Source organism: Benincasa hispida, chromosome 7, assembly GCF_009727055.1.
Source record: "Benincasa hispida cultivar B227 chromosome 7, ASM972705v1, whole genome shotgun sequence".
NCBI lineage: Eukaryota > Viridiplantae > Streptophyta > Magnoliopsida > Cucurbitales > Cucurbitaceae > Benincasa > Benincasa hispida.
This window is the reverse complement of record NC_052355.1, coordinates 24,662,973-24,735,061: the sequence shown is the minus strand read 5'-3', so window position 1 is coordinate 24,735,061 and position 72,089 is coordinate 24,662,973. Positions and strand designations below refer to the sequence as shown.

At 31.9% G+C, this 72,089-nt stretch overlaps 5 protein-coding genes across 10 annotated transcripts; 3 read left to right on the top strand and 2 right to left on the bottom strand.

Moving 5' to 3' along the window:
- Positions 1-19,300: 19,300 nt before the first annotated feature.
- On the top strand, positions 19,301-21,363 carry LOC120081028 (lysosomal beta glucosidase-like). The gene is made up of 4 exons (XM_039035708.1): positions 19,301-19,553; positions 19,896-20,148; positions 20,702-20,906; positions 21,255-21,363. The coding sequence occupies exons 2-4, from the start codon at positions 19,950-19,952 to the stop codon at positions 21,361-21,363; spliced, it is 513 nt and encodes a 170-aa protein (XP_038891636.1). The 5' UTR covers positions 19,301-19,553; positions 19,896-19,949.
- On the top strand, positions 21,258-26,727 carry LOC120081541 (beta-glucosidase BoGH3B-like). 2 transcript variants are annotated; one of them, XM_039036511.1, is made up of 9 exons: positions 21,258-21,345; positions 21,473-21,618; positions 21,858-22,101; positions 22,227-22,331; positions 22,462-22,644; positions 23,438-23,642; positions 24,097-24,589; positions 25,044-25,122; positions 26,571-26,727. In XM_039036511.1, the coding sequence occupies exons 2-9, from the start codon at positions 21,542-21,544 to the stop codon at positions 26,577-26,579; spliced, it is 1,395 nt and encodes a 464-aa protein (XP_038892439.1). In that variant the 5' UTR covers positions 21,258-21,345; positions 21,473-21,541; the 3' UTR covers positions 26,580-26,727. The 2 variants fall into 2 exon arrangements, with proteins under 2 accessions (XP_038892439.1, XP_038892440.1); XM_039036512.1 differs by lacking the exons at positions 21,258-21,345; positions 21,473-21,618; positions 26,571-26,727 and adding an exon at positions 21,633-21,771 and having other exon boundaries at positions 25,044-25,577.
- On the top strand, positions 26,722-45,720 carry LOC120081540 (beta-glucosidase BoGH3B-like). Of its 2 annotated transcripts, XM_039036508.1 has the most exons (12): positions 26,722-26,853; positions 27,642-27,703; positions 40,269-40,521; positions 41,236-41,440; positions 41,685-41,775; positions 41,887-42,032; positions 42,315-42,558; positions 42,682-42,786; positions 42,924-43,106; positions 43,463-43,670; positions 44,281-44,773; positions 45,464-45,720. In XM_039036508.1, exons 2-12 carry the CDS (start codon positions 27,665-27,667, stop codon positions 45,564-45,566), a joined length of 2,070 nt encoding a protein of 689 aa, XP_038892436.1. In that variant the 5' UTR covers positions 26,722-26,853; positions 27,642-27,664; the 3' UTR covers positions 45,567-45,720. The 2 variants fall into 2 exon arrangements, with proteins under 2 accessions (XP_038892436.1, XP_038892438.1); XM_039036510.1 differs by lacking the exons at positions 26,722-26,853; positions 27,642-27,703 and adding an exon at positions 39,489-39,801.
- LOC120081542 (sucrose-phosphatase 2-like) lies at positions 45,669-49,453 on the bottom strand. 3 transcript variants are annotated; one of them, XR_005482876.1, is made up of 9 exons: positions 49,291-49,453; positions 48,912-49,211; positions 48,645-48,746; positions 48,204-48,398; positions 47,796-48,089; positions 47,357-47,579; positions 47,161-47,207; positions 46,920-47,082; positions 45,669-45,803 (listed from the first exon to the last, which is right to left on the bottom strand). XR_005482876.1 is itself a non-coding variant. In XM_039036513.1 (8 exons), the coding sequence occupies exons 1-8, from the start codon at positions 49,348-49,350 to the stop codon at positions 46,984-46,986; spliced, it is 1,320 nt and encodes a 439-aa protein (XP_038892441.1). In that variant the 5' UTR covers positions 49,351-49,452; the 3' UTR covers positions 46,806-46,983. The 3 variants fall into 3 exon arrangements, 1 of the variants encoding a protein (XP_038892441.1); XR_005482877.1 differs by having other exon boundaries at positions 45,677-45,800; XM_039036513.1 differs by lacking the exon at positions 45,669-45,803 and having other exon boundaries at positions 46,806-47,082; positions 49,291-49,452.
- Positions 49,454-53,996: 4,543 nt separating this feature from the next.
- Positions 53,997-55,609, bottom strand: LOC120081703 (steroid 5-alpha-reductase DET2-like). 2 transcript variants are annotated; one of them, XM_039036794.1, is made up of 2 exons: positions 55,170-55,609; positions 53,997-54,652 (listed from the first exon to the last, which is right to left on the bottom strand). In XM_039036794.1, the coding sequence occupies exons 1-2, from the start codon at positions 55,488-55,490 to the stop codon at positions 54,182-54,184; spliced, it is 792 nt and encodes a 263-aa protein (XP_038892722.1). In that variant the 5' UTR covers positions 55,491-55,609; the 3' UTR covers positions 53,997-54,181. The 2 variants fall into 2 exon arrangements, with proteins under 2 accessions (XP_038892722.1, XP_038892723.1); XM_039036795.1 differs by having other exon boundaries at positions 54,017-54,652; positions 55,176-55,602.
- Between the last annotated feature and the right edge of the window lie 16,480 nt (positions 55,610-72,089).

The window sequence follows — 72,089 nt, the reverse complement described above, 5'->3', positions numbered from 1 at the left end:
AATTCCTAACATAATTGCCGTACATTCTGCTTAACGACCCTCATGATTCTAAGTAAAAGGCCTAAGATGACATGCATTTCTGCGTGTCATCACAACGCAACTCTATTTCTTCACAAAATAGGTAGCTTTTGCCTTGTAGCATTGCACAATGCTCAGTTGAACATTGCAATGCTCCATCTAGGGGAAATTTCGTCCTTTCATGTCCTTTTGAAGTCCGGTTGTTCAAATTAGCTCCTAATTTCTCCAAATTAACCTTGAACAGCTCGTAATGATTGATTTCACCTCAAAGATGCTCGATACCTATAAAATCATTAAATAAACACATTAAATATAGTAACGACCTAGAATTAAGAAGAAGAAAATAACAGATTTTTTATGCTATCAAACACCCCAACTTGATTCTTGATCGTCTTCAAGCAAGGTAGAATCACACATTCACACAGAAATTATGCATGCTTAATCACAAGAGTCTTTACTATAGTCTTAACATTCTCTAAGGATACGATTTGCAATAAAAAAATGAAATCCAATTACAATAAATCAATGAAACGCATTTTAAAAATGATTCTAAATTTAATCATGCATGAGTGAGTCAAAAACCCTACTAATTAAGCTCGCAAAACCCGAAATGGTTTTATAGGGCCCTCAATTTGTTTTTCCCTTACACTAGCTCGAAGGTTCAAGAGCCAAGCTTCCTAGACTCAACAATACAATGACACACTTAAGGAAAACCAAACTTTTATTCTATTTTTTTTTTCTTTTCATTTTTTAATTGTTTTTTTTTTTTTTTTTTACTTTAAACAAAAGAGGAAACCTTGTCCAGACACATCACCTTCGTTTTGGTTTGCCCACATGGGTACATGAAAGACACCCAACTATGAGCAATGTCTCCTAACAAGGTGCCAAAGGGATACTTTAGCTCAGAGGGAAACTATGGGTGTCATAGCCGCCTCAAGTTAATCATAACCTCAAGAAAGAGGGGTAATCCCCTTCAAAAATAATATACAAACTCGCTTTTACTTTAAAACATGCTTCACCTTTTACAAACTTTCTTTTTTATTTACTCTACATTTGGTTTTTACAATATAAAACAAGAGTTTGACAAAAACTTAGGCATGCATTACTAGGTTGAGCTTTTAGTTATTTAACACGTATCACATAGGCCTTTCGGGATGACAACAAAAATATAAGCCCAATAATATAATTCTAAGCATGCAAGTCCTAATTTCGTTGGATAAGAGACTTAAAGATGCATGAGGAGTAAGAAATTTTTTTAAAACGGGCTAAAAATCATGATCATGCTCTTTAAACATAGTTTCATGCAAATCTAGTCACAAAAAGGGTGTGTCATCAACTACTTATCATAGCAAACCAAGCAAGAGAGCAAGCAAGCAATTCAAACACACAAACATTGTCCGAGCATAACGCTCAAGGACCCAATCAGTCACAACATACCCCCACCCCCAACTTAAAATGATACATTGTCCCCAATGTATCTCTAATCTAAGCCCAATCAAATAAAAGAATAAAGGAAACAGAAAACCTCTCCTGATGACGTTTCTGCATACGAGATGGTGGTAAAAGGGCTGCCTCAAATTGATCTTTTTCTTCTTTAGGGCAAAGGGAAAAAGCCTTAACAGAAAAACAATAAGTTAAACTAGAAAGCAATAAAATTTTTCACCTAACTCCCTCTAGGAAGGAAAAACTTTTAACGTCGATTGCTCGACGTGACCTGTCCCCTGTCTGAAGGAACCATATGAAGGGACCATAAGCGGAAACGATGGATCGTCCCAATTCGAAAATTTTACAAAACATAATTTTACAGAAGAAGAATGAAATTATGCTGTTAATAACAAAAAAGAAATACAGCATGCTAATAACGAAATTGTAGAAAAAATAGGGTTCATAACCCTTACCTTTGAAGACCAAATCTTCACATAAAAACCCTTGAAATGTGAAAATTACGAACACTCCAAAAAGGGCACTACCAATTGGTGACCTCGGTATTCTCTAGGTGAGAATCCAAGAGGTGTGATGTTCTGGTAATTTTGGATCGATAGGGAGAGAAGAGAGGGAGGGGAAAGAGCAGGGAAATTTTTTTTGATCAACTTTCAGATCATAGAACAACTCTGTGAGTTTTTCTAGGAAGAAGAAGCAGATCTCCCAAGAAAGTTTCCTACTCACATAATGTGGAGAGAAAAGAGAGGAGAGGGGGTTACAACTCCCTTTAATTAATTAATTAAAAACTAATAATTTATTTATTTAATATATATTAATATGATAACTACTTATCATATAATATATATTAAACTATATGTTATATCAAATATAACATATAACCTATAGTTTTAATATTCTATCATATATAATATAACCTATAGTTTCTTTTCTCTCACTAATGGCTTTTAATATAAATCAAATTTATATTAAATTTAATCATATGAATCCAATTCATATAATTAATATTTGAATCACATTCAAATATTTATTTCCTTTAATAAATAGCTAATATTATAACGTATCAAATACATTATAGTCATTATATCACATATAATTAAAAATTAATTAATTATATCATATATAGTTAATTTCTTCAATTAATTTGAACAATTCAAATTAATCCAAAAACTTATTCTCATTTATTCCCGTTGAGCTACCGAGGGGACCTCATGGACTGTAGTTTAAAGCTCTAACAGTACATGAATAATTAATTAAACTCTTTAATTAAATTATTCACTATCCGTTAACTGCCGGATACTCCACTAAAGACCGATAGTTGCACTTTTCACATTACATATATATTTCTGCGTCCATTGGATATAACCAATTAACAGTACAATGACCTTTCACAAATTACTCGTAAGTACAGCTGGGTCAAAATTACTATTTTTCTCATGTAATTACATCTATCGTCTTAAGTACCACGATCCCTCTAATGAACTATAAATCATAGTCCAACTATGATCACACCTTTCTTAGGAAGAGAGGGTGTGGCGCCACATCGTTCAAGTTCTAGAATCAGCCCTTAAGGAAGCAATTTATTTACTTGCCCCAACATTGGAGAAGGAGTGCATTCCTTCTTATGTAGCTGCGTTCCCAACTCCCCAATCAGACGAAACCCCAAAATGGTAGGCATGTTGAGTTGGCAATCTGGTCACTCTCACCCATACAAATCAAAGGACTACCCTTATGGTCAGGAGTTCACAACTCACTCAAGATTCAGGTCATGTTACCTATGGTCATCCTAATGAAATGTAAGTCTCTATTATGAACGACGTTATATAATGAGACTAAATATTTCGTGGTCTGGTCGTATACAAACTCCTTTGTATAGAATATCTCCGCTCACATATCTCCACATGAATGATTAGAATCAGATCATTTGTAGTACTTTACAACAATTGTAACATCTACGAAGCAGATAATAATCGTAGTGTCACCAGGATAAGATATTCAGCCTCATCCATCTACTATAGACTATTTAAGTTATCACTTAAACATGATCCACCTGTATGTCTCTACATACATGTTTAAATTACATAAAATAACCTAGGATCTTAATTTATTGGATTAAGCGTATGCTCATAAAATAACATTTATTTTATTAATAACAATTTGTTTATATAATGTTTACAAACTATGAGAATACAATAGAGATTTAGGACACCTCATCCCAACACAATAAGTCATAGTCCAACTATGACCAAATCTGTCTCGGGCTAAAAAAGAGTGTGGCCACATTGTTCAAGCCCTGGAATCAGCCCTTAAGGAAGCAATTTATCTACTTACCCCGACATCAGGGAAGGAGTGAATTCCGTCTTATATAGCTGTGTTTCCAACTCCTCAAGAAGACGAATCCCCAAAATGGTAGGCATACTGAGTCAAGATCTAGCCATTCTCACCCATACAAATCAAAGGACTACCTTCATGGGCAGGAGTTCACAACTCACTCAAGATTCAGGTTATGTCATCTATGGTCATCCTGGTGAAATGTAAGTCTCTACTATTAATGGCATTATATAATGAGACTAGTCATTTCGTGGTCCGATCTAATACAAACTCTTTGGATAGGATACCCCCGCTCACATGTCTCCACATGAATGATCAGGATCAAAGAATTTGTAGCACTTACAACACTTGTAACATCTACAAAGCGGGCCATATCTGTAGTGTCACCAGGATAAGGTACCCAACCTTATCTATCTACTACAAACCGTTTAGGTTATCTTTTAAACATGATCCACCTATATGTCTCTACATACATGTTTAAATTATATAAAATAACCTAGGATTTTAGTTTATTGGATTGAGTATATGCTCATAAAATAACAATTTGTTTATAAAATATTTACAAACTACGAGAATACAAGAGAGATTTAGGACACCAATCCCAACAAAAACAACATAGCAATACGGGAATCAATTTCATAAAATATATCAAATTCATATATGAACTAAGAGAAAAGCTCCTCCTAAAAATATGCAATTTCAATATATACTAAAAGGAGATAAAATCACTTAAGTATAATTCAAACAATTGAGATATCAAAATGAAAAAAAAATATTATAAAATAAACTTCGATTGTTGAAAAACAAACCTGAAAAAAATATATTATAAAATAAACCACGATTGTTGAAAAACAAACCATGATACCAAATAAGAGCAAATCAATATAAACATGGTATCAACATAACCAATTTTGAGCAAACATGCCAATGAGAATCAATAAAGTAAATCAATTTTATAAATATCCCCTATGAAAACGAATTTGACAACTCTTCCGAAACAACGTGTTCAATGATCAATGTTTTTCAACCTAGGACACATAATACTCCAAATAATTTTTATTCAACAATGTAAGCCATAACTCATGCCATAAAGTATCTAATGAAAATCTAGTCAATTTCATATCAAAGATAAACAACATATTTCAAACTTGATATCCTTTTTATCAGAGTTTTTCAAGAAAATACAAAGATAGATCAAGCAACTAATTGACCAAAAAGCCAAATAATAAGCCATAAAGACAACTGCTAAATAAATAGATGTAAAAAGATTTCTCATGACACTTAGCCTAATAATCAAGGTATTTCACAAAGATCTCAAATTCTAACCATTCAAAATCAGTCAAGAGATATAATTTTCATAAAGATACCGAAAGAATAAATATCTCAATTATTCAAAAAAAAAAAAAGAATTACCAAAATAAGTCATTTCCTTTCTTGGATTCAAACAAGCCATAAAAATGGCTCCAATTTGAATTAATTGCTCATTTGAAATTTAAATAATTATTGCTTCTTGAATCGCATCTACAATGAAAGCTCAACAAAAAGATTTGGTACCCATTCCTTCATTGTTAATGAGCAAAGACTTTGGAACCCATTTTAAATTAGTTCCAACATTACTAGCATCGATTTTTGGTAAATAGCAAATATGAAATTTATGTGTAACTTTGCCACATGAATAACAAGTAGCATTAGGCAAAATTTTATTTTTAACAAATGGATTTTGCACCTTATTTCCATTCAAGAACTTCTTTCTAGGAGCATTTTTCAATTTTAAACAATTTGGTCTAATATGACATTTAGCTCCACAAAAATAACATGTAGGCACAAATTTTGGCTTTTCATGTACAATTCAAATATTTTCATGATTAGACACAAATCTACCACTATCGTTGAGCGACGATCTTTCCGCTCGGCACCGTCGGATCACTAAGGCCGACTTTCGTCCCTGCTTGATGGGTGGGTCTTGCAGTCAAGCTCCCTTGCATATAATTAGTTTTGGCATGGGAATGATGAGATACAAGCTTTGATATTTCAAACATAGGTTTAAGATTTTCATGCTTATTTACAAATTTCACATTATGAGCACATTTTGATCTAGCATAAAACTGTTTATGCACACACTTTGAATTTTCATGAACATGTTTAACTTTTTCATGCTTTAGCTCAAATTTAGCTTCAACAAAACTAGGCACGTTAGATAAGACATTTTCAGACATAGAAGAGGTGGTCTTAACAAAAGTATTACTCTTAGATGAACAATTTTCATTCACACAGTCTAATCCCCTTTTGTCATTAAAAGGTTGACCTTTATCTAATTTTTGTGCATCTATAGTTAATTTATTTATGCATTTTTTTACAATTTCAAGCTCTTTATTAGCAAGCAATTCTTTCTCTTTAAGCATATGCAAAAGATCATATTTCTCAAGATTATCATGTTTAAGAATCTTAACAAGAGAGTTTATCTTTTTCTAAAGATGTATTGCTATTTTCTAAAATAAGATTTTTATCTTTCAAACTAACAATTTCATCTTTCAATTCCAAAGAGATTCAATTTTCTCATTTTTATCTCTCATATCATTTAATTCAAGTTTCAATGCACATTACAAAGATTTAAATTCTCCATTCTCTTTTTCAAGAAAAGCAATTCTATCATTCAAGGCATTTTTCTCAACATAACAAGCATCATTAGTAGCTTTATTTCTCAAACAATCACTTTCATCTATCAAAGATTTATTTCACTAGACAATACCTTAAACTTCTTTGATAGTTTTAGATATTTAGAGGTAACTTTTTCTTAATCATGTTGCATACTTTCAAATACATCAATATAGCTCATCATAAGAAGGAAATGTATGATTTACCTCAATCTTGTCACTTGTATCTCCGGATTCACTATCCGAATGAGCCATTAAGCACAATGAGGATCCATCACAATTTTTCTTTTTCAACACCATGAGTGTTTCCTTGATTTTGAGAATTATAATTCTCCTTCACATCAAATAAATTATTAGTACTACAAAAAGAGAATTTTCTAAACTATATATATTGTTAAGAAAATTCCAAATATCATATGCATATTCAAAATTTAAGATTTTATCACATATTTGTCTATCTAATGTACAATGTATAATATTTATGACTTTAACATTAAATGTAAGCAATTCATTGTTGGAAATGCCCTAGAACTCGCAGTTAGTAAATTTTGTGTTAAACATTCTATTTATCAATAAAATATTATTGAGTATCTTATTCGATAAAGTTGGTGATATTGCATTCTATTATAAAAATCCAATAAACATATCCATGGCTATAGTATGAATGTTTTAACTCTATGTGGTGACATAAATAGGATCAAGTTAATAATATATAGCCTAAATGGTCTATAAGTATATGGATGAAATTGGGTACCTCATCTTGGTAACACTATTGGATGTAACCAATTTTGTATAGGTAATACAAATGATCCACAGATCATTCATATAGAGAAATGTGAGTGGGGGCATCTTATGCAATGAGTTTGCATAAAGACTGGACCTCGAAATAGTCACTTTTCTTTATAACGACTATTTACTGTTAAAATTGACTATTTCATACTAATGTAATCTAGGATAACTCGATATTAATCCTGAGCTAGCTATGAACTCCTGTTTATTCGAGATTGTCCTTTGATCTGCATGGGTGAGAGTAGTCCAGCAACACTGCTCAATAAGCCTTCCATTTTAGGGATAAGACCAAATAGATAGCTGAGGACATAGCCTTGGGAGATGAAATTCACTCCTACTCGTCTTAGGATTAGCAGATAGGTTGTTCTCTTAAGTGCTGACTTCTAGTCACGAACAATCGGGTCCCAGCCCTCTTATGATAGTGAGGGATATGATTCATAAGTGGTATTATGAATCAGTTGATCATTAGAGAATCAGTGGGAACTTAAGGAACAAGATGTATTTATAAGGGTAAAGTAGTAATTTTTGACCCAGCTGTAAATACGAACGACCTGTGAATGATCGATTTACTGATTATGGTTAACATGGACAGAAATACATCTACAGTGAGGAGAGTACAACTATCGAGCTATAGTGGTATGCCTTAATAGTTAACAAAAAGTAATTAATTCGGTTTAAAGAGTTTAACCAATTGATTACAAATCGTTGGAACTCATGATCTGTAGGTCCAATAGGTCCCTCTACTAGCTCATAAATTTGAATAATAAATTGAGTATTGATTTGATATATTTTGAATTTAGGGTTATGAATTTGAAATGTTCAAAATTCGGTTCCAGGGTTTTCAATTGATTGTATATGGTGCAATTAAAATGTTTAATTTAATTGAAATTAAAATGAGATTGGAGAATTAATTAATTTAAATTATGATTTAAATATTGATTATATGAAATTGAATGTTTTATTAATTTAATATTAAGATATTAAATTTATTTAAAAATTAAAATTAGTTTTATTTAAATTAATTATTTTTAATTAATTATATAAAACTAAATTTTAAATAAATTATTTTATTTAAAAGAAAAATCAATTTCATGGAAATTGATTAGAGTTAGTGGATTTTTCCCAAAAATTGGAAAAAATCACTAACATCTTTTGGGTGGTTTATCACCCAAATCCACCATTAGATCTTCAATCAATTCTAAGTAGGAGCTGTCCTACATGCAGTCACGTTCTAATGCATGAAATGAGTCTATAAAATGAAGCTTCATGCATGGAATTGAGAGAGAATTCTGAGATTTTTATCCAAGTTACTACAAAACTGAAAATCCTACTACACCCTCTTAAGTTCATCCTTAATTCAGCTTAATAAGAGTGTTTCCACCACACATTCCTTCTTGAGCATAGTGGAGAAGATCTTGTTGGTGGTCTATACAAAGAATCAAGCTCAAACTTGTGGAAATTCTGCTGAATTCGAGGAGAGAACTACAAAAGTATTGTCTTGTTCAAACCCTCTTATGAAAACCTCATGAGTAGCATGTTTAAAACTCAAATTAAGTGTAGTTTAAATGTTTATTGATTCTGAATTCTTCCGTTGCATGTTATATTACTCCTTCATTCATTACTCAACTCCAATTTAGCTAAATCATGCTAAAAAACATACAAAACATTGAAATTCATAGTAAGCATAAATGTTATCATTCTAGTTTTCCGTACATCATAATTTATATTTCTATCAAAGAATGGGGGTCTATCAATAGAATGATCTTCTAAAGTTGTCATAGCTCTAGCAAAGCTTTACAAATAATTTTTCAAAATATTAATGAGATACTTTATGTATCAAAATAATTTATGTAGAAGTGCTTCTCACTTTAATACCAATTGTAGGATCGGTATGGCAACCCTAGAGGGGTGAATAAGATTTATTAAAACTAATTAAAAAAATTCCTAAAGTTGGCCCAATTAAGAAATTTAATACACGTTTAGTTAATAAGTAATTGAAACAAAAATTTAATACAAATACATTTATTTAAAAAGTTCAATAAATTGTCATAAACAAATTCAAGAACAAGTTGTAGCAATTAATTTTAAGAATGAATAGTATTGCAATTAATTTCATGCATTAAACTACAATAACAAATTAATTGCAAAATTAAGCAAGCATATGGATAGAGAGATCAACACCGAAATCTTTTCTAGTGGTTCGATCAAACTTGGCCTACATTCACTTTTCCAAGCGTCTCTTGGGATTTTGAATAAATATCTCATCAACTCTTCCCACAGATTAGAGATCAACTGCTACATCGCTCTTTTTGCGAGTTCAAGAGCAAACTCGATTCTTTCCATGAATTAGGATCAAACCGTTATAACTGCACTTTTATGGATCAAGAGCAATCCTTTCAAAACGTTTGAAAAATTAAAGAACACACTTGAGAAACTTTCTAAAAGAGTGGATCTACAAATTTTGAGCTCACAACAAACAATCCTTAGCATACATAAATCTCTCTTAAGACTAAGATGAAAAAGAAGAAAATTGAAGCTTGGAAAGAGCAACAATAGAGGTTTAATGAATTATGGAGGATTGAAAATAATATGTAATTATTATTTTAATTTTGGAGAAGATAAAGAGTTTAAAAAGAGAGGGAAAAAAGTGAAAACCAAATTCAATTTGGGTCATTGGAGGTTGGTAAAAGAAAATTGAACGGTGAAGATTTAAACTCAATTAGTCGTGAGATACAAACAAAAAAAAAATATCATAATATATATCTTTTAAAAGCATTTATTTTAAAATTCAATAAAAAGCAAATATCCACTATGTATCCAAAACTAGCTATTACACACAATCTTATATAATATTAAATTTATTCATTTTAAAGTTTATTTTCTTTTTTAAATTAATCCAAAAATTAAAAGCCCGCCATGTGTCACTCTTCCAAGAGTCCAAATGTCTCCTGTCAATTGGGTCCATTTTGATGAATAAGCCGCCACGTCGCCTCTTGGTTTTTTTTCGTTAAACTTGTCTTGGCCATAGCTTTTTCTCGTTTTAGCTTCGATTTAAGTGATTTGAAATGCCTTGGATTTGTTATTCCAAGCTCTATGCAATAGAGACTTCAAAACACTAAAATTATTAGTGAATAAGAGTAGGTTTGTTATCATCAAGATATTAATTAATTAATTAATTAAAATTAATTCATTTGATATTAAAGACCAAAAAAAAAAGTCTCATTGTCAATGGTACTAAAATATTAACCAAATTGACAAAGAAGGTACAAAAGTATTAATTAACCAAATTGAATTATAATTGTTTTTCAATAGTGGGTTTTCATTGGTTAATTACGTATGTACTCATATGATTCGGAGAATTTGTGAATTTAGTTCCATGGTTTTGAGAATTAGAAGTCCATTTTTATGATTTTTATGTGTCAAATTCTAAATTTAGTACAATTGAAGGTATGAGAGATTCAAACCACAGATCTTGTAGTTTTTGACATACTCAAGTGTCAATTGAGTTATGTTCGACATATTCTTATTATTTTTATTTATTTAATTATTGTTTTATTGCGTAATTAAGGTGAGTTGAGTACAAAAGGATGAGTATATACAAACATATTGTTTTCTTGTTTTTGAAAGGACAAATCATTATTCTGTTTATTTGAAAGGACAAATCACTATTTATAGTCATAACATTTAGAAAAATCAAAAAATCAAGTTTGATTATCCAAAAATGTTGGACATTATAAAAAAATAAAAATAAAAATAAACATTAAACCGATTTTAAAAAAATAATAGCCAGCCTAGGAAACTTGCACGTTTCAAAAGGAGAGAGAGAGTCAATTTAACTAATCGTCATCAAAACAAATTGATAACTAATGAATTATTGTTTTCATTTTTAACCAACTTTATAAAGCTTATCCATTATCTTTTACCTAAATTAAAAGTAAAATTTTTATTTGTAAATATAGGAATCAGATCGAAAGTAAAAGAAAAATTTTCTAAATCCGTTTTTTATTTTTTGTTAAAAAAATACTATATTGACAAGGTCTCTTATGAATTATGTAACTGTTTTTATAATTTTTATCGTCCATTCTATATTGTTAATCTTTTTTATCTTAGGTTTTTTCTTTTGATAAGGAAGATTGTGATGTGTTAGTGGTTGATTACTCTAGATGGATGGCCTCTGTTGTTAATGAGAACTCTATTTGTAATGAAATATGTATATAAAGAAAAATTATATTATCTTTGATTTTTTATAAACGTTTCACAATTGCCAATAAAATAAAAATTCATTAGATTGTTGAATAAAAATTAGAATATAAAACGACATATAACGAAAATTGATTCGTGAACACACTATAAGTTCTAAATTTTTATGCAACCACTTTTAGATCCCAAATTTGGTTGGGTTTTAACTAAATTTTCTTATTGTTTTTCTTTAAAAAAAGAAAAAAAAAAAAAAAAAAAAGAAAAAAAGCCCTTAACCAGATTATCCCAATCAAAGTGATTGGATTTGAGCTAAATTTAGATTTTTCTATTTCTTATTGATGGATACTATTTCCATAAATGGATCCAACTAATTAGCAAATTCTATTTATTTAGGCCTTGGTAATTATTTTGTTTTTATTTTTTATTTTTGAAATCAAACCTATTTTTTTTTCAAATTTTTACAATGTTTTACATATTTTAGTTGAATTCCTAGTACATTTTTACTTTTATATAATCTTTTGGATAGTCAACTTCAATGTGATTCTTTAAAAAAAAAAAAAAGTTAAAAACTAAAAATTAAACTAGTGTATTCTTTCTAAAAGAAACTTTTTCGTTTAAAATTTCAAAGATATTATACACCATTTGGGTGATTTTGGTTGGAAGGCATATACAATCCGCAGCATAAAATATGAATAAAAGCAATGAAGTCAAGAAAATAACAAAGTTTGGCTTTGAGCCTCCGAGAGAGATAAATTAACTAAATTAACATGTTCGGCCTAGACCAAAACTAAGGTTGAGTCTAGCGAAATAGGAAATACTAATGGGGCATGTCCCGCTTATGCCTCAACCCAAAGCATCACCTTAGAACCAATATGGGCATAGAGAAAATGTTCGACCTTGTAAGTTGTATGATTATTCTAAAACAACGCTAAAGTCCTATTGAAACAACCTGGTTCAATCAACTTTATAAATATATCATTATAGTTTCATATAAGGTAATTTGAATCCTACTCTAAAATTTTCTAGCTTCTATATACTCTTTCACTATCTTACTTAAACATCAAAGTGCGTGTAACAAATACCACACCATTGTGCAAGTTTTATTTATTTTAAATCACATTCTTTCTCATTTGAAACAAATTTATTGTGGGTGTCACAAATATTAGGTACATTTTTTCTGTTCGAATTTTGGCATCAATATAGATAAAATTCATACCGTTAAACAACTTATTAGACATTTTTTTTAAAAAATCAGATATTTGTATAATATAAATCTCGACGTTTAGGATTAAATTCGTCAAAATTGAGATTCAACTTTTTTTTTTTTTTTTTTTTTAACAATCTCTTGGACCTATTAGGCCAACTAATCAATGAGAATCAAAACGATTTCTTTTTTTTTTCTTCTTCTTCCAATAATAATACACGAAAAAGATTGAACTTTTCGTGTTGGTCGAAAATTGAACGAGAAAATTGGAGAAATGGCACGGATGGTTGGTAGGTCAAAATATTATATTAATAATTACCTTTTCATAATTATTTATTTTTAGAACAATTAAACTTATAAACCTTCTTTAAATTTCTTTATATTTATTTTCAAGACTAATATTTTAAAATCAAACTAAACGTAGGTTTTAAAAACCTTTAAAAAAATAGAGAAGAATTCAGTAAATTAAGAAACTAAAAAATTGAGAGGAAATATTCTTTTAACTTTTAAAAATCTAAATGGTTAATAAACGAGACCTAAATTAATTATAATTTTAGTCTCTTTTATTTTATTTTAGTTTTTATACTTTTAACTATCCAATATTTTTTGTCTTTATAATTTTAATGTTAAATTTAATCGTGTAAAATTAAAAGTTCCGTTCCGTAACTATTTACTTTTTACTTTTTTATTTTCTAAAAATCAAGTATATTCCATCTCAGTTTCTTATATTAGTTATAAAGAGAATGTTAATAAATTAATTTTTATTTTTTCGGTAGGAAAATTTTCTTTTTAGTATAATTGCAGTAGGAGAATTCAAACTACAAACCTCTTGATTAATACATTCATGTGTTAGTTGAACTATGTTTGTTGGGCGTAAAAAACTAACCACATGAACTATTTTTAAAAACTCATTGAAAATCAAAATATAGAAACTAAATTTAATATTTTAAAAAATTAAGACCAAAAAAGAACAAAATTTGAAGCATAAGAACTAAATGATATTTTAAATAAAATAATAATTATTGTTTGCTTGTGATATCGTGGCACTTTTTGATAGGAACGATGACGTGGCTTTAATAACATATTTTATATTATCCACTTTCCAAAAATTGACCATATTATTATTAGTGGTAGTATTATTATTATTATTTTATTTTGAGACGACATCAAATCTCTTATTTTTTGTCATGCAAATATTGCTTATAAATATGATAAAAGAGAAGTCCGTTGCGTATTTGTGTCTCGAATCTGCTTCTCTCACTTTCTTTGGCTTCTTAATCGGATTTTACCATTAGCTGCCTTTTAAAAGAAATTCTGTTGGTTTCAGGTAATTAGGCTCATAAATACTCTTTTTATTTGAGTTTTTTTTTTAAAAATAATTATTTTAAATGACAAAATTATTAAAAATATTTTTAAATATAACAAAATGTATCTATAGGTGCATAGATAGTGATAGCGTTTATGGATAGTGATATTTTATTATATTAATAAATAAATTAACTCATTTTCTTATATTTTAAAACTTTCATTTTTTAAATGTAAAAGTTTTAAAGACTTTTTTTCTTTTTAAAGAAAAATGTATAAGCTTATCTTTTAAAAGAATTGACTGAGAATTCAATTTCTTCAAGAATATAAAGATAAATTGTAAAAACTATCTTTAAAATATGGTAGTAGTTGCAATTATACCCTTAAACTTTCAATTTCAAAAAATTGAGCTCTCAAACTTATGCAATTGTTAAAATTAGATCCTCAAACTTACATAATTGTATAAACTGTAATAATCGTATAAGTTTGAGGGTTTAATTTTTTATCATCTATGGGTCCAATTTCTACAACTATTGTAAGTTTGAGGGCCAATTTTTTACAATTCAAATTTAAAGATGCAATTGTAACTACCACCATACTTCAAGAGTGATTTTTACCATTTTTTTAAAATATAAAGACAGTTGTTTTTTTTAAAAAAATAAATAAGAAGATCATTGTTGTGAGAAACACAATCATGTAGTCTCTATATGTTTTTCCAATTTAATATAGGTTTTGTTGGTTAGAAAAAAATTATTATTCTTATTAGAGATGTTCACAGGTGGGACGGGTTGGGATGACTTCCCTATCTCCCTTCTCGTTATCTATTTCATTTTCATCTTTGCAAAATTATCTATGGGAATTCCTTATGGGGAATAGGTTCCTAGCGACGAATGCAGAAAATTTGTTTGGATTTTTTGGACTTTGATATCATATTTAATAGTATGAGGTTTTATCTAAAGGTTAATGGGCAATCTGAGAAGTAGCTCATCTATTTTATAAAAAACTTAAGGTTATTTGATTTTTTTAAATGTGAGATTCTCAACGATTTTGAAAAAAAAAAAACAAATTTGTATTTATACTAGATTTATAACATAACTATTATGAATTGTTATAATTATTATTTTCTGCTTTATTTTTTTTTTATATATAAAGAAAAATATTGTTCAATTTTAAAATTTAAACGTACGCAACAGAAACTTAAAGCTAAAATGAGTTTTTAAGATAAAATATACATACGTTATTTGTTTAGGGTCGTTTGGTTTGGAATTTAGACTCGGTTTTATTGGCATATGACCCCAATTCTATTTCTGAAAACTGTTTTCGAATTGTCTTATCCAAATAGTATAAATTTTGAAAACAATAATTTTATATTTTCTTCGTATTCAGAATTTGAATTTTAAAATATAAAATATAGAATTATATTAAATAAAGATAAACTATTTAAAAATATTGCATGTCATATTTCAAAGTTCAAGTATTATGTAATGTATTATAAATTAAATTAGGTTAAATTTCAAATTTGGTCCATATGATTTGGATAAAATTACAAGTTAGTTCGTATGATTTTAAAATTTAGAATTTAGTTCCTAGGGTTTGTTGTAACCTCATATATGGGACTAAAGTTTCAATTTTTAATATAAATTTTATAATATCACAAGAAAATAATTATATTATTTCTTTTAACATAAAGCATTTTCATAAATAAATTAATAATAATTTATTACCAACTAGTACTTAATGGGTATTAGTTTACAATAGTTTACAATAAATTTGACAAATGGTTTACAATTGTTTAAATTAGAACCCAAATTCTGAATTCTGCTATAAAACACATATATGAAAAATTGAAATACAACTCTTATTTTCATTTAATCTCTTATTTTCAAATTTCTATTTTCAAATTCTCTACCAAATAAACCATTAGATATCGTTTAGGACTTTCAAACATAGAAAAATGAATCAAAATATTTATAATTATAGCAAAATGTCATTGTTTATTAGTGGTAGACACTAATAGAAATCTATTTGTATTGATCAATATCTATTCTTGAAATTTTTCTATATTTATAAATATTTTCGATCATTTGGCATTTAAAACAATTTCTCTATTTATTATGCATTTTAAATGGAAGATACGACGCCATAATAACTATTCAACATTTTAAATTGTAAGCTCAACAATTATTGGTGGATTATAAAAATCGAAATATATGTAATTTATGTAAATTTTTGCGAGTAAATAATTTTGTATAGTTCGTATATGGTATAAAACTACATGAGTATTGTAAATATAAATTTATATGATAAAATTTTATAGTAATGGAATTAACAAATATAAAATCAAGAGAAATAAATTCACTTGGCAAACGTAATAAATTTATCACCTATGAATTTACACAAGTATGCCAAATTTGAGCACTTTAACTTCCTTCCTCTTGTGTTGGGTAGTAATTAAATTATTATTATTTTGAATCAATCTAAGGGCCGTTTAGTGGATTTTGAGAATAAAATGTTTTTTAAAAAATTCATTTTTATTTGAACATTTTTTAATAAAAATGGATTAAAATATTTAAAAAACTTATTTTTGAGTGGTTGTTAAATATTCTAATTTCTTTCGATGTCTTATCTTTTAAATTAGACACTTCAAAATATATTTCAAATACATCATAAAATACCTAATTAACATGAATGTAAGAATACTGATAACACTTTATAAAACTATCCTAATTAACTTTTTTTTTAATAACATAACAATTATAACATGTCATTGTCAAATTTATGTGACCAGCATTGTAAAAAATAAAAAAAAAAATAAAAAATAAAAAAATAAAAAAAAATCTTAAAATTTTGATATTTAATTTTAGAAATTTTCAAAAATAGAAAAATAAGAAAAATTATTTATACAAAATATCAAAATTTAATCATTTTAGACTTTTATTAGTTTTTATCACTGATAGACTATCACTGATAAACGCTGATAGAGTCTATCAATGTCTATCAATTTTTTTTTTTTGTTATTTCTGTAAATAATTTAACATTTTTTTTATTTATGAAAATTTTCCTTTAATTTTTATATCTATTTACATTAAATTCGTTTGAACTTTATTGATTGACAATCAAATATGAATTCTAATAGTTAATTCAAACGTTACTGAAAATGGACTGTCCAGCCCTAGAATTGTAGTACTAACAAAAATTTCAGCCATATTTGATTTTGCCCCATAATCGTATACAAATATCATGTAGAAAATAATAGATATTATTAGAAACTATATTTATATTCTATAATTATAAATATATAAAAATAATAGGTTATATACTAATCACTATAGTTTTTATTCATATTTTTTTTCCATTTTATTTTTACGTGCAGGATGCTTAAATTATTGACTAAAATTTTACATCAATACGCAATGCTTAAATTAAAAATACCATGGAAATGTAAAGAGGTACGTTCTTGTTTCATTTTCTCTCTTCCATTTAACTATTTTTTTTATTTTAAGTATTTTGTGACACTATCAATAGTATTTCTCAATTGATCTTATTACTAAGAGAAATAACGAACAAAAGTATATAATAAATAATCGTTTTCATAATAAAAAAATCTATCACAACAAAACCAATTTGTTAATTTGTCAATTTCTACACTTAATTTTATGTTATTCTATCTTTTACTCCCGAGACAGATGTACGTATATAATTGATATATGATTTTTAAGATATATTTGGATTGATTTGAGAAAAAAAGTGTTTTTCGAAAAATCCATTTTTATTTAAATATTTTTTTAATAAAAATTGATTAAAATACATTTGAAAAATTATTTCGAGTGGTTGTCAAAGATTTCAATTTATTTCAAAATGACTTATTTTTTAAATTAAACACTTGAAAATGTATTATAGCCATACTTTTGGTTTTTTAGGATATGTTTGGTCCAATGAATAAGAATTGAGGAGGAGGAGTAGAATTGTTTTTGTTTGGTTTTAAAAACTAATTTTATGATTTATTAAAGTTTAAACAATGTAGACATAATTGAACATGTAAACAATCATAATTGAAAAAAAAAAAACATATATCACAAATATATGAATTGACATGTAAATAATCATAGATAGAGTATACGAAGTTAAATAACACTATATGCCATTGTTCATTCTAATTAGTTAATACAATAGACATAACAATGAAATTTTATGTTTATTTGGACTCTATAATTTCAATGTATGTTGTGAATTTAAAAATAACTGTCTAATGATAGGGGACCTTGAAATTTTAAGAATTAATTCGATATAAAATTAAAAGCTTTATTAGACGTCTTTAAAAATGAAAAGTAAAAAAGTTTAATGGTTAAATAGACACAAATTTAAAAATTTAGACCTTTTTATGACTGGCTTAGTTGGAGATCCTCGTGAGCGAGTGCTATGACCCCAAGTCTCAAAGCACATGGCTACCCCGTGACACCAAGTTTGTTGGAGAGCTCCCTACCCAACAATCTTACTATTTAGGAAAATGCATAGTTAAATAGCATTATGAGTGTTCGATCTTAGTTGTAATATTTCTGAGATAGGTTACCTCAACCTCTTGGAGAGGGTAAACTCATGTGTAGGGATTTCATTTTTCTCTATGTATGAGACTATTATGACCGATATATCATTATAACTCACATTCTATAGTAAATCACTAACTATAATAACCAACACAACATCCTAATTCCTAAAAGCTTCGATAATCACAAACAAATGTTAAAAACATAGAAAAAAGGGTGAATAATATAAAACACATATCTTCTTCTAAAAACTATCAAATGCTCTTCTTTCATATTATTCAAACGTTTTAGTACATGTTTACGAAAAAATCTGAAATGGTTAAGTAATTTTTATTTTTCTTTTTAAAATCATTTCAAAACACGTATATAATAATTCCAAACCAATCTCAACGATATAAAAACAACATGAAAAATTATAAAATTAACAATAATCTTAAATTTAATAAAAATGATTTTAACAATTTGGAAATAGCTTACAAAACATTAGTCAGTTTATTATTGCGACTCAATTTTTCAAGAAATATTGTATCTACTTCCAAGAACAGTGGCTTGGAAATATATTTTTTTTTATAGGAGAATGATTAAGTACAAGTACAACATTCTGCACATATGTTTATACTCTCACTTTATTTTACTCACATTCTTTCTTTAAAAAAAAATCATTTATTTTTTAAACAATGCCACGTGACAAAGTCTCATTAAATGTTGGGCCGGCTGCATAGGAAATAGATGCAGCTCAGTGCACTTTTTCTCTTTCCATAATTTAGAAGAAAGAAATATGGCGCGCAGAATCAACTGTCAAAACTGTGAGGAATTAGTCCCGAAAGATAGGTCCAGTAATGGCGGAAACGATCTCAACACTCTCTTACTCTCTCTCTCTCTCTCTCGCACTTTTTCTAAGGATTCACCATTTCTCAAGCTTTCGCCACTGCAAAATGCCATTTCCAAAGCTTCTACTCTCTTCCTCCTTCCTCTACCAAACTCAAACATTATCCCCATTTCCATGTTTCCATTGCTTTAACCTAACTTACTCTTCCCTATTTTTCTGTCTTCCACTCACACTTTCAGGTAAACTCCTCTCATCCGCCCTATTGCGTGTACTTTCCTACTATGTGTTTGATTTCTATTGTTTCAGGTGGAACAAAAAGTAGTGTTTCGATCTTCGTTGATTGTAGTTTCGGTTCCTTTTTATGCGATGCTTATTGCTTGTTCTTCAATTGAAACTGACATTGAATTAACAATAATTTAAAGAAAACAGCGGTAACGGTTCTGGAATTGGAGAACAGGAGACGAAAAAGAATGAATAGATACTTTCAAGTTATCGGATAGAAAATTGAAAACTAGCTTAACGAACCCATCTCAGCATCTTGTCTCCAATTTTAACCCCGACTTTATTTTTGGTATTTTCAGAGGGGAGTAACCTCTCAGAGATGGAAGAAAGCCAAGCTTTTTGTTCAGGTGGTTATGACTATGTGCCTGGTATGGTGGTTGTGGACAGCAATGGCGGACGCGGGTAACTTGAAATACAAGGACCCTATGCAACCAGTTGCTGTTCGAGTTAAGGATCTTCTTGGTCGAATGACTCTGGAAGAGAAAATTGGTCAGATGGCTCAGATTGACAGGAGCGTTGCGAATGCTACAGTTATGAAAAATTATTTCATCGGTAAAGCAATAGTCTCTCGTTCTCTCTGTTTATTTATTTATTTATTATTATTTTTCACATTTCCAGTATTATATGTATGCTCTTGATGATTTTCCCCTTTGTCGCTGAATTGATGCTCTATATGTCTTGAAAGTTAGAACATTACAGTTTCTCTAAGTGATCATTAAGTTTCAATGACAAGAATACTGAAGATTAATTGAGATAATTTTTATCATAATAAACACCTTTTTTTTGTAAACTTTTTTTTCAATCTTTTGTTCAAGGGAACTTTCATAGAGTTCATTATTATCTTTAGACTTGTATATGAAGCATTATAGATGTATAATGTTGTGAGTTCAGGAGTTTCAAAATTTATATTATTAAATATGTGTGCGTCAAGTTGTTAAAGTGATGTCAAATTCATGATCAAGGGCACATAATCTAGAGGTTATTAGGTTCCATTATGACTTGTCCCGAGTAGAGAATTCATGCAAAACCCAAATAATATTTATTTGAAATTTGATTATCCGAGTCAAATGACAAAAGGGAAGTATGAACTGCGAAATTTGTGCAGGAAGTGTGCTAACTGGTGGTGGAACTGAGCTACTTCCAGATGCTCGTGCTCAAGACTGGGTTAACATGATAAATGAAATTCAGAAAGGTTCTCTTTCTACCCGATTGGGTATACCGATGATGTATGGTGTTGATGCTGTTCATGGCCATAACAATGCTAACAATGCTACAATATTTCCTCATAATGTTGGACTTGGAGCTACCAGGCAAGTCATCTTCTTTACCTTGTAGCCCTGTTAAAATTGTACTATACCATTATTAGGTGCAAATACAAAGTCTTTACATCACATGCATCTTTGATGTGAACTGAAGTTTAACCATAACTCACCCGTCAATTGAGCTTTGTTGAAGTTTGTCCTCCTAAAAAAACTCTGTTTTCCTTTGGGCAATAAAAAATTATCAAGAATGTTCTCCAAAGTCCTATTAAGCCTTTCAGTGGTTGGATCAGATTCATATTTGACATATTATTTCCTTTTGCTACTATTTTACTATGGTACCGCCACCTGGAAATGTAAAACTTCTTTACCTTTGTTCTTTGATTCCCTCCTACACAGAAACCCTGACCTAGTTCGAAGAATTGGTGCTGCAACGGCACTTGAAGTTAGAGCAACGGGGATTTCTTTTGCTTTTTCTCCATGCATTGCGGTAAAATCATGTTGCTAATCAATATCTAAAATTTCAATAATCATATATTTGATTGGAATATCTAACTACTTGTTTTAGTGGTAAGCTCGATATATAACAGTCTCTATACCTGGAATCTTTCCTTTAGGTTTGTAGGGACCCTAGGTGGGGGCGATGTTATGAAAGTTACAGTGAAGATCCAAAAATTGTGCAAGAAATGACCGAGATTATACCTGGTCTGCAAGGAGAGCCTCCTGCTAAATATCGGAAGGGGATTCCATATGTTGGTGGCAGGTATAGCCCTTGAAAATGTAGAGTTTTCATCATCTAATCAAGAGAAATCATACGACTTATAAATGGGTGGAAGTTGAAAATGGAAATATTGCAGATATAGGACTGGCGTTTGCACATACTATGCATCCTGCGAAACTGTCATTCTTCAACCAAGTTACTGATATAATATCTGATATCTTTGTAATCTCTCTCCTCCTTCCTCCAAAATTATTGAAGTACACTTGTAATTTTCCTTGCAGTCAAAAGGTTGTTGCCTGTGCAAAGCACTTTGTTGGAGATGGTGGTACAACTAATGGCATCGATGAGAGCAATACAGTTATTGACAAGCATGGACTGCTCAGCATTCACATGCCTGCCTACATTGATTCGATCTTCAAGGGCATTTCAACGGTAATGGTTTCCTATTCTAGTTGGAATGGAGTGAAGATGCATGCAAACCGTGAGCTGATAACTGGCTTCCTCAAGGGCACCCTTAAATTTAAGGTATGTCTGATTTTAGATTTGTTTTGAAAAACTAGCTTTTGTTTTTGAAAAGCATTTGCTGATATATTACTTCTGCAATTATGTTATTATGTCGTATTTACAAATTTTACTATGTGCATTTTTAGGGTTTTATCATCTCAGATTGGGAGGGTCTAGACAGAATTACTTCTCCACCACATTCCAATTACACGTACTCTGTTCAAGCGGCAATTTTAGCTGGCATTGACATGGTTGGTGGTCTATTTTTAAGGATACCTTAAATCAAACTTGGATTTTACGTATAACTGATATGTTGTTTTAAAATGTTGAATTGGGTGCAAAATTTAATAACTTAAGTTGCTTTTCTTCCTTATTCTGCAGGTCATGATTCCTTACAAGTATTTAGAGTTCATTGATGATCTTAAGTATATAGTGAAGAGCAATGTCATCCCAATGGATCGTATTGATGATGCTGTTGAGAGAATTTTATCAGTCAAGTTCACAATGGGTCTTTTTGAGAGCCCCCTGGGCGATTACAGCCTTGTCAATGAGCTTGGGAGTCAGGTCTGACTGCACGCTATAGCAAAACATATAGCTTCATTTTTAATTGGTTATTTCAGTTCAAGTGAATTTGATCATTTTAATAAAACCAGTTGGCTTTCAGTCATCTTGGAAGCACTATTTTAATATGACATACGTTCCTTTTCATTTCCATGTTCTTAAAACATTTCTCATCAATGGGTTGGTTTATGGGAAGCTAAAGGGAACAAAATGTTGCTTTTTCTAATGCCCCTCTAACCTTATCTCAATGTGCAAGGTAGCCTTTTTTCTCCATTTAAACTAATTAATACGGTTATCTTCTAAGAAGTTAAATTCTCATCCATATACTTGTAATGTAATAAATTCTTTTAAAAATGGAAACATTTGCTCCCTACAATCGTAGCTAAAAAGATCATGCACAATAAGTTTGTAACTTCAAATATCATTCAATTTAAAATTTATTTATTACTAGCGTGCAAAAATTAGTTTATGACAAAGTACACTTAACACATGTTCTATATTTTTTGGGAGAGTTATCAATTAGATAATTAGACCATATACAATGACTAATTCAGAAAATGCCAGTCTTGACTGCCTACAAGGAAGATAAGACTACACCAGCTACCTGTTTTTGCATACTTATTACTTTTTAGAATGCACTTTTAATTGTTTTATGACCAAAATCCAATTGTTGTACATGTCAAAGAAAATTAATATTTGCAGTTGAAGTAGGTTTTTGTTCAAGAACCTTCTCTTACACCTCTGTAAGTTGGAGTGAGAAATCTCATGGAAAGAATTTTGCATCTACAATTGATAGGCACATAGAGACTTGGCAAGAGATGCAGTCAGGCAGTCACTCGTACTGCTAAAGAATGGGAAAACTGATAGCCATCCGGTGCTACCCCTTCCGAAGAAGGCCCCAAAGATCCTCGTTGCTGGTACTCATGCTGATAATTTAGGATATCAATGTGGTGGATGGACAATTGGACCACAAGGTTTCAGTGGCAACAACGGTATAAGGGGTATGCTCTTTTCACTCAGTCTCCGGAATCATAAATCAAGAGTTTTTGGAAATTGAAAATTCTTCATGCATTAAAAATATTTCCCGGCTAGTTGGGAAGATCTATGGGGAAGTTTTGAAACTGAAGCATCACTCTGGTGGCGCCATGATAAGTTAGAGATGTATGTGAGTTGAGATACAGAAAGTGACCCTTTTCTGCACGCCTAAATGTGCTCAATAGGACTTTCTTTTAAAATGCACATGTAGTTTTATTGATGATTTAGATCTCAAGTATTGTACCATCATTAGTAGAAGATAAACAAAGAGTTCTCCTTTTGAACTTCTTAGATGTCAGAACTTTATTAAATAATCCAGTTATCCACTCCTTTCTGTTCACTCTTCAAGTTAATGAGAAACTTTCTCTTCAATATTAGAAAACTTAGATCAATTTAATACTTCATTTTGCCAATTCGCAGGAACTAGCATCCTTGCAGCCATCAAATCAACTGTTGATCCAAGCACAGAGGTTGTGTTCCGTGAGGATCCTGACAGTAACTTTGTTAAATCTAATGGCTTCTCATATGCCATTGTTGTTGTTGGTGAAACCCCGTATGCCGAGATTGAAGGGGATAGTAAAACGCTTACCATGTTGGATCCTGGTCCGAGCATCATAAAAAACGTTTGTGGTTCTGTAAAGTGTGTGGTGATTGTCATTTCTGGAAGGCCAATAGTGATCGAACCATACATTTCATCAATGGATGCTCTGGTCGCAGCTTGGTTACCTGGCACTGAAGGCCTAGGAGTCACTGATGTCCTTTATGGAGACCATGAGTTCAGTGGGAAACTTCCAAGAACATGGTTCAAATCTGTGGATCAACTGCCAATGAATGTTGGAGATCCACACTATGATCCCCTTTTTCCTTTTGGTTTCAGACTCACAACTGGTTCGGTTAAAGACCTTGCCGCAAAGTAAGTTACTACTAGTATTGCTCCATATTATCTGATGCGCGAATCTGACCAACATCCTATGATTTCTCTTACTCGTCATTCACTTGTTTTTTTGTGAACTTCTAGATGGAGCCAAGAACTCTGTTCTGTATTGTTTCGTACTATTGGACCGTTTTATTTAATGTCAAGTCACGTCTCTAATTTCCATTATCAAACAAAGAAATATCACCCAACAGGAGTCTGGGACAGTATATACGTTTCCAATATCTTTTTCTTACATGTTAAAATCTTGCTGCATCTAGTGAAATGTTAATCCTTTAATTATCGATTGTGTGATTTAAACTTGCTAATCTACTTTCAAGCTTATTTCATGTTCTTATACATCTGGATTTCAATTTTGACATCATTTATCCACACAAGGGAAAAAAAGTTCAATGTCATTAGGATGTTAATTGCGATTTCGTTTTATGCATAGGTCAACATCAGCAGGAGTTAGTGGAACATCATCCTTTGTTGCAACAATCATTGCTACAATCGCCATTTGTATATTGCAGGTACACTTCTAGTTCTTACCAACAGTCAGCCATGTGCATCAGTTTGTTCTATACTTCAGTCATGGTTTTAGGAAAATTGAAGAGGTCAAGAAATCAGCCTCAAATGCTTGGCCATTTATTTAGTAACCATGATTCTTTGGATTGTAATAGTTAAAGTTATAGGTGTCACAAATGTTCTCCTAAGGTGATGGCTGCAAGTGGCAAGTGTATAATATCTAAATAAGTAATACAAAGGAAATATTCAAAGTTCACCTCCACGGGAACTATGTATGAGAACGTTCAGTGAAATCTATAGTCAATTTGTAACTAGGAGTCACAAAGTGAAAAGTTAGGAATGATGTGGGTGTAAATATTAGGATGGATGTATTACATCTATTGTGCAAACATCTATTGTGTTTACAACATTGTGGGTGTAAATATTAGGATGGATGTAATACATCTATTGTGTCACAGATGTATCAAATAGTGTAAAGTGACCAAATTGTATTATGCTCTTAATGCTCTTCCTTTCCAAGTATGCTCCCGCAATGCTCAATGTTTTATCTTATGCTGTGAATCAGGTTCTTCTCCTATTCTGACCTATGATTTAAGTTCATTTAGAAAGATTAGGTAGATCCTATTCTTATATGTTTATAGTCAATTTAACTTGGTTCATTGACCTCAAAACCCTCTGGATTTATAGGAAATCACCATACATTTAGGGTCAATTAACATGTGTTTATGTCTAAACCCTCTCTTATATTGCTTTTGTGAATTCACTATGATCCAACCCTTTCAATACTGAGTCGTAGTTAGTATGCTTGCCCAAGTGGCAAATTTAGTTAAACATTAAACAAACGAATCAATAGAACCAAACAACATATCAATAATTCAGAGAATAATGCAAGTTTAAATCAGGAAAGCAATTTTATTAAAGTATCAACCCAATCGGATCTCGAGAGTTGTAGCTCATGATTGAAAAGTCAACTAGATTCATTGAGATAATTGAAATAATGGAAATGTTGGACATCTTTCCAGGAAAACGAAAAAACAGCAAAGATAAAACAATTAAGAAAAAGAGGAGGGGTCATTGAGGGGTTCTTCTTATTGACACTTAAGCTATCGAATTGTGTTGTTTGGAAGTCAAGTAGCCATTGTTCCGGACTTTTTGAAAGGTCATTTGTAGCACAAGTGTGAGGATCATTATAATTTTCGTTATATTTGAATCTGCATGTAGATGTCAAACCTAATCCCAAGTTTGGGACGAACTAATAATGAGATCTCCGATGTTTACATTACTTATGGTGGTGATTTACTGATTTGACTGCTTTACCTACAAAACTGGAGTAATATAACTTTATGTACTATTCGTGTTATATTGATTGTTTCACAGCATAATATTGTTGTGCTGTGCCGCTGCATACTATTATTTTCTCCCAACATTTTTTGATCAATGGTCAAAATCGCAGGAACATTAATATTAATCAATTGCTTCCGACTCTGGAAAATTTAAAGAAGAGGAGGATTCTGTATTGGTATGCATTAGTTTGCTTTTCTTTAGTTGAAAATGTAAATTAAAGTATGCACGTTCTCACACCAAAGCAAGGCATATCTCTCTCTCTCTTCTTTTTAATATATATAAATATATTATATAACAAAGAAGTCTGCTATGTCTCTGATCTGATCTTCTCTTTTCTTCTGGTTCGCGATTTGATCGACCGCAAAAGGGAAGATCGTCGGTTTTGGTTACAGGTTCGTTTTGTTTTGTTTTTCAGGCCATCAATATCATGGAATGTTTCTCCCATGCATTTCCACTTTCCTTCTTTTCTTCTTTTTACGTCGCATATTGCAATGGAATCGTTTTTTTTTTTCTGCTGAAAATATGTTTTAGTTCGATATTTTTGCAATTTAGTTGTATCGTTTAATAAGTTTCGATTTAATGGCTCATATATTTACATTTTGTAATTAAGTTCTTAGATGGTGAAGGTTAAATTTGGTTGATGTATATGAGATGATACTCAGTGAATTGGTAGATATAATATAGACATTGAGAAGTGGAAAAATAATCTATATCTAAGAATTTAAATAGTGACAAACGAAACTGAAATTTCTTTTAATTAACAGAGTATATATATAAAGAAACTCAAATGTTAGAGGGATTGTGACGTTTTATGGGGTTAGTGTTATTTTGAATTACAATGAAAATATCCACATTGTATTTTTTTTAACTATCGTTTTAATCTAACAAACATATAAAAGTGAGAATTCAAATTTCTGCATACTTTTTGGTCAAGTAATTTCCAGGGAGATCTAATGGACTCATGAAAATTTAGGCCTAAAAAAGTCAACTTGTAATTTACTAATCAATAAAATGTGTTATAATTTTATCCTTAAAAAATGTTATAATTTATCCACGTCTAATATCTATTTAGAAAATTTTATAATTATTTTTTCTTTTCTTTGCTTTTCCTATCTTCTTAGTTTAACAATATTTGAGAGCGATATTCCAATCTCTAACTTTGGTTTTCTTGTTTTTTTAGATTTATGTACAAGGTTACTTTTTATGATGCTTAACTTGAAACTGCTGTGGAAATGGAAAGAGGTATGTACAAGTTCTTCCCCCACCCCCAATAACAATAACAATAATAAAATGAAAATTGGAAAAAAGAAAAAAAAAAAAAACTAACCTCTAAATTAGAAGATTCTTTATATTATGTACATTTTTCAAGACCACCATTAAAAATTTCCCTTGGGCTCAAATGTTCTTTTTCTGTAGTAGAATTCTTTTGGCTCAAGTGGTTTTTTTTCCCACTAGAACAAATGTGGGTTACACTAGCACTAAAGAAGGGAAAAAAAAAAGTTAGTTGTTTTTTTTTTTCCTATCTCTCTCCCTCTCTTTCTCTTTTTTTGGAATGAGAAAAAGGAAACTCAAAATATTGATTTATTTATTTGAAATAACTTGACCTCATAGTTCATAAAACGGTGGTAAATTTAGGATTTGTTTGATAGAGAATTTAGATTCTGTTTTATGTTTTCAGATTCACTGATTATGCAAATATGTGTTTCGCGGACAATCTAGATTTTGTTTATGAAAAATATCTTCGAATTCTGTGATATAAATAGTGAAAAATCTTACCACAACATTATTATGTTTTCATTACATCCATTTTTTATTTTAAATTTTAAAATACAAAATTATATTAAATGAAGGTAAAAATATTTAGAAATACAATATATCATATTGTAAACTCAATTAGGTTTTTATAAAAAATAATATGTATTATGTAATGTATTATAAACTATATAATATTACAAATAATAATTACATAAATTTTTTAACTTAAATCATATTCATAAATAATTAATAATAGTTTATTGAATTTTATATAGCAAAGCATTATATGTACAAGTCTAACAAAAAAAATCTATAAAAGAAAGTAAAAAAAAAAAAAAAAAAAAATCTACAAATGAGTTATAAAACTAATTTATTACATTACAATTGTCGTCTACAAGTCTTCATGTTTTGAAATCAATCTTGATTTTTCACTTGTCTTCATGTTTTGAAATCAATCCTGATTTTTCACTTACTTTTGATTTGAATAGATAGCAACATAAATAAAATGCTGCATCTCATGAAATGCTATATTCTAACTAATTAAAATATTCACTTAACCAATATATTTTAAATCGTCTTGACTTTATACCAAAATTCTTAAGTGGAAAAGTATGATTTCGAGGCTGACAATAGGAGTGATCATTGAAATCGTTAAAATCAAACCGAATGCTAAACCGAACCGAAACTGAATTAATGTTGTCCGGTTCGGTTTGATATATTTTCAAACCGAATTATTGCAGTTCGGTTCGGTTTCAAATTTAAAAATCGATTTGAAACTGAACCAAACCGCTTTTTAAATAAATATATTAAAAAACAATATATATAATTTAAAAAATATGAAAAAGCATAAAAACAAAAATAAAAAACAAAAATAGAAACTGAATCAAATCGCTTATAATTTAGAAAATATGAAAAGGCATAAAAAATTAAAAAAATGAAAAACACAGTGAAATTGAACTGAATATGCGGTTCCGTTCAGTTTCAGAAAATACACTTTTTAAATTTGCGGTTCGGTTCGGTTTGAGCCGCAAACCGAACCAAACTGAACCATAAATACTCCTAGCTGACTATGACCTTTTAGTAAATATGCTTTATGAACTGGATCTCGAATACTATAAATATAATAATAATAATTTTGGTTCTTAGACCAAGATGTGCAGGTATTTTTTCTAGATTGCCATCTGTATAAAATCGATCAAAATCTAAAACATTTTTTTTTATTTGCAGATGATACCTCTACATTCTCTATTGTCGTTTTTCGTTTATAATATCACTCCATATTAATTCTAAATTAATTCTACAAAATACTAATAATAAGAATATCACATTCTATTATATAGATTTAAAGGCATAAAAACATAAAGTCTAAGATTTTAAAACTTATTTGTCAAGTTTGTATATCTAAACGAGTGGCAGTAAATAATCCTCTTGCTTAAACTTTGAAATTAATTTAAAGAACCTATACGAGTAAATGTGAATGTAAAAATAATATGAAAATAAACAAAAATATGTAAAGTGTAATATGAATATAAAAATTATGTGCAAAAAATGAACGATACCCTTTTAATCGAATGTTCTTGAGATTGAAAAATGAATTTCGAAAAAAAAAAAGGAAATAAAATTTATAAACGGTCCAATCTTGTTGCCGATAAAAAAATATTGTTTGATTTTTTATTAAAAAATGATACATTATTATATCCTAAATATCATATTGTTTGACCTACTTTTCTTTATTATTCTTTACACAACTTGGGCTTTAAAAATCCATCAGAGACGAAAAATCTGGGTAAAAACTCAAATAAAAATGTGAAATAAAATGTCTGCCATCAAACAACACCACACGACAACAAGCTAGCTCTATTTTTGTTACTCAACTTTAACTTTCATAAATATATATATAATTTTATAATTTATATTGAAAATACAAAAGACAGATAAATTGGGGGCATGACCCCTCAGTGGCTCTACCCATGATTACATTAAATATTGGTAACTATAGCTAGTTTAATGATTTATAAATACATAGTATCAAACACATTTTAAACAACTGACTAAATTAAAATCCAACTTATGAATCTGCTACAAAACATATATCTAAAAATATGAAATACAATTGTGTTTTCATTGAATCTTTTGCTTTCAAATGTTTTATCAAACAGGGCCTTAGCTATCATAGTTTTAAAACTTGTGTCTATTTGTTATCTACTTGCAAGTGTCTAATAAATTTTTAAACTTTTGCTTTTTGTGTTTAATTAATTTCTTATAAAGTTTTAGTTATATGATGGATGGAACATTAAACTTTCAATGATACTAATATGTATCAAAGAGTAAATAATGTTGGATGAGATATCCATTGATGGCGATGCCAAAGCATAATATAATTTAGATTAAAAACGTTAGTAGAAAGCATGAGACAGAAGGAGCTAAAATTGAAAAAGAACTTATAGGTCAAGTGGTAGAATTATTATTCTATCACGATATTAAGGAAAGTATTCATGTAATTTATAATCAGGTGTGACTTTGGATGCCACAATGAATAAAAATAGGTCTCTCATTCTTCTTTGTAGAATTTTCTTGGGAGCCAATGTAGGTTAATCAGAAAAATTCTTTGCAGAAGTGCAGCGATTGTAGTAGTTATTGAAGCAATAGTGGATACGGTTGAGAAAAATTGATGAAAATAAGAAAGGAGAGAAACCAACACACAGTTTATGTGAAAACCCTAGAACAGGGAGAAAAGCCACGATATAGAACTTTTCTTATTATTTTTAATTGATACACATACAAGAGAACAGGGTGAATAAATAGACAGTAGAGAGCCCTAGGGTGAGAGACAATTACAAAAATACCCCTAGGGTAAAAACCCTATTTTCAACACTCCCCCTCAAGTTGGTGCATAAATATCAATAAGACCCAACTTGCTAAGACAACAGTCAAAATTAGGTCTCAGTAGCCCCTTGGTGAGAACATCTGCCACTTGTTGATTTGAGGGGATATAGGGGATACAAATTCTCCCATTATCCAGTCTTTCTTTAATGAAGTATCTGTCGATCTCTACATGTTTGGTTCTGTCATTCTGAACTAGGTTGTCTGCGATGCTTATTGTAGCTTTATTATCACAAAACAACTTCATTGGAAGATCCCTGTCTTGGTAAATATCAGTCAGCACCTTATTTAACCAGATTTCTTCACATATCCCTAAACTCATTGCCCTGTACTCAGCTTCAGCACTACTCCTAGCCACCACTCCCTGTTTCTTACTTCGCCAGGTGACAAGGTTACTCCAGACAAAGGTGCAATATCCAGAGGTCGATTTTCTATTAACGACAAAGCCTGCCCAATCAGAATTTGTGTATGCTTCAATAGTCCTTTTTCCAGACTTCCTGAACATTAGACCCTTACCAGGGGTCCCCTTCAAGTACCGAAGAATACGCTCAACTGCATTAATATATTCCTCATAAGGAGCTTGCATAAATTGGCTTACCATGCTTACTGCATATGAAATATTTGGTCTTGTATGGGACAGGTAGATCAACTTCCCAACCAACCTCTGGTACCTTTCCTTGCTAACAGAAACTCCGTTGTTTGTAACACCAAGTTTTGCATATACTCCACGGGTGTGTCAGTAGGTTTACAGCCAGTCATGTCTGTTTCTTTGAGCAAGTGAAGTGTATATTTCCTTTGCGATACTGAAATACCTTATCTTGATCGGGCCACCTCCATTCCCAGGAAGTATCTCAGCTTACCAAGGTCCTTAATCTCAAATTCTCTGGCAATTCTCATTTTAAGCCTCATAATTTCATTCTCATCATCGCTGGATAGAACAATATCACCAACATACACTATGAAGACGACAATCTTCTCGGAATCGGACCGTTTCGTAAATAGTGTATGATCTGAGTGCCCTTGGTTGTACCCCTCTGCTTTAACAAATGTGGTGAACCTATCAAACCAAGCTCTTGGGGACTATTTTAGTCCATATAAGAACTTTTTCAGTCTACAAACTCTGTGTTTGAACTGATTCTCGAATCCAGGAGGAGGACTCATATAGACTTCTTCTTCAAGTTCTCCATTAAGGAACGCATTTTTAACGTCCAACTGATGCAGTTGCCAATCTTTGTTTACAGCAATTGGCAACAAAACCTGAATAGTGTTGAGTTTGGCAACGGGAGAGAACGTTTCAAAGTAATCAACTTCGTAAGTCTGGGTGAAACCTTTAGCAACCAGTCTGGTCTTATATCGATCAATCGTCTCATCTGATTTGTATTTTACGGTGAATACCCATTTGCATCCAATTGTCTTGTGCTCTTCAGGTGAAGGCATCTGTTCCCATGTACCATTTTTCTCAAGCACCCTCATTTCTTCCATAACAGCCATTTTCCATTCAGAGTTTTCCATTGCTTCACGAATACTGCTTGGGACCATGATAGTGTCCAAGCTGGTAGTGAAAGTTTTAAATTCGAGAGACAAATTATTATATGTCATGTAGTTGTGCATAGAATATTTTGTGCATGAAGGAGTACCTTTCCTTAGTGCTATTGGAAGATCGAGAAAGGCATCATGATTTTCCACCTCTCTTGGTTTCTCAGCATGACTGGTCACTTGTAAATCAAGAATTTTAGTAGTATCTTCCACTTCCTTGTCAACAACAGGACTTTTCTCTTTACTGTTATCACTCTCAACTGTTTCCTCATCTGTCATATATTCAATATTGCCACCTCCACCTCCTTCATCCTTATCTTCCCTGCACTTGTCAGTCTTCATACATATATCAACATCATTAGTTTCAGGAATACACGTACCTGAACCAAATGCAGGGTCTGATTCATGGATCGGAGCCGGCTGATTAACAGACGACAATTCTTCCTATAGTAGGTTATCCAAAGAATCTGGTTGGTAGGGAGGACAAGACAGGCTTTTTCAGAACTAGGAGAAGGAATCAAGGTGGAATCCCCTGAGGGAATATCATAGGTGGACCAGTTAGGCTCTTCACTTAAGCTCTCCCCCCTGAAGATGACTAACGGGGAAGAAAGGTTGGTCTTCAATGAAAGTAATGTCCATGGAGACAAAATATTTTCGAGAGGACGGATGATAGCACTTATACCCACGTTGGTGAAGAGGGTACCCAACAAAAACACATTTTTTAGCACGAGGGTGGAATTTTGTGCGATTTGGGCCATGAGAGTGGACAAATGCGACACAGCCAAAGACACGGAGAGGTACATCAGAAATCAGGTGAGTAGTCTGAAAGGATTCTTTGAAAAAGTCCAAGGGATTATGAAAGTCAAGAACACGAGAAGGCATACGGTTGATGAGGTGAACCACTGTAAGAATGGCATCCCCCCACAGGTAGGACGGAAGAGTGGCGGACAATATTAAAGTCCGGGCAACCTCTACCAGATGGCGATTTTTACGCTCGGATACTCCATTTTCTTGGGGAGTATAAGCACACGAACTCTGGTAGACTATTCCCTTTGACACAAGAAAGTCATGGAAAGAGGTGTTAAAGAATTCTCGTCCATTATCACTTCTTAAAATCCCAATCTTGACATGGAATTGGGTTTCAACCATGGTATAAAATTGTTTAAGATAGAAAACACCTCTGACTTATTAGCAAGTAAGAACACCCAAGTGAGGCGTGTATGGTCGTCTATAAAGGTGACGAACCAACGTTTACCAGTGGAGGTAGTAGTCGGTGATGGTCCCCAGACATCACTATGAATGAGGGAGAAGGGACTAGACGGCTTATAAGGTTGAGAACGAAACGGAATACGACTTTGTTTGGCACAAATACATACATCACAAGTTAGAGACTCTATATTAATATTGCGAAATAAATGCAGAAATAAATATTTCATATACTGAAAGTTTGGATGTCCTAAACGATAATGCTATAACATAAAGTCATTTTCGGAAGTAGAAAATTTTAAAGTCATAAAACCAGTTCTATGATCCTCCCTAGAAGAAGCATCGTCAGAAAGGAAGTAAAGCCCCCTATCATGCCGGGCAGTGCTAATCGTCATCCCTGACTTCTGATCTTGAAACACAACAGAATCTGGTGAGAAAATAGCCTTACAGTTCAGATCCTGTCTCTTATACACATCTAGATGTGTATAAGAGACAGATCCCCGACTTCTGATCTTGAAACACAACAGAATCTGGTGAGAAAATAGCCTTACAGTTCAGATCTCTTGTAATTTTACTGACCGATAAAAGATTATATGAGATTCTAGGCACATGAAGTGTATCACGTAATACTAAACCATCAAACGGGGAGGTATTCCCTTTCCCTACAACCTGGGCAAAAGACCCGTCTACAATTCTGATACATTCATTCCCCGCACTCAGATAGTAAGAAACAAACAACTCTAAAGAACTAGTGAGATGATCTGTGGCCCCTGAATCTACGATCTAGGGTTTCTTGCCATTAATGCTAATAAGGCCAAAAGATGGGAATGTACCTGATTGAGCAATGGCATTTACACCGATAGCATTCAAATTAGTCTTACTATCGGCTGAGGACTGACTGTGTATTCTCAGTAACTGAATCACATACAAGAGCACGCCCGGAGTTTGATCTGTCATGTGACTGTCATTTCTTACTGTTTGGGGGCCTGCCGTGCAGCTTCCAATATTGGTCTTTCATATGCCACGACTTCTTACAATGCTCACAGATAGGTGTGGGTTTTTTATCATTGTCGGAACTGGACGCCTTTGAAATAAAGGCTGATACATCAATGGAGGCTGCCACAGGATTGTTAATAGCCTATGATCGATTTTCTTCTAATCGAATCTCTGAACACACCTCTCTGAGAGACGAGGTAGGTCGTTGACCCAATATGCGATTCCGAACACTGTCAAATTTTGGGTTCAATCCAGCCAGAAAGACATAAACCCGATCTGCCTCTTCAAGTTTCAAATATTGTGCCCTATCCTGTGCGCAGTTTCAAACAATCTCCCGGAACAGATCCATCTCTTGCCAAAACACTGACAGTTTATTGAAGTAGGAAGTAACGTCCATGGTCCCTTACTTGCATTCATGGACCTGTTTGTGTAATGTGTACAACTGGGATGCATTCTGTCGTTTCGAGTACAAGTCCCTGGCTGCCTGCCAGATATCTCTAGCAGTTGCTGCATATAGTAAGGGTCGGCCAATCAACTGCATATAGTAAGGGTCGACTAATCTAGGGCTCCATACTGTTGATAAGAACAGACCGTAATAGAGAATCCTCCCCTTTCCAGATTCTTTCTTGAGGATCATCTGGGATAGGTTTAAGAATTTCTCTTGTCGATACTCAAATTTGTGCCTGCCTTCTAGGGCCACTCTAATCGACTGGGACTATGAGAAATAATTCTCCCCATTTAGTTTTTCTTCGACCAGAATTCCTGCAGAATTTCCCATTGAACCAGTTAAGTAAGTTGTATTGGGCAAAATAGAGAACGAGTTTACCAGATTCTCTGGACAAACAGGTTATTGGGGATTTGTGCCAAGCATTGTATCTAGATCTGAAATTTGCTGGTGCAGAGAGGCCAACTGTTGTCTCACATCGTCTGAGTAATGGACCGAACTACAAGTGGTTGGAAACTGGGCTGCCATTGTTGACTGACCACATGTTGCCAGCGAGAAGATGGTCGCCGGTTGAGAGATCGCGGGCAGGTAAGAGGATCTCGGCTGGTTGTGTTGCTCGAGGTGGTTGCCGATCTGTCGCTGGTCGAACGCGCCTAGAGCAGAATCGGAGAGGTCTAGTTCTCCTTTCCGGATGGGTGGGTTCGCCGGATCTGAAGCGGAAACCCTAGGGTACGCCAGCGCGGTCGTTAAATGTTTGCAGGTTGAAGCTGAAACCCTAGGGCACGCCGGATGGATAAAAGCACGCCCAGCCTGTTCGTCGGGTATTTGCAGGTCAAAGGCGCGATCGGACACGGACGAAGGGACTCTGTCTACCGAGGGGTTGCTGTGGACGCGGACGTCCCTGATTGGAGCCAGATCTGATCCGCCTCGCGGTGGGTCTAAGTTGTTGCTGCGACCGTACCCGATCTGATTCGGATCAGTCGATGGCGGCACGAGACGAGGCAGATCGACTCTGTTTGCGTATTCTTCAGATCTGTCCATGTGCGGCACAAACATCCAACTGGATTCCGTTAGGTGAGGCGGCTCCCATTGACGGCGGCTCTCTGTTGATTGCAACTGGACGACAGAGATTAATTCCGGTAAGGCAGCTTGAAAACACTCCTTCACAGCGGCCCGTATAGCAGTTTTCATATCAAAACTCGAAGATCCACCAGCTGAAGGCAACTGTGGATGGTTCTCTTCCATAATGGCTAGGGTTTCCTCCCCTTGCTCTGATACCATGATGAAAATAAGAAAGGAGAGAAACCAACACACAGTTTACGTGGAAACCCTAGAACAGGGAGAAAAACCACGATATAGATCTTTTCTTATTATTTTTAATTGATACGCTGAATACAAGAGAATAGGGTGAATAAATAGACAATAGAGAGCCCTAGGGTGAGAGACAATTACAAAAATACCCCTAGGGTAAAAACCCTATTTTCAACAAAAACCTCTCACTTCTATCATAGAAAATAAATAGAAAATAATAGAGAAATTTAAAAGAAAGCAGTAAATCTAAGAATACAAGAATTTACTTAGAAGACTCCCCAATTGGAGGAAAAGCACGGACCAGAAAAAATCTACTATGTGAAAATTGCTAAAATCATAAGATCTCCCCCTGATTCGAATTAGAGAAAAAAAAAAACTTTAAGCTTACGTATGTTAATTAAATTTTCCTCTTTGCTTTTTCTACTTTGAGAGTGGGAAAAAAGAAAAAGGTATGAGTAGATAATGACTTTGAAGAGAGTGATTTTGTAATTCGGGTGGGGGAAGATTTCTGTGTGATTGTAGTAATTTTTCACGTAGTAGATTTTCTTTTGTTTGTGATTTTTCTCCAGTTGGGGAGTTTTTTAACGTAAATTCTTGTATTCTTAGATTTATTGTTTTTTTTTTTTTTAATTTTTATGTTATTTTCCGCTTGTTTCTTGCGATAAAAGTAGGAGATTTTTTCCAAGAGATGTTGTTATTCAACTTCTTGTTGATATCGAAAAGGCCTATTAAACTATTCGTTCAAGTTCAATGAGATAAATCTGGTTACAATTTTGATTGAAAGACTAACTCAATCCCCTGAGGAAAGTCCTAACATGTTTCACTTTGGAAGTGATCGGTGAAATCTTTTACACAATCACAAGAACAGATATTGAACTAATAGGATGATCTATATTAGGCAAGTTCTTTCCATAATGTCTTCAACCTTACAAAATAAGTAGTAACAGACTTTTGAACTTGAACTAAATGGGAAGTTCAGACGAAGTTGGAAAGTGTGTTGTTGATTCGTACCTTGATAAATATTATTGTAGATCAAGCCAAAATTTTCAAGTGGAATCAAAGAAATTAACACTAGCATCTATCTCTTTTAAAAGAGAATTCAAAATCTAGACTATGACAACTACTGGTTATTCAAATGATCTAAGTGTTCATCAAATCTCTAGTCGAATGAGAAAGAGTGTCATCAACAAAACCCAATTTGTTCTTAACCGTAAGTTCGAGTATCATTGTAGAGCTCTATGATGTATAATTTGATTTGGTCAACGAATTGAAGACTCAAGCTCGTAATGTTAGAACGATGAAGAAATTGATAAGATGGTATATGGTTCAACAAACTAATTGATTTATGGGTTGAATGTTTTTTATGGTTTGTGGTTTTGTTTCCAACCACTAGAGTGGAAAGAAATGTAAGAGCATCAAGTGAATTTAGAAGCAAAATCAATTACCATATTAGATAGGATGGTAAATAATCTTGCATGAGATATTCATTGATAGCAAAAAGACATAATCACTAACGACAACGAAAAGGCAGTAAAGTATTTAACGAATACAATATTAATGACTAATATCTCTAATAAGAAACATGAATAGTGAGTATAGTTCAATTAATTAAGACACATGTCTTCGATTAAAAGATTAGAAGTTTAAATTCATCCTTACTTGTTGAACTTAATAAACATAAACATAAATATATAATATATCTAATACAGTAAAATATTTTAAAGGGTTAACATCACAAGTTTACCATTTTCATAGAGGTGAAAATATTGGGTTATATTGTAACAATTATAAACTGTGATGTGTTAGGTGACTTTTGTATTCTACAATATTTAACAACTTAATTATAAAAATCAAATATGTTAAAAAAAGATTATTCCATCGCATCGAAAATTAGAAGTGTAACGATAATTTTGAAATGTCAAAAATAGTTCATCGACCATTAAGGATGGCAAAAATTCCCTTAGGATCGGGTCCCTATCCCAATCCCCGATTTGACCGGGGATGGGGGCAAACCAAGGATCCTAATCAGGTCCCGGTCGAGGATGGGGAGGGTATCTCCACCTTGTCTCCGATTAAATTTTTATTTTATATATATATATTAAATGGGATGGGTCCCCGTGGAGACCCATTTACCCAACGGAGAATCCCTGTTCCCGTCCTTGCCTTCAATTGGCGGGGATGGGAGTCTCTCGCCTCGTCCTGGCTCCGTTGTCAACCCTTGAGATATGCATTTTTTTTTAGTTGAGAGATTTAAATTTTCATATTCCAAAACCTACGGAAGAAATAGAAATTAATTAAACGTAGATCAAAAATGTATTTTTTTTCCGAAATAAATTAATTCACTTTTTATCTTAAAGACAAAACAAATAATGTTGTGACTTTTTGCAAACAAAATACAAATGGACAAAAAAATGGAAAAAGAAATTAAACTTTAAATACAATAAAAAAAAAAAAAAAAAAAAAAACAATTAGCCTTGTTGGAAGAAAATTTATGTCATAAAATAAGTAAAATGAGGTACAATGAAACACAAATATAAAAAAAAATATAATATAAATAAATAAATTCTTTCTTAATTTCCTTGATTTCTCATCGATAAACATCTATCTATAAAATCTAGAAATGACCGTTATTCATAAAAATTTTGACAACCAGAATTTGACATATTTAGACACTGAACATATGTAATTATATGACACATGTCAATACATGAAGTAACGAGAGAATAACACTTCGACATTTGAACATTAAACATAGACATCTATATTACACCTATATTATTATGGTATTTATAATAATTTGTATATATTTATCAGAGCACCCAAACTTTTGGAAACAATTTTGCATTTAATACTTATATTTGCATCAACCTACTTCGTTAGGAAGATAGTTCTTTTTAGAGGTTGAATTAACAAGAAAAAGGGAAAAAATAAAAAGAAGTTCCCACGATGAATTTGCCACTCAACTGTGACGAACAGAGTTCAGTAATGGCGTAAAAGAAAATCTGAAGATTCTCTCTGTTTCCTCTCTCCCATTTCCCACGATTTAGCTTTTCTTCTTTCCACCTCTCCACTTTTCCCAGCTTTCGCTCTTCCACTCTTCAACCAAACTCAATATCTTATCCCCATTTCCTCCATTGTTTTTCCTTAGCTTCCATTTCATCTTCCCTATTTTGCTTTCTCGCATTGCCACTCTCATTCACACTTTCAGGTAGCACCTCTCTCCCCCTATTACCTCTGTGTTTGATTACACTACTGAAAATGGGTTTGGAATCATGGGTTTGAGCGGGAATAGAAAGTAGCTTCACTGATTCTAGTTTGGGTTTCGTTTTATCGCGTCTCATTCTTGTTTGTTCTTCAATTTACTTCAAGAAATTGATTCGTGCTAATTGAAACTGAGACGGAATGAACGAATACTTGAAGAAAATAGAGGCAGGGACTCTGGATTGAGATGGGTTTGGAATAGAGTAGGAAAAAAAGAAAGCTGAACCGAAAAACTTTGATTACAGAGCTAGGAGAAGATCTTTGAGTCTCATCTCATCACTAATTTTAACAATGTTATATCTAATAGGGAATGTCTTCTTTCTTTTTTCTTCCATTTTCTGCATTTCTCTTGGTATGTAAGTGCATTTGTACAGCAAGCGGGTTCACTTTGTGTATATTTTTTGGTCTTTTCAGTGTGGGTTAAACACTCAGGGAAAGAAGATGGCCAAGATTTTTGTTCAGGTGGTTGTGATTCTGTGCTTGGGTTGGTTGTGGTGGGTGACAATGGTGGACGCGGAGAATTTGAAATACAAAGACCCTAAGCAATCAGTTGCTGTTCGAGTTAAGGACCTTCTTGGCCGAATGACTGTGGAAGAGAAAATTGGTCAGATGATTCAGATTGACAGGAGTGTTGCCAATGCTACAGTTATGAAAGATTATTTCATTGGTAAAACCAATAGATTCTCTTTCTCTCCTGTTCTCATGCTGTCAGTTTTATCTGTATGCTCTTCAAGATTTGCACATTTAATGATAAAAATATCTCATGCTCAAATTGTAAGTTTTGGTTTGGAGCAGTTCAGAGTAGTGTTTGGTGTTTTTTTTTTTCCAGTTTTGTGAGTGTTATGTTCCTAATCTGGTTCTAGGCTCAACTACACTTGATTCTTGTGGCAAATAGTTGAGATGTTGAACAGGTTCCACTCGCCTCTTTGTCATTGATGCTCTATATAATGTCTTAGAACATTACAGTTCTTCTAAGTAATCCTTCAGTTCCAAAGAGAAGAAAAATAATACTAACTGATATCATTGTCATCATAACAAAATAAATACCTTTGGAAATTTTTAGGAGTTTAAACGTTACAATCTATTAGAATTATATTTGAAGCACTATTGCTGTATAATGTTGTGAGGTCTAGAGTTTTGAATACTGTACTTTGAGCATTAACCTCTTTTCACTAATTCAATGAAGAGACTTGTTTCCTTTTAAAAATAAAGCTCTGGAGTTTTGAAATTTATATTACTAAATATGCCAATTTGCTTAAGCAATCTCGAATTCATGGTCAAGGGCATATAGTGTTGAGGTTATGGCATTCCAGTATGACTTGTCACAAGTAGCAACTGATTGAAAAACCTCTCGTTCGTGCAACTGTTCAAATTTGTACAGGAAGTGTGCTAAGTGGTGGTGGAAGTGTGCCGCTTCCAGATGCTCGTGCTGAAGATTGGGTTAACATGATAAATGATTTTCAGAAGGGTTCTCTTTCTAGTCGACTGGGTATCCCAATGTTTTATGGCATTGATGCTGTTCATGGCCATAATAATGTTTACAATGCTACAGTATTTCCTCATAATGTTGGACTTGGAGCTACCAGGCAAGTGTTTTTCTTTTCTTTATAGCCCAGCACATAAAAGTTGTAATATAGTCAATGTTTTCTAGATCCTTTGCTTCATATATCCTTTTTATGTGGTCTTCAAGTTTAACCTAAACTTATGCTCGATTGAGCTGTGCTGAAGTTTGCCTACCTAGAAAGCTCCAATAAAATTTGTTCTGATAGAGCACGGTAGAATGAAAAATGTACAAACTCTTTACATTTGTTCCTTGTCTTTCCTACACAGAAACCCTGACCTAGCTCGAAGGATTGGTGCTGCAACAGCACTTGAAGTTAGAGCGACGGGGATTTCTTATACCTTTGCTCCATGCCTTGCGGTAAACACATGTTGCTTATTTAAAAAAACAGATGTTTGATTGAATCTCACTATTTGTTTTAGTGGTAAACTAGATGTATAACAGTCTCTTTCCCTGGAAACTTTCTTTTAGGTTTGTAGGGACCCAAGGTGGGGGCGGTGTTATGAAAGCTACAGTGAGGATCCAAAAATTGTGAAAGAAATGACGGAGATTATAATTGGCCTGCAAGGAGAGCCTCCTGCTAATTATCGGAAGGGAATTCCATATGTTGGCGGAACGTATGGCCTTTGAAGATGTAGAATTTTTTTTTTTCTTTTTCAATATAAAATTGTGAATCCATGCAAAATGTTTCCTGAAAGCCTCTTCACGTCAGTAGGGTAATGTTTTCCTCTAGTCACAAAAAATCGTATGGCATATCAAAGTGTGGGTCCATTTTATACAACATTCTGGAAGTTGAATATGGAAATGGAGCATTGCATCCTGCGAAACTGTTATTCTTCTACTAAATTACCGACAGAATGTCTGATTTCTTTGTAAACTCTCTTCCTCCGCTCTTGCAGTAAAAAGGTTATCGCCTGTGCAAAGCACTTTGTTGGAGATGGTGGGACAACTCATGGCATCAATGAGAATAATACCGTTATTAACAGGCATGGACTGCTCAGCATTCACATGCCTGCCTATTTAGATTCGATCATCAAGGGCGTTTCATCAGTAATGGCTTCCTATTCTAGTTGGAATGGAGTAAAGATGCATGCAAACCGTGAGCTGATTACTGACTTCCTCAAGGGCACCCTTAAATATAAGGTATTTCTGACAGTTTAAGTTTGTTTTGAAAAACTATCTTCTGTTTTGTTAAAACCATTTGCTGATATTTTATTTCTGAAATTATGCTACTGTCTGACATTTACTAATTTTACTATGTTTCAGGGTTTTGTCATCTCAGATTGGGAGGGTCTGGACAGAATTACTTCCACACCTCATTCTAATTACACTTACTCTATTCAAGCTGCAATTTTAGCTGGCATTGACATGGTTGGTGGTCTCTCTTTTAAGGGTCTCTTAAATCAAAATTGAACTGTTGACTGATTCGTAGTTTTGAAATGTTGGAATTGAGTGCAATATTTGATAATGGAAGTTGGGGTATTTGGCTTTTGTTCTTTTTTCTGCAGGTCATGATTCCTTACAAGTATGCAGAGTTCATTGATGATCTTACATTTCTAGTGAAGAGCAATGTCATCCCAATGGATCGCATTGATGATGCTGTTGGGAGAATTTTGTCAGTCAAGTTCACAATGGGTCTTTTTGAAAGCCCCTTGAGTGATTACAGCCTTGTCAATGAGCTTGGGAGCCAGGTCTTACTCCAACTATTTCAAAATATATACCTGACCCTTCTTTAGTTAGAAAGTCAGATGGGTGCCAGTTTAATCATCTTAGAAGCATTTATATCGTGTACTTATCTTTTCATTTCTATTGTCCTTGAAAAATTTCTCATCAATGGGTTATAACTTATAAGTATGAGAGGAGCTTAGTGGGAGAAACTTTTGATTTCTCTTAATACCCCTCTAACTTTATCTTAAAGTTAAATATAACCTTGTCTCTCAATTTAAACTTCTGATTTTTCTTAATGCTCGAATACATTCTTTTTCCTCTAGCTAAAGAAATCCCATGAATGTTCTCATGGACATAATTTTGCATTTATAATTAATAGGCACATAGAGACTTGGCAAGAGATGCTGTGAGGCAGTCACTTGTACTGCTGAAGAATGGGAAAAATGATAGCAACCCATTGCTACTACCCCTTTCTAAGAAAGCCCCAAAGATCCTTGTTGCTGGCACTCACGCTGATAATTTAGGATATCAATGTGGTGGATGGACAATTGCATGGCAAGGGTTCAGTGGCAACAATGGTACAAGAGGTGTGTTTCTTTTCACTTATTCATTAGAACCATAAATCAAGAGTTCTCCGAATTTGTGATTTTTCATACATTAAAAAGTATTTCCTGGCTAGTTAGGAAGATACCTGGGGTAAGTTTGAAACATTCTGGAGATGTATGCTAGTTGGGATACAGAAAACAACATTTGTTTGCTAGTCTAAACGTGCTGATAAGAACAATTTTATAAAATGTACATATCTATAGTCTAACTATACTTTTTTAGTCCCTGAATTCTAAAGAACATGTGCATCTGATCTATGAGTTGTCAAAATATACCTTTTCAGTCTCTGAGTTTTTAAGAATAGATGTATCGATTCTTAAAAATCTATTCTTAAAAACTTGAGGACTAAAAATGTCTACTTTGAAACCTCAAGCCCAAATGCACATATTCTTAAAAACTCGAGGATTAAAAAGGTAATTTTCCCTTTCAAAGTTTGTAGATAACAATGAGTTTTCCTTTTGGACTTCTTAGTTACCAAAACTTTCTCAGATAAGCCAAGATTATTCTCTCATTTACTCTCATTGTTCAAGTCTTTTTTTTTTTTCATATTAGAGTAGGAAACATTCAAGTTTTCCATTCTCTACTTTGCAGGAACTACCATCCTCGCCGCCATTAAATCAACAGTAGATCCAAGCACTGAGGTCGTATTCCGTGAGGATCCTGATAGTGACTTTGTCAAGTCCAATGACTTCTCGTATGCCATAGTTGTTATTGGTGAAGCTCCATATGCTGAGACTGGAGGGGATAGTACGACACTTACCATGTTGGATCCTGGTCCAAGCATCATAAAAAATGTTTGTGGTTCTGTAAAGTGTGTGGTGGTTGTCATTTCTGGAAGGCCAATTGTGATGGAACCATACATTTCATCAGTTGATGCTTTGGTAGCTGCTTGGTTACCTGGCACTGAAGGCCTAGGAGTCACTGATGCCCTTTATGGAGACCATGGATTCAGTGGGAAGCTTCCAAGAACATGGTTTAAATCTGTAGACCAACTGCCAATGAACGTTGGAGATCCACACTACGATCCACTTTTTCCTTTCGGTTTTGGACTTACAACTGGATCGGTTAAGGACTTTGTCGCGAGGTAAGTACTAATCTTACTCCATATTAACTGATATCCTTCGATTCGGTTTTGGGCACATTTTTGTTTAATGCCAAGTCACGATCTAATTTCCATTTTGAAATGGAGACCAGTATATTACTTTTCCCATTCTTTTGCTTGCATATTAAAATCGTACTCAGATTTTAAAATCACTTTTAGTTCTTAAATTTTCATAAAAGCAACCATTTAGTTTTCGTAACAATTTAGTCCTTATTGTAGAAATTAGTGTTAAGATTTAATGAGATTTTTTGAATAAATAAACCAATAAAGTAATTAGAGATTCAATATTTTTATAAAATACAAAGTTTATATCATAAAATAATAAAAATTCATATAATTTTGATGACTCGTTTTTACTTTAGGGACGAAATTGCTATAAATTTGAAAGTACAAGGATGAAATTGTATGTATAAAAGCTTAGGGACTAAATTGTTACAAAATTGAAAGTACTGAGATTAAATCGTTACAAACTAAAGTTCAAGAACTAAATTGTTACTTACATGAAAGTTTAGGGACCAAATGTATTTTTTTCATCTATAATGTTTCTGTGATTTTAAGCTTTTGCTAAAATGTTCTTTGTTGATCCATTGCATATGAATTTCAATTTCAACATCATTTTATTCCCAAAGGAACTTCAATGTCATTAAGATGTTGATTTTGTTTCATCCATAGGTCAACATCGGCAGGAATTTGTGGAACGCCATCCTTGATTGCAACGATCGTTGCTACAATTGCTTGTTTGTATATTGTAGGTACAGTCAGCCGCAGGCATTAGTTTGTTGAGGACTTAGTAATTAGTTCGGGAAATTTGAAGTTATGAGGTTAGGTTACGATATCAGCCTTGTAGGTTGAAACAATCTCAAATGCTTGGCCATTTATTCAGTGAATGATTTTATGGATCGTAGTAGTAAAAGCATCCATCTTAGTTACATTAAGCTTTACCTTATTTTAGTTTCTGATAATGTCCTTTGGCATTTAGAAAGCAACTCTTGGAATGATTCTCCATTCTCTGCTGATAGAAAGACATGAAAAAAGCAGAATAGTCACAAACCCATATCTACCAAGTATTAGAGAGAGACCCGCACAGAAGTGCTGTCTTCTAGTAATATATATATATATATGACCGAAAATCAATCGAACAAAACGGTTTATATATATATATGAGCTGAATATTTTTGGTTTCGTTTGGTTTGGAACAAACGGTCTGATCGGTTTGATATATATTCAAAACCATACCTAACCATGAACACCCCTGTAATTCCTATGAAGCCTAACAGTTGTTGATGGCTAAAATAGATGGTAACGAGGCTACCAAAACCAAATTCGAATTTTGGCACAAAGCTTTTTTTGAGGGAAGGTAGAACAAAATTTTTAGTTCTTTTGTTAGTTTGGTGGAAGAACACCAGAGTATGAAATTTTTTTGCATGAAAAAGTTGAAGGATGAAATTGCAACAATCACTTGATTTAAGGGCAGTTAATACGAAAAAGAAAATTAGAGAGAAGAATCTATAAGAAAAGAATTAGAGAAATAAAAAAAATGCAAAAATGATAATAAAAGATGTTGGAGAGAGATATTGTTCTAGACAATAATCTAATTCCAACAAAAGTATAGTTTAATTGATATAAATTATGAATTATCTACCATTCATTCCACATATTGTTGGACTTAAAAACAACTAAAATTTAATAAAAAATAAAAACCAGTTATCCTTCTAACTTTTAATCTCAAAGGGAGCCAAGCTAATCATTTGATTTTTGGTAAAACTAAGTTTATGAATATTATTTCTACCACTAGGCTTCTTTCTTTCTTTCTTTATTTTTTGTCTACTTTTTTGAAATCTAAGCCATACTTGGAAAACTAAAACAAGTCATTTTTTAAAACTTGTTTTTGTTTTTAAGACTTGGTTAAGAATTCAAATATTTATTTAATACTTAATAAAATGAAAACTAACAAGCATAATTTTTAAAAATAAAAAATTTAAAATGAAATTATTATCAAACAAAGCCTAAATAGTTATTTTCACCATCACTCCCTTTACAATTTGCATTCAAGTGATACAATCAATTCCAGGGTTGAACTTAACCATGGAAATAGATTTTTTGGATAATAACAGAAATAGATACATACTTGTTTAGGATATTAGTTCCATAATCAAACTGTTGAACATTGGGAGATTCTAATAAAACTGATTTTAGATGAAGCAAGTGTTGTGTTGTGGTTCTGAAGGTGAACCATCCAACCACGTGTGTTGTACGTGCATCCACATCAAACCACCCTCTGAAACTTTGCTCTGTTGCATATTCAAAGAGTGAGATGGATAAAAATGCCAAACATCAAAACAAAACCAACAATGGCTTATAGTTTTCACCTGTGAACTCATTAGAACTGTAGTGAAGCACCCCAAAAACTGATTCCCTGTATAAACAAAACAGGGTGTCAAGGGAGGAGACATAATATCTATTAAATCATCATTTTATAATGAATGGCATTGCAGAGATCAGAGACATAATATCTATTAAATCATCATTTTGTAATGAATGGCATTGCAGAGATCATATTCTTACCCGATAACCATGATGACGATGAACGTGAAGATGAAGATGAAGATTCCCATTTATTGAACCTGAGAAGCCATGAATTGGACCCGACCTGCGCGGATGAGAGCCCATCGAGCCAGGTCCGAAATGGAGTGGCCTTCATGTCACCATATAACCCTCTCATTCCATCTATCAATTCCTCCCTACTTCTCTCTTTCCCATTTGCATCAACTGCTATCCCTCCTGCAGGCTACATCATCAATCATCATAAATTTGAACTTCTCAAACCCCAAAAACCAACTCTATATTTTCATATTCCTAGCAGGGTAACAAATTAGAGATGAAGAAAAACTTGGTTCATAGTCACTCAGTGGATGATATTCCAGTAAAATGAGAAACACTGAATGAGATGAAAGCTTCCAAGATTGAATTAACTCCATATAACTTTGGACTATGCAAGACTTACAAAGATGGACTTAAGATATTCAAGATACAGCTCCGACTTCTCGACTTCACCACGTCTCCATCTCTCGTAAAGCACATAAAACTTCACAACTTCAAAACAAGGATCGATAGTCTCCACTTTGCAGCACCCTTTGGAATCTATAATGTCTCTTGGGGACAAATTAGGACCAAGTTGGAAGCTGCCAATAGCCTCTATGATCCCACCTGCACATCTCTCGCTAGCATGAATTACTTTTGGGTTGTCCTTTGCATTGTCCACATACCATTGTAGTAGCTCTTCCTGTGCATTGCTTACCTACACAAATGAGGAAAAAGATTATACCAGATAATCTAAGGTTTACAAGGACATGTTGACGATGATGCATCATCAGTAAATAGTTAGATAAGGAAGCTTTTTGAAGCTACAGACCATCACACCATAGACGTTGGGGACGCTGAAAAGATCAGTGTCATTTCCAGAATCGCCACAAACAAGAACATTGGTTGGAGCTTTCCGATCAGATTCAAACTTCTTAAGAAGATATGCAAGCGCCTCACCTTTTCCAGCACGTTTTGGCAATACGTCCAAAGCAATTCCACTGCTGTAGAGTACTTTTACATCCAACTGACACAGTATTTCAGTGAGTTAATAAAACGCCGTGATCCAACAACCTATCCTGCTCTATACATAATAATAAAAGGGAAACACAGGGCAGATTGTTTTTCTATTCTTTTCCTCTTCTTTCTTTAATGGGGCGTCGGAGATTGACTCTATCTTGGGGAGAACAAGCGGAGTGTTTAAAATGGCTAAACATCGAATTCAGTAAGTCTAGTTCAGCCAAAATAAAGAAAGAAATAAAAACAGATTTACCCCTCGTTTCTCTAAACGTTCAGATACAGCATTCACCACTTGTGGGGCTTTATTCTTCTCTACGAAGAAGCTAACTTTATGAGGCCGTTGCTCCGCTTCTGACTGTAATGTCCTCATATTATCGTGCAGGTTGAAGAAATATCCCAATCAAACCAATTAGGGCTAAAAAAAAGGAAATCCTCAAGAAGCAATGAGAATCGAAAACATCCATATAATACATAACTAGGAATGAAAACCCCAATATTTTCATCAAATCAGCATCTCTACCTGCGGCTTAAGTTCCGGAAATTTTAGGGTTTCCTCCATGACTAAATCTCGATTCCAGTTTCGATTCAGAAATCGTTCCCATTCTTCATCTGGAACCATCGATTCACCATACGCAATCTCCGTTCCGACAGACATTACCGTTATATCGGGGGTCAGCAGAGGCCTCTCCTCCCTCAATTTTCTATAACTCGTCGGCGATCTTCCGGTTGAGAATACGAGAAGAGAATCCCGACGGTAGTAGGCTTCCCATAGGGCATTAAACTTGAGAAGCGAGGTGTTGTGGTTATCATCGTGATCGACCTGTTAATTACAATCTCCATATCGAAATTTTCGAGAAGGAAAAAGGAAAATGATCACGCGAGGTAGTCGAAATTCAAACCATTGTGAGATCGAGATCGGAAACTATCATGAGCTTCGTTGAAGCATCCAGTCGATCCATTGCCAAACGATTAGAATAGAGTAATTGAATTGCTGAAACGATGATCAAATGGAAGCGTCAACATATTTGAAGTTTGGGGTTTAAATTCAAGCGCCAAAAGCAGATGAAGATTAACAGAATGAATTTTATTTTCATCTTTAAATCTTATTATATTTTAATCTCCAAATTTTATAATACGATTAATTATAGTGGTAAGATTATTTTTTTTAACAATTATTGCACTGTCAAATAAGTTAGTAATGCTAAAAAAAAAAAATCTAAATTTCAATTTCGAATAAGGAAATATAGACTTTTCATAGGAGATCTTAAAAGTCATTTTTCGTCCAAGATTTTGGCCGTTCACTATTTTAGCACATTTTTCTTGATATTTTATGTAACCTTCATCTTACTCAACTTATACGAGGAGCAATTTCATACTCAAACGAATTTATCTTTAAAGAGTTAAATTTCATACTCAAACGAATTTATCTTTAAAGAGTTAACATAATCTTAACAATAGGGACCAAACACTTTTTAAAAATTCAGAGACTAAAACAAACGTTTTTAAAAGTTTTGGGACCAAAATAGAACAAAGCTCAAAGTTCGGGAACCAAAATAGAATTTAAACCTATAATTTAAATGTTGATATCGATAAAAATGTGGCGGTTTCAATTCTATTAAAATATAAGATAAAATGTTGATGTCGATTGATATTTCTCAACAATATTAAAAAAAAGAAAAAGAAAAAATTGCTTAAAAGACTATATATAAACAAAAAATTCAAAACAAAATTTAAATTAGTAAATAAACCATTTATGTTTTTTAATATTTCATGATTTTTTTTACGATATAATATAAATATCAAATTCAACATTCATGTCCGTTGAACTCTAAAAATATAAAAATATTGATATGTCAGCCGAAGCTTAAAATTATAATTAGAATAATATTTTGGTATCTCTAATTTGGGGACCATTACGATTTAGTTGGTGCTTTTTTAATGGTGAAATTTTAGTCCTCATTCTTTCAATAAATATCTTAAGATTAGTTATTATATTTTCAACCACTCTTAAATTTAGGTCATGTTTGATAACTATTTCGTTTTTTTGTTTTTGATTTTTGAAAATTAAACTTATTTTCTCTCAATTTCTTACAATGATTTGCATTTTGTTAAGTATATTGGTTGAATTCTTAGCTAAATTTTAAAAACAAACACAAGTTTTTAAAAACTACTTTTTTAGTTTTTCTATATTTAGCTTTGTTTTTTAAACTATTGGTAAAAAGTAGAAAACAAAAGAAGAAAAATTGAAGGTGAAATAATGTTCATAGGCTTAATTTTCAAAAAACAAATAACCAAATGTTTACCAAACGGAGTCTTAGCTTTTCAAAATTAATCTTTATTGAAATTGGTCGAATAATAATACTTTTTAAACAAAAAAGACGCCATGTAAATATATTTTCAAATGTTATAAAGAAAACATTAATAGAAATTTTAAAAAAAATCAAGAATAAACTTACTGTTGGGTTTATTTTAGTATTTAAAAAAATACATGTAATAAAAATAGACATTTAATAAAAGTATAGATATCAAAATGGATGATTTTTTTATTTTTGAGGATGAAACTCAAAGTACATATACCAAAATAATATTTTAATCTATTTATGAGGATTAGGGACATAATATTACATTATTAGATGACTATTTTTTGTTGGGTTAACTAGCTTAATTGGTGAAAGTATTGACCAATTTCGGCCTAAGTTACGACAAGAAGTTAAAGATTCATATCTTCATTTTTAGGCATTAATTAATAAACTATACATCTATTTCTAGCATAGGCTGAGCCATGTGCCCCCCTCAATTTATTTATCTTTTGTATTTTTAATATAAATTAAAAAGTAATATATATAAAAATTCCAATTGAGTAACAAAAATGGAGTTGACTTGTTAGTGTCTAGTGTTGTTTGGATGGTAGGAGTTTGACTATTTTTCATCTCTAATGGGCTTTTAAAATCCAAGTCAGGTAAAGAATAATAAAGGAAAGTAGGTTAAACAATGTGACATTTAAAATATAATAATGTGTCGTTTTTTTAATAAACAACATGACATTTAGAATATAATAATGTGTCTTTTTTAATAAATAATAAAACAATATTTTCTTATCAACAACAAGGCTAGACAATTTATAGACTTGTTTCCTTCCGTTCGAAATTCATTTTTCAATCTCAAGAACATTCAATAAAAAATGTATCGTTCATGATTTTTATGTTCACATTACATTTTACATACTTTTGTTTGTTTCCATGTTCTTTTTACATTCACATTTACTCGTATAGGTTTTTAAAATTAATTTTGGAGTTCAAGCAAGAGGATTATTTGGTGCTACTCGTTTAGATCTACAAACTTGACAAGTAAATTTTAAAATCTTCTTAAACTTCAAGTTTTTATGCCTTTAAATCTATATAATAGAATGTAATATTCTTATTATTAGTACTTTTGTAGAGTTAATTCAAAATTAATATGGAGAGATATTATAAAAGAAAAATAACAATAGAGATTATAGAGGTATCATCTTAAAAAAAAAGATTTTAATCGATCTTATAAAAAAATCAATTTAGAAAAACTACCTGCACATCCCGATCTAAGAACCAAAATTTATTATTATAATTATAATATTCGAGATCAAGTTCATATAGTATATTTACTAAAAGGTCCTTATTAGTCTCGAAATCATACTTTTCCACTTAAAAATTTTGTACAAAGTCAACACGATTTAATATAGCTTGATTAAGTAAATATTCTAATTAGTTAGAATAACATTTCAAAAGATGCTGCATATTGTTTTTGTTGTTATCTATTCAAATCATAAGTAAGTGAAGAGTCAGGTTCAATTTCAAAACATGAAAATTTGTAGAGTAATATTGTAATGTAATAGATTAGTTAATATATGAAGTTATGAATATATATATATATTTACATTCATATATAGATTTTTTTTTTTTGTTAAACTTATACATATAGTATCCCTATATAAAATTTCGGGTTCCGACACTGATTCCTAGCTTTAGTTTTATTTTTATAATTTCAATATTAGTGTCTATCTTGTTTTATCATTTTTTAAGATGTGTGATTTTACATTTAAATACCTTATGGTAAAACTTAATATATATATATATATATATATATAAATAAGGAAAAAGTTACATTACACTACAAGTAACAATGTGAAATTTTGAATCTACATACAAAAAGAGTAACTATTAACGAATTCATAAATTTGTATAAGATTTAGATATGAACAATGAAATTATTTTCTTACGGATTTCGAATCTAAAATGGTGTGGCATTTAAGGGAATGGAATTCAAGCATAAATTTTAGGTTATGATTGATAATCATTTATTATTATTATTATTATTTTTAAAAATTATGCTTGTTATATAAATATATGGATTCATGGTCAAATTTAAATCACAAAAATAAGAACTCCAAGACAACATATTTAGACCATGGTTATTAGTTATCACAATTTGGTTTTTTTTTTTTTTTTTTTTTTGAAAATTAAGTCTATAAATACCGTCTTAATATTTCTAAATTTCTTACTTCGATATCTACATTTTATCAATGTTTTCAAAAAAATCAAGCAAAATTTTGAAATAAAAAAAAAGGATAATTTTTAAAAACTTGTTTTTTGTTTTGTTTTGTTTTGTTTTTGTTTTTTTTTTTTAAAATTTAGTTAAGAATTAACTCTTGCACTTAAGAAAGATTAAAAAAAGAGAGAAGAAATGAGCTTAATTTTTAAAAACTAAAAACAAAAAACCAAATAGTTATAAACGGGACTAGTTTTCAAAACTTGACTTAGATTTTGAAAACATACCAAAGAGTAGAACAAAGGCAAATAAATTTGTAGTGAAAAATAGAATCTGCAACAAAAAAATCAAAGATGTGTAAGATTATATATATATATATATATATGCCCTTTAATCTTTATCCTAAACTTTAGAATTCATATGAGCTATAATTTGAAAGAGTTAAATTTGAGTAAAATGTATAAATTAAATAGATAGTATCCGTTTAGACCTCCCTTGGAATTTTGTTTTAAAATTTTGACCCATAGCTTTGAGTTTCACACATATAATTGACTTCTTAAGGTGCAAATATTAATGTTAATTATAGAAAAATGCATTGGTCAAATCGAATAGATAGTTACAATTTTTCTTTAAACTTAGAATCATTTAAATTTCTTTAAACTTAACTTTCTTGCTAAGATTTTAAATTTTATTTAAGTAGTTCTAAGTTGATTTTAAATGAAATAATTTAAAAAACAATTATCAATGACCTAATTTTAACGGATATAATTATTAGATTGAAATTTTATTTTAATTGATAAACTCCAAAATTTATGGATATAAATTGAAATCTTCTTATAAAATATAAAAGTTAAGGAGATATTAAGCAAAGATTTCAAAGTAATTTTTCTATTTAAATTTAGTTAAAAATCAGTTTTTCACCCTATATTTGAGCTCAAAGCAAAAGAAGCTAAGGAGTGAACTCAAATATAGGGCGAAAAACTGATTTTTTAACTAAATTTAAATAGAAAAATTACTTTAAAAATCAGTTTTTCACCCTATATTTGAGCTCAAAACAAAAGAAGCTAAGGAGTGAACTAAATTTAATCTTAGTCATTGTACTAGCCAAATTTAATCCATGCACTATACATTTTGTTGTGAAATATGATATAATTTATTCTTTTTTTTTTTTGAGTATACAAATATGCTATAAAAATTAAACAAGGGTAGATGGCTAGATACATTATTGGAGGCATAGATGATTCCAAGATTGGGAATCGAAGAATTTCAGAAAACAAAAGGGAGAATGGCCTTAACATGACGAGGAAAATCTTCAAATTTAGAAAGGTACCAATTCCTAGTGGTGTAGCTTCTTCCAATCAAGAACAATGTCGATCCGAGCACAAACACCATTGCGAACAATGTTTGCGAAACCAAAACGATTCCGAGAAATTCCACGATCTCAAACAGATAGTGAGGGCACACGATCACCTTAAACAACCCTCCTCTTGGAATTCTATACTCTCGATCACCTTCTCTTCTCAATCTCGACAGTAGAATATGGTGATAGAAATTACCAGTGATTCCAATCCCGTACATCACCAATCCCACCGCTTTCAGATCAATCTCTGGCTCTGCCAGATCCTGTGAAAGCATCTGAGCATAGATAGTACCAGTAGTGAAGAGTAGGTAGGAAATTGAGGTCATAATCGCGTCGTTCAGAGCCATCTTATTGCTGTATTTGTGAACGAATAGAACCTGAAACAATGGAGATTCATGATGTAGAAAATGTTGGGAAAAAAATTCCTACATTCATTGCAGGAATAAACAGAAAAGTAATAGAGAAATTAAAAAGAAAACGATAAAACTAGTAAACACAAGAATTTACATAGAAAACTCAAAACTCAAAACTCAGAGAAAAACCACAACAAAGAATTCCACATATGTGAAAAAATTGTTACAATCATATAGAATAATTATTCATCTCAATCTCAATTACAAGAACACTCTTTTATACTAGTCACATCCTTTTTCCACTCTCAAACTCTAAATATCAAGGTGAAGTAAAAAGAATTGAGTAAGAACAACGATACCAAAATGTCGAAGATCTTGAAGGGAATGATAAAAAAAAGACCTCTCTCTTAAATTTAACGATTGACCTAAAAACCTAAATCGATAGGTGACAAATTTAATATCATATCAATTTAAGATTACTCATTGACCAAAGAAACAGCAAACAACAAGAGAGGATAAAATGAATAGAATAATTACACACATGTACCTCGAAGATCCGTTTGAAGAAATGGATGAAAAAAAGCGAATTGATGAGGAAAATTCTGGAGAAGTGAGGAAAGTGGTGGGGGAAGAGGAAAAGAGAGGAGATGGATGAGAGAGAGAGAGCGGGGAAGTAACAGAGGAGCATGGCGGAACGGGAAGGGAGGTGGAATTTGGAATTAGGAGTCCAGAATTTGGAATACCGCAAGTGGCGGCCGAGAAATTCAGCGGATGCGAGGAGGAGAGTGACGAGGAAAGTGAGGAAAGAAAGAGCCAGCAGGAAAGAAGAAGAAAAGGGGGAGAAGAGGAATGTGGAGGCCATGGCAATGACAATGGCGGAACCGGTGGTGGTGTTAGTTTATTATTGCACACAAGAGGAATGGGAATTTAGTGGTGAAACACGATTGCCTCCTCATTATGCAATTTCCATATCTCTTTCACTTTCGCCTCCTTGATTTTGTTTCTATTAGGAGGATTTAAACGTTATTTATATCTTCTTTTTTTTCTTTTTCTTTTTGTGAAAGAGTTGCAAAAATCACCGATAAAGTAAGGTGGTAGCTAGTAGGGTTCTAAATATCGAGGTTCTCATTTATCGTGTATATATGTGTAGATGTCGATGCGAGAGCAAAAATATAAAAATAAATGGTAAAATAGTTACAAAATAATATCAAATATTGGTTTACAAAATTAAAGTTGACATGTATTTGCATGCAAAATAATTATGGATGGTTCATTATGGGATGTAATGTACAATACAAGAAAGATGATCTTGGAGCATCTAATCCTATGGTAGAAACTACATATTGCTCTCAAGTCATCTTATAATAAAAATGTTAAGATTGAAGATAGTTATCCAATTGGTAGATACAGAACATTGGTTGATGATCTTTCTCCTTCAAATGGATAATATTTATCGAAAATACTTAGGTGCATCCTGGAGAGCATCCATCTTTGTGCATCCCACCAAATTGTCCTACCATAATTTAATATGTGGCAAATTATTCTCATTTATTTTTTAAAAGTATTTTAATTATTTTTTTTATGTGAGTGATAGGAGAGGGAAGCATAGAGATGAGTGTATCTTGAGATGCACCTAAGTATTATCCATATTTATCTAATGAAAGTCGAGTTGGAAATTACTAGAGTCAAGTCGGAAAAGACCATCATGAATATACGTTATTTTCTCAAATTCGATATCTTGGAAATGAAAGGTTTGGATGGTAAAGGAAATAAAACTCACATCAATTCAATATTGATGTGAAATAATGTGAAATTTAATAGAAAATGTTTGAATGAAGTTAAAAATAAATATGTGGTTTCTTGAAAATGAAAATTTTGGATGGTAAAAAGAACAAAACTCACAACAATTCGAAGTTGGGGTGAAACTATACATTGACCTTAAACTACACAAGTCGTGTTATTAAGACCATAAAAAGTATGGTTCAAATAATTATGTTTATATATATAACTATATGTTATATCAAATATAACACATAACATATAGTTTATATTGTATCAAATACAATATAATCCATAGTTTTATTTCTCTCATATGTGTATGGTATTTAATATAATCCTACTGAGTTGCCTGGTAAGCCGAGGGTTGAACTCAGGGACTAAGGAAAACAATATTCGGTGGTAATTTTTAGATCACTTTGCGGTAACAAATAAATCAAGGAGTTGGTTGGTTTGTTGTTTACAGTATAAAAAGTATGTGGCGAAATTGAGAAAAGAGCAATTATGCGACAGATACACTGAGTGAAGGAACGGGTTGAGAAGGTCTTTAGTTAGCATTTCTCGAGAATGCGGTCAAGCTATGCGATCATGCTACACTCATGCGACCGCAACTCATTTTTCAATGCAAATACGATGACTCCTAATTTTAGGATGCATGCGATGAATGTGATAATGTCTATAGAACTTATTCCTAAGTCTCTACTTCTTGCCTATGCAATGACGATGCATGCAAGGACAAGGGGCCGCATACAATCATATTCTATCTTTAGGGTGCATGCGATGCGTTAATAGCAAACAGAGCTTATTCCTAAGCTTCTATCTCTTGATTATGCGGTTATAATCTGACTCTCCCGAGCCTAGATTCTAATCTGACTTTTCCAAGCCTAGATTCTATCCTTAGACTACCCTCCCGAGTATCTCTAATGGACGAATGACGCATACATAATATAAGATAATCACATAGAATGAAGATTCCAAGTTATGCTAGCTAATTGCTTCTCAACCTATTCGACAAATCTAACTACCCATGCGTAATGTACAAGGAGTGGACAGATATAAAGATGCAAATCCCATTTTATAAATAAGTTCAAATTACAAAATGACAATGGAAATAAGGATAGAGAGCTGGTAGCAATTCCTTGCTTCCCAAGGCTTTTACACTGTGTTTTCTATTCCACCCAAAAGATGTTCTTACTTCCGTAAGAGTTGGCCCTCTCTCTGCTTTCGACGCTCCCCAGCACTCTTCCGAGTTCACCGTGACGATCTCTTGGTGTAATCTCCCCTCTCTCGCTTCTACCTTCTAAGTAAAAGAAAACTATGAACAAGGCTACTTTTATCTATAAGGAAAATTCTCTAAAACTGAACAAACTCCCTCACTGAAGGTGGCCTTTCGGTATAGAGCTTCGGGGTGAAAGGCTTCTTCACTCTTATGATTGCACTGATGGGATGACATTAATTCTTTGTCTGATGTGTTGAATATTTGTCACCGAAAAGTTGAGTGTACTTGCTAGAGTAGGTCATTGACGGCTTGTCAACTTAATTCAGAATTGACCGTCATCAGCTTTCTGCTCATCGTGATTTATTAGGCTTTCACCCAGATGCGCCCACCATAATGTGCCAGCTTTATACGGCCACCTACTCGAGCAGATTTTAGAATGCAAACGATCGCATAGCCTTGCGGTCGCAATCTTGATTTCGCGAGCGCAAACGATCGCATAGCCTTGCAGTTGCAATCTTGATTTTGCGAGTGCAAATGATCGCATAGCCTTGTAGTCGCAATCTCTTATGCGTCCAGACGTTAATTTCTTCGGATTGCATTTCCGCTTTGCGTCAACGCATTTTTTTGCATAAAATACATAAGTTAGCTGTTTTAATGCGATGGACGCATGCGATCGCAATGTTGTGAACTTAATGCTTTTGGATGCAATGTTGTATATTTTTACCATCACAATTCTGCATTGTTTTATAATTTTACGCTATAATAACGTGCATTTCTGTCCGTTATCACACCCCCAAATTTAAATAATGCTTGTCCTCAAGCATAAGCTAAAGATTTTCTTTAGGAAGTCAACCGTCTTCTCTTTCTTAGATTTCTCAAGGATGCCTTATTCAAATCCTATGCACAAAATCTCCTTAATTTTTATCCAGGCCTCTTAAAATATTTCATTTAGGGACTGCAAGTTTAACCTTCAAAAAGACTTTACTAGATTCCAGGGCATTGCATGATTTATTTCAAAAAAAACTTTTCCAACTGAAGTGTTCTCAAATGATTTTTATCCTTGCGTATTTGACATAAATATTTTTTTTTCTGACCTTACGCTGATCTAAGTGCCCAACCTTTGTTTTGGCTTACCCTCACGTATGTCATGCAGACATCCAACTACAAGCAAGACACTCTTTCTCAGTCTAAACTCATGCCCATTTGGCAGTGGAGTTGCAATCATTTATTTATACGTTGATCACGATTCCTACCTTCATTTTCGCTTGCCCCCACGTGTGTCATGCGGACATCCAACTACGAGTAGGATCCGATCGCAACGTTATGAATTTTTTTAAACTCAAAATAGCAAGGTTGAAAATGAATACTGCACCCCCAAATTTAAAATGCGGCAATGTCCTCATTGCTAAAAGAGTGAAAGAAGTCATGCGATGTTCTTAAGAAGTTTCGTAAAGGGTCAGTTTGAAAAAAAGCTAGCAGACCACTAACTTCTAGAAATATTTCATGAGGTGATTATCCTAAAATTAAGTTGACTCTAGTATATACGAAGAAATAGAAGCATGTGTTTCATCATTGAAATCATAATTGGCAAAGATAAATCATGCGGTGACTTACTAAATTAATCGATGTTAAATGATTGCGCCGACTAAAGAGGATGCGATTATAAAATTTTTAAATTTAAAATGCGATGCGATAGTGCAAAATTTGGAAATAACGAAGTCAAGGAAAGATACAACCCCCAACTTTGCGTTGTCGCCCGCATTATTTGTGGATGCTGACTTTACGGCGATCTGCTTTCTTTGATTGGGGTGACAAAATAAAGTAGTTGCGTCTTCGTGTAGCACCTCTGCAATCGTTCCCCTCAATCGTTGCATAAAAAACATTGAGAGGGTCAAATAATAATAAAACAAAATTAACAGAACGCCTTTTTTTTTAATATATATAAAGATAAATAAACGATAATCGAAATAACATAAGAGAAGGAGAGTTCATGAATCATTGGTAAGAAAAGGATACTCCAAAAGACTTACGCCTCTGATGATTTTCTGTTGCATGCCAACGCAGGGGCCACTCGATTTTTCTTCATTCCGAATTTCTTAGGTCTACAGAGGTCTTTTCCCGATGAAAATCACCCCCGCAATATGTCTTGACTCTTTACCCGTTAACCTTGAATGTGCGGGTCCCTTCCTCATTAATCAGTTCAACTGCACCATCGGGGAATATTTCTTTGATTATAAAGGGTCCTAACCAGCATGACTTTAATTTGCCGGGAAAAGCCGTAGCCGCAAATTGAAAAGTAAGACCTTTTGTCCAACGTGGAGATTTTTTCCGCATAGCTGTTTGTCATGCCAACGTTTTGTTCGTTCTTTGTAAATTTTGGCATTTTCATAAGTTTGCGTTCTCCACTCATCACGACCAATTGGAGATTCCTTGCTTCCCCTGCTGCCTTTAAGTCGAAGTTAAGCTTTTTCACCGCCCACAATGCTTTGTGTTCCAGCTCTAGTGGTAAATGACATGCTTTACTAAACACCAACGCATACGGAGACATGCCTATAGGTGTCTTATAGGCGGTCCTGTATGCCCACAGCGCATCGTCTAGCTTTGTTGCCCATTCTTTTCGCGAAGGCTTTACCACCTTCTCTAATATCAGCTTGATTTCCCGGTTGGACACTTCAGCCTGGTCATTCGTCTGTGGATGGTATGCAGTGGCCACTGGATGGAGGATATTATATTTGAGCAGCAAGTTGTTGACTATATGATTGACACACTAGAAGAAATTTGGGCTTTAATATTAGTTTAAAACCGACATCAAAGATCCATTTTTTTTGTGTTTAAAACCGACATTATACATTCGATTTCACTTTTTCCAACCGACATTAAAGCCCAAAATTCTTGTAGTGACAAAGTATGAGCCTTCATCACTTATTATGGCACGCGGAGTGCCAAAACGAGTGAAAATATTTTTCTCCAGGAATTTGGAGACTACCGCCGCATCGCGTGCAGCGCATGCTACCGTTTCTACCCACTTGGAAACGTAGTCGACGGCTAACAAAATATATTTGTGACCATTCGATGGTGGAAATGGTCCCATGAAGTCAATACCCCAGACATCGAACAATTCCAGTTCTAAAATGATGTTCATGGGCATCGCATGCTTCCATGAAATATTACCCGTGCGTTGGTACCGGTCACACTTCATCGCATAGTCTCTTGCATCCTTAAATAGTGTTGGCCAATAATACCCACTTTGTAATACTTTTTCTGCTGTGCGTTAACCTCCAAAGTGCCCTCTATAAGGCGAGTCATGACAGTGTGATAATATGCGTTGATGAGCAGCATCTGGTACACACAGGCACAGAACCTAGTCTGACCCTATCTTATAAAGATTTGGCTCATCCCAATAATATGATCTGCATTCATGTTTGAGCTGCCTCTTTAGGTGGTTGGTATAATCTTCGGGGAATTGCTTGCAAACCAGTTATTCCCTTTGTATTCTAGCCTAGGTTAAATTAAAATAAATATCCGTCAACTTTGCTCTCATTTGAAAAATACCCTATACTTTCTAAAACTTCTACAATATTATCCTTGATATTTCATAGATTAAAAAATTAGATTACTACACCTTTTTTAGTCTTAAGATTTGTATTACCACATAGGATTGTAAAGGATTTTACTCAAAAGATATTTTTAAAAAGTCAAAGATAATATTGCCACTTTTAAAAGCGTACATGGTACTTTCAAAATTAAACAAAGAACAAAATTGAAGGTATTTTCTATAATTTGTTTGTTATTGTTCTTTATATTGTATCATGTGCGTTCGTTCAATATCTCTTTATAACATCATACAAAATGTTAAAATTTGTGTTTTGTGGCCGGCTTTACGAGAAAGATAAACTATGGGAGTTGTTGCATTATAGCGTCTACATTGAATAATTTTCCATACATTTGGAGTTGTATTATTTTAGGAGGGGTTTTGGGTAATTTCACTTTATGTAATCACTGTACTGTATCTAATTGTGTCTTTGGCCATAATTCAATAATTTTCTTTTTTCTATTTGAAGAAAATACCATTGACTTGTATGGGATTGCTGTTATAAAATTTATAATCACATGTCACAGTATGGGGCCATTTTTAATTGTTCATATCAGGTCCAATCACATTATATATATATATATATATATCTTAGTATTATTTATAGTCGCTATGTTTTGATTACTCTATAGTCACCATATACCTATCCCTTTATTTATTTAAACTACTTACGACATAATTAAGCGAAATTCTTATAAATAGAAAAATTTCAACTATATTTACATTTTATAACAAAACGTTACGAAGTATTTTATACTTATTAAACTTTTTACTATAAAATGTAAATATTTTTAAATATTTTCTATTTTTTTCGTTTTAGTGGGTAGAAAACTAAGTTTAAAACTAGCTTTTGGGTGGGTAATTAAAAAAAACACGTTTGTTGTTTCAATGAGAAGAAATAAATAAAGTTATGTTTTAAAGAAACTAGTTTCATAACACGTGCACATATTTTATAATGTTTAAAATAGGTACATGTAAACTTATAAACACATGTGTAAGTTGACTTATAATAACTTATCAGTACGTATAATTATTTTATTTCTATTTTTTTTTATAAAATATAGATAAACTCAATATAAAATACATTGTATAGAAGAATGTGTAAATTAAATTAAAAAATTGAAATTATCCTATTTTGAATTATTTGTGCAATTTTGTGACATTTTCATAGTTTTGATGTTTATTATTTTAAATATTTAAGTTTGTTTTTACTCATACCCTTGGTTTATAAATAATTATATTATTTTAAGAGCGACTTTTATTAATTAAATTTAAATATAATACGTTTTAAAATAACATGTATTATTAATTTAAATTAAATAGGATAAAAACGTAACATGATTAGTTACAGATATTAATTTATACGTAGATTTAGGATATAAGATAATATTAAAATCATTTGGATACAATGATATTTATTAAAATACTCTTAACCTTTTTCATACAAATTTTCACTAGACGTGTTTTATTATCAATACATAAATTATTATTATTACTATTTTGTGTTTGGCCGGATTTTATATGTTAAAATTATGGAAAAAAAAACAAACCAAAAAAAGATTGTGATTAAAGATATTTTTACCAACAATTCTGATATTGTACTACATTTAAAATGTAAAACTTACACTTCTAACAAAATTTAAACCTCAAACAATTTTTTCTCCACAAATCTCATCATTATAATTATCACATTTATTTCACTATTTAAAATATTTCATTAAAAGAAAACTCCTTCATAATCTTTTTTCGTTGTATTTGATTTACAAAAAAGCTCATAATTATTATTTTTAATGTAATTTCTAAGGACTCGTTTGGATTGAATTAAAAAAAATGTTTTTAGAAAAACTAACATTTATTTAAAATACACCTCAAAATCTATTTTAGTAACACACCTTAAATCTCAAGTAACAAACACTTTTTTACTCCTATATTAAAAGGGGCTATGTGGGGAGAATCTTTCTCTCCTCATTTTGTTCTTCATTTTTTGTTAAATACCCATTATATCCTTCCCATTAATTATGTGTTTTTTTTTCCAACAAATTAACCTCTTAAGCATCACATGAGTGGAAGAGAGAGGAAATAATATGAAGAGTGAAGAGATAGTGAAAAAGTAACTTTATAAAATATAATTAAAAACGATTTTATTTGTATTATTTAGATTTTTTATTGATATGTTTAACTTTTTCTTTTTTGTTGATATGTTTAACTTTTCTTTCCCACAACTACTAAAAAAAATTGTATCACTTTGTGTTAATTTTAATTTTAACTTCACATAATAACTAAATATTTTTTAAATAAATAATGATTACATCTTTTCATCTACCATAAAATCCTCTTGATTTATCACTTTACACAAAAACTAAAATTCAAATTGACACATCCGTTACAAATGGTACACAACCCTCCATATAATAACTAAATATTTTTTAAAGAATAAATATAAGCTTTCCTACTTCTTTGGCTCGATCTCCATTTTTAGGATGTCATGATAGAAAGAATTGTAGAATGAGAATTGAAATTTTTGTTATTCATAAAGAAAATATTAGATCATGCCAAAGTGAAGTCTATATATTCCATAGATGTTGGGTTTTATATCCTAAAAATTCGCAATTTGTAAAATGATAAACATTTTCTATTATCAATATACTTGTTATTGATCTTATAAATTGTATGAGAGTCTAAATCCAATAAACTGACCCATGACTATTGTATGAGTACTTGAACTTTATGTGGAGACATAAAAGTGGATCGGATTCCAGTAAATAGTCAAAATGATCTATGGTATATGAATGAGGTTGGGTACCTTATTCTAGTAACACCATTGGATGCGGCCTACTCTGTAGTTGTTACAAAGAGTTGTAAAGTGCTACATACGATGTGATCCTAATTCGTACATGTTATGACATGAGGAATGGGGGCATCCTATGCAACGAGTTTGCGTAAGATTCGGACCAAGAAATAAGTCACTCTTACTTTATAACGTTGTTTACTGTTTAAGATTGATTATTTCACCTAGATGACCTAGGTAACTCGATCTTATTCCTGAGCTAACTATGAACTCCTGTTTATTCGGGATTGCCCTTAGATTTGCATAGTTGAGGGTTGGCTCAACAGCGCCGGCTCAATAAGACTCCTATTTCAAAGGTAAGATCGTTGGAGCCCATGATTTGTAGGTCCGCAAGGTCCCCCTACTAGCTTGTAACGGACTAGCTCTATAATAGCGTGATAAATTAATTTGAAACGTTCAAATTAAAATTATGGGAATTAGTAATTATATGAGATATAATTATGTTTAATTTTAGAATTAAACGGTATAGGAGAATTTATATATTTAAATATGATTTAAATATATAAAGATAGATATGTGTTAAAATTAATTTAATATTTGATATTAAATTAATTAAGTTTTATTTATTTATTCTATTAATTAATTTATCATTTTTAAAACCAAATAGATTTATTAAATCAAATTTTGATTTTTAGATAAAATTGAAAAAGAAAATAAAAACACATTTAAATGGAAAAATGGAATTTTCCATTATCCATCACTTAACTAGCCCACTCATGAAAGCAACCATTCGGCCTTGTCTTCTCCAGCATGAGCTGCAACACATGCAGCTCTTCTTTTGCATGTGAATCTGCATATATATGAGAAGATTGGAGTGAAAAAGGGGCATGCAATCAAAAGGTTTTTGAGAGAAAAACTGGTTTGAAGAAAGGTTCTTCAACCTTATTGCAGCAGCTTTTCTCCTTCATTCCTTGATTCAAGCTTGTTTTGAGTCCCACAACTCAATCTAGAGCACCAAGAGAATAGTGGGGAAGATCTTGAGGTGGTCTACAATAAGATATGGAGAAGATTGCAGCTGGAGATGGAGCTTGAAGAAGTTCTTCAAGAGGTATGTCTTGAAATCCATTTTTCTGCAGAAGCATGCTTTATATTATGCCAAAATTAGTGACTTTTAAAGCTTAGATGATCATTGTTCTTCCGCTGCATTTGATACAATCCTACAATATACTTATTTTCTACGACGAAAAGGTATGATTGTTATCTTCATATTTAAATTTTGATTTATTATTATCTATTAACCGTTATATAATTAAAATGTTATCGTACTTCATTAACTTAAGAAACGTGAAGAGTGTTCATTTAACGTACGTTGTATTAAATATAACGGTAAATTTATGGTATCAAGAAAATTGATAGAGTAAAGAAAAAATAATAAAATAATTGAATTAACAAAAAGATTGACTTCTTCGTAATTATCTCCTCCCTATTTCTTCCTCCTCTTCCCTAGATTTCTTGCCCTCTCCCTACATCTCCCTCTTTTCTATTTTTCTTTTCTTTATTTTAAAAGAGAACACCTACTTAAAATAAAAAAAGGTTATTTATATCTAAATTTATCAGAATTACATAAAAAATCAAATTGGATGGAAATCATAATCTATGAAATCAAAATGTACATGCTTGGCTTTCCATTCTCATATTCTTTCTCCTAAGCTTTTTCATGTTAATGCAAGATTAAAAAAAAAAATGAGTCAATAAAAGTTTTAGAAAATAATTAATTAATTAAATAGACCAAGTAAGCATGTATCCCTAATTTTAATAAAGTAATATATAAGAAAAAAAAAATGCAATAAGTCCCTAAATTGAATCCAACACTAAAAGTAAATAGGTTCATAGAAACATTTACATCTTTCATGAGATTGATATGAATGGATATATAGGAAAAAAACCTGCAAAGACTTATGAAAGATGTTCATTAAATTGTATATTAAAATATTTAGGAAAAAAATTTAAATATTTTGTAGGAGTTATGGCCCCTGAAATCTATGATGAGTGAGACAGATAAATAATCCTCTCAATCAAATGCCTTCAAAAAAAAAAAAAAAAAAAAACCAGAATAAAAAACCAAAACATCATTAGATAACCCATGGATTATTTTCATTCATAACCAATTTTAGACATCATTCATTTTTAGTCTAATCATTTAAATTTATTGGCAAAAGGAAGAATATCAATAACGAAAAAAAGAGCTTCTATTTTATTGTTAGATAGAAACAAAAGAATAAAAAACTAATCGTTGAATAAATACTACGATGCCGGTAAATATTTTCTCCTATGACGATCATCATCACACCACAATTTCTTTTGAGAGATATTTTGAAGACAATCTAAATTTATTCTACTTTTTCAAGCAATCTTCTATTTATAACTCTTTATGATATTGTTAGGATTAAGATCTTTTTATAATGAGGTGTCATCCAAAAAAGGTGATTGTATGTACGGTAACTCTTCATCATATTGTTAGGATTTACATCTTTTTGTGGATGAGATATCTTTTCGAGAATATGATTTTAGAAGTAATAGACAACGATAGACATCCATCATTGTAGAGATCTATCATTGTAGATACTGTAGACATCTATCATTGTAGACATTGTAGACATTGTAGACATCTATCAATGTTAATGATAGATGTCTACCGTGATCATTATGAATAAAAGTGACATTTTACTATATTTATAAATAAGTTATTTTCATTTATTTTTATCCTTTAATGGTGAATAAAGCTTTTTATAATTAATTTTCAAACTTTAGAAAGTACATAAAATGGGAACAAACGCCCCTCCCTAATTTTTTGGGAAAATTTTTAATATACAATTTAATGACATTTTTGCTATATTTGAAAATATTTTCAATAGTTTTACTGTTTAAAATAATTATTGAAAAATAAATTACACTTCTTTTTCCATTAAAAAAAAAAAACTAAATGACACTTCATTTAAGAAAGGTTTGTTTGATTAATAATTGAAACCAAGTGTTTTTAACTGAATCAAAGAGTTCACAATTTGATTATAATGAGATAATGTAAAAAGGAGAAGCAAGATGATCATAGGAGTGGATCCAAATTCCAAAATTAAAAGAAGGCTGCACAATCTTTTAAATTAACAAATAAATGTATTCAAATAATTTAAAATTTGAAAATATTTTATATAGTTCTATCAAAGTAATATTATTATATTCGTCTATTTCAAAAAATATATCATTTTATTTGTCTTTAAAATAAGTAATTATTATTATTATTATTATTATTATTATTATTATTGCAAATGAGAGAATAATTTTTAGCAATATTTTTATTCTTAATGTTCTAGCAAAAGAGGATAGGTTTTCTTAAATAACTCAAAAGTATTATAAATATTATAAAAATAAATAGATGTTCATTGCTTAGTATCTTAAAAATCATGTGTCAATCTTCATGTTGTACATGTGCTTTGTAGTTATTAATGTATGATGTCTATATAAGACCACATCCTACTTGCCACTTTACCTATAAATAGTGACATTTTGTGGATCTTAAAACCACATATATATTAGTGAGAAATTCACTTCAAATTTCCATTAAATTTTCATATTATTAAATTTTAATAATGTTAGTTATTATATTTTTTATTTATTTACTATATTTTTAATATTATATGTTCTTCACATCTGTTGTGCACCTCAATTTTACAACATGTTATCATGATGAGCTCTTATTACTTCCTCGCTGAAGGTAGGTCCTAAAGGTAAGTCGATTTTTTTCTCTTTATTATAATTAATAAATTAAATATTATTTCTCATATTTAGTACATATTAAATTTCTAATATAAATACAATATTTTGTGATAGTGTTGCCACGACAACATTCCAAAATTAGAATTTGCAGCCATTGACATTAATGACAGTAATTATTTGTCATGGGTGCTCGATGCCGAAATTCACCTGGATGCTATGAACTTAGGAGAAACAATTAAAGAAGGAAATATGACATCCAATCAGAACAAAGCAAAAGCTATGATTTTCCTTCGTCATCATCTCCACGATGAATTAAAAATGGAGTATCTTACAATAAAAGATCCCTGTATCTTGTGGAAAAATTTGAAAGAAAGCTATGATCATAAAAAATAGCTACTCTTCCTAAAGCTCGTTATGAGTGGATGCATTTGATGCTACAAGATTTTAAATTAGTAAGTAATTACAATTTCACATTATTTTAAATCAGTTCAAAATTGTTGTTATGCGGAGAGAAAATTATTGGTGTTGATATGTTAGAAAAAAACATTTTCTACATTTCATGTCTTCAATATGCTCTTGCAGCAGCAATATCGAGAGAAAGGTTTTAGATGATATTCTAAACTAATTTCGTGTCTTCTCGTGGCCGAATAAAGTAACGAGTTATTGATGAAGAACCATAAATCTCGGCCAACTGGAACAACACCATTCCCTGAAGTGAATTCTGTAAATGTTAACAATCGTGGTCGAGGTCGTGGTCGTGGTCGAGGTCATGACCATAGCAGAGAAAGAAATAATTATTATTTTCGTAGTGGTCATTCTAATCATTCAAATTTCAAAAGAACCACACAAAATGATGATCACAGAGGAAAAATTTCACAAAATAAGAGTTTAAAGAGCGTAGAAAATAAATGTTTCTACTGCAAAATGACTGGGCCTTGGTCATGTACCCCTCGTACGTCAAAATACTTAGTTGACCTCTATCAAGCCTCCGTGAAGGAAAAAGAGAAAAATGTGGAATAAAAATTTTGCATACTAGGATAATGACATATTTGATTCATCCCATATGCTAAATTTAGATGTGGCGGACTTATTTAAATCTCCTAAAGAGAAAATTGACACAGTTGATGGAACTTCATGTGTTTTTTTTTATTTGAAAATATCTAGACTTAATGTTGTTGTTTTCTTTTATCAATCTTCATGGTTTTTTTTAGTAAATTTTGTATATTTTAATTTTTTTTCCTTATTGTAATGATTTTCTTTTAATGAAAAACATTGATCATTTTCATATGTTGCATGATTAAAAAAATGAGCAAAGAAGATCTATGTCTAGCAGACAGTGCAACTACACACATAATGTTGGGTTGTATGTTCTAAAAGTCGCAGTTTGTAATGTTAAATGTATTCTATTATCAATAAAGATGTTATTGACGCTTATTCAATAAAATTATTGCTAAATATGTGAATTGCACTTATAAAGCCTAAATTCAATAAACTAAAGATCCATGACAATTATTTGAATACATGAATTTTATGTGAAGATATAAAAGTGGATCAAGTTCAGTAAAGCCAAATTCAGTAAATATCCATGGCTGGGTACCTTATTCTGGTAACATTATTGGACGCGGCCTACTCTATAGTTGTTACAATTTATTGTAAAGTGCTATAAACAAAGTGATCTTCATTCGTTCAAGTATTGACATGAGGAGTGGGGGCGTCCTATGCAATGAGTTTTCATAAGATCGGACCAAGAATTAAGTCACTCTTACTTTATAACGTTGTTTATTGTTTAAGATTAACTATTTCAAAGCAATGACTTAGGTAATTTGACCTTAATCCTAAGCTAACTATGAACTTGTGTTTATTCGGGATTATTCTTAGATTTGCATGGGTGAGGGTTGGCTTAACAGCGCCAGCTCAATAAGTTTCCCATTTCAAGGGTAAGACTGAGTAGATAGTTGGGGACATAGGGTGTAAGACGAAATTCACTCCTACCCGCTTTTAGAGATAGTAGAGAGGTTGTTCCCTTAAGTGCTGAATTCGGGTCTTGAATAAGGGGCTCCACCCTCTCATTGGCTCGAGAGAGACTCAGTTTAGTGATTGGGTCACAAACCAATTGTTGATTAAAGAATTAGTAGGATTTAAAGGGGTAAAACAGCTTTTGACCCAGCCATTATTACGAATAACCTGTGAAGGGTAACTTACTAATTATGGTTATATCGAGTGTGTTAGGGATGATGCCCTAAACACTCGTTGGGTCCTGTCGTTTGTAAACACAGTTTTGAACAAACGCTTGTGACGTAATAATACATGATATTTTCTTCACTTTTGTCTATGGAACATTGGGTGTTTTAATTGCTTTACCACAAACCAATAAACTAAGATCCCTGGTTGTTGTTGTAGCTTAAGCATGTATGTGGTGACATAAAGGTGGATCTGTCTTAAGTGATAATCAAAATGATCAGTAGTATATGGATATAGGAGGGAAACCTTATCCTAGTAATGCTAAAGATGTGGCCTGCTTTGTAGAATAGTTACAAGTAGGGGTATTCGTGGGTTGGGTTAGGTTGGGTTGAAGGACTTTTTGGATCCAACCGAATTGTTCGGGTTGTTAATTTCTTCAATCCAAATAACCCTTCTTAAAAGATGAACCCAATCCAACCCAACCATGAAACATTTGGGTTGGGTTTATCAGGTTATTTTTGTTCTAAAAGAAAGTAAGTTATTAATATGTAAAAATTTGATTAATTATTTTCATATATTGAATTAAGATTAACAACTCAATTTCAATTTATATAATGAATATTTTCTTTCCAAAGTGCTAAAACACTGTTTTTAGGAGTTGTTGGAGAATAAATTATAAAAAAAAAATGATAAAACTTAAATAAATATATGTATATATGATTGTATCATAAGTAAAAATATACATTATAAAGTTAATAATAAGTTCGGGTTGGTTTGGATCATTTTAGGTGAACCCATGAACCAACCCAACCCAAAAAAATTTCATTTATTTGAACCCAACCCAACTCAAATGTGTTGATAACCCAACCCAAACCGCATGGGTTGGGTTGGGTTGATCGGTTTTTTCGGGTCATCGGGGGTTTTGAACACCCCTAGTTACAAGTGTTGTGACTTGCTACAGATGGTCTAATACTGATCATTCATATGGAGACATGCGAGCGGAGGCGTCCTATACAAAGGAGTTTGTATAAGATCGGACCACGAAGTGTTATAGTTTCGTTATATAACGTCGTTCATGATAGAGACTTCACTTCACTAGGATGACCATAGGTAACATGACCTCAATCCTGAATGAGTCAAGAACTCCTGCCTTTGAGGACGGTCCTTTGATTTACATGGGTGCGAATGGCCAGATCGCCGACTAAACCTACCACTTTGGGGATTCGTCTGATTTGGGAGTTGGGAACTCAGCTACACAAGATGAAATTCACTCCTTCCCAGAAGCAAGGGTAAGTAGATAGATTGCTTCTTTAAGGGCTGATTCCGGGGCTTGAACGATGTGGTGCCACACACCTTCTCATGGCCCGAGAGGTGTCCACACATAGTAGGACTATGTTGTATTGTTCATTAGAGGGATCAATGGTACTTAAGGAGTTAGATGTAACTATAGGGGCAAAACGGTAAATTGGCCTAACTGTACTTACAAGCATCTGTGAAGGGTTATCGTACTGTTGATTGGTTATATCTGATGGACATAGAAATATATCTGTGTGAGAAGGGTGTAGCTGTCGATCTTTAGTGGAATACCTGACATGAACGGATGGTAGATCTCATGGTTAAAGAGTTTAGTCAGCTATTCACGTACAGTTGGAGCTTCGAACTAAGGTCCATAAGGTCCCTTGGTAGCTCAATGGATTCAAGTTGAGAATCAGTTTTTGGGGTCAGTTTTGTAGTGTTCAAATTGACAAGAGGGAATTCGATTATATAAGATATGATTGAACTGGTCAATTATATATGATATCGTTGACATGATGTATGAGAATACATTAATTGGAGAAAAGGGATATAAATATGATTTATATTTCTAGTGGAAGAGAAAATGACTATGGTTTATATGTTGCATATGATGTGATATTAAACCATAGGTTATAAAATATAATATGATTATATTTATTTTTTTAATTTAAAAAATTATTGGATAGTTGTTTGCGGTTTTTTCTCCGTAACCGAATGAGTTAGTGGGAGGTTGTATTCAGTTTTCGTAATTGAAGGATAAAATGAAAATGGTTTTCATTTTGGTAAAGAGATCATATATTTTGCTCATCGATTGAGTACATTGCCCATCGCCTAGCAA

Bases quoted from the DNA above. Each gene is read 5' to 3' on its own strand.
- LOC120081542 (XM_039036513.1), bottom strand. From the start codon at position 49,350: ATGGATCGACTGGATGCTTCAACGAAGCTCATGATAGTTTCCGATCTC. The intron at 49,212-49,290 runs GTTTGAATTTCG...TGTAATTAACAG, and splicing joins CCGATCTCGATCTCACAATG to GTCGATCACGATGATAACCA. The intron at 48,747-48,911 runs GTAGAGATGCTG...AGGACATTACAG, and splicing joins TTCCGGAACTTAAGCCGCAG to TCAGAAGCGGAGCAACGGCC.
- LOC120081703 (XM_039036794.1), bottom strand. From the start codon at position 55,490: ATGGCCTCCACATTCCTCTTCTCCCCCTTTTCTTCTTCTTTCCTGCTG. The intron at 54,653-55,169 runs GTGTGTAATTAT...CCATTGTTTCAG, and splicing joins AACGGATCTTCGAGGTACAT to GTTCTATTCGTTCACAAATA.
- LOC120081541 (XM_039036511.1), top strand. From the start codon at position 21,542: ATGACCGAGATTATACCTGGTCTGCAAGGAGAGCCTCCTGCTAAATAT. The intron at 21,619-21,857 runs GTATAGCCCTTG...TTTTCCTTGCAG, and splicing joins ATTCCATATGTTGGTGGCAG to TCAAAAGGTTGTTGCCTGTG. The intron at 22,332-22,461 runs GTTGGTGGTCTA...CTTATTCTGCAG, and splicing joins TTTTAGCTGGCATTGACATG to GTCATGATTCCTTACAAGTA.
- LOC120081028 (XM_039035708.1), top strand. From the start codon at position 19,950: ATGACTATGTGCCTGGTATGGTGGTTGTGGACAGCAATGGCGGACGCG. The intron at 20,149-20,701 runs GTAAAGCAATAG...AAATTTGTGCAG, and splicing joins TATGAAAAATTATTTCATCG to GAAGTGTGCTAACTGGTGGT. The intron at 20,907-21,254 runs GCAAGTCATCTT...CCTCCTACACAG, and splicing joins GTTGGACTTGGAGCTACCAG to AAACCCTGACCTAGTTCGAA.
- LOC120081540 (XM_039036508.1), top strand. From the start codon at position 27,665: ATGATGCTTAACTTGAAACTGCTGTGGAAATGGAAAGAG. The intron at 40,522-41,235 runs GTAAAACCAATA...AAATTTGTACAG, and splicing joins TATGAAAGATTATTTCATTG to GAAGTGTGCTAAGTGGTGGT. The intron at 41,441-41,684 runs GCAAGTGTTTTT...TTTCCTACACAG, and splicing joins GTTGGACTTGGAGCTACCAG to AAACCCTGACCTAGCTCGAA.